This window comes from Nematolebias whitei, chromosome 20, assembly GCF_014905685.2.
Source record: "Nematolebias whitei isolate Nwh7 chromosome 20, NemWhi1, whole genome shotgun sequence".
Taxonomy (NCBI): Eukaryota; Metazoa; Chordata; class Actinopteri; order Cyprinodontiformes; family Rivulidae; genus Nematolebias; species Nematolebias whitei.
In genome coordinates this window covers 29,227,254-29,293,708 of record NC_056517.1, presented here as the reverse complement: position 1 = coordinate 29,293,708, position 66,455 = coordinate 29,227,254, and the positions used below count along the sequence as shown (strand labels likewise).

Genomic DNA, 66,455 nt, shown 5'->3' with positions numbered 1-66,455 from the left:
TCTCATAAGTTTTTATTGTCATCCTCAGTTTCTTAAAAGTCTTAAAAAAAAAAAAAACAGTGAGAACAGCCTAAAAATTTATTTTTTATTTGAGAAAGGTCCCAACAATATTTACATAGAATTAAAATTTACATTTTAAATGTTCTTTTTTTAATGTTACTTTTCTTCTCCTCACCTACCATATTGTCTGTTCAGGCCTGTATCTCTGTGGTTTGACAGCTGCAGAGAGAACAACGCTTGGAAATTACCATAAATGCTAGAAAAAGCATGCAACCTAAAATGAGATGCTGCAAATGCAGGTTTATAAATACCGTAAATTGTAGGAAAGCTGCACCTTGTAAACGGAATTATGAAATAGGAAAAGCTGTGCTGGCAAAAACAAAATCACCATTAAAAACAGGAAGTTATTCTACATATAAAAAAGCTAAAATCTACTGATATATTTTAGAAGAAAGAAGTGTTGGGCTTCCGTATTTTTACATTTAGCCGTCTTTTGAAACAAAAACTATAGACATTTCATTCATTCAAACTCTTCTGATGTAAATACAATGTTAGGTTCCCAGCTGGGCTTTATCTGAATCAACAAGGCCTTATTCACAAACAACAAAGAGATGCTTTTAACTGTAAAATTATCCCAGGTTTAAAAACTCAATTCCAATTTCCTCCTGCTTTGTTCACTCTGACCAACGTCAGCTGCCTGCACGTCTGAATCACAAGCCGACAGCAGGACTCACAGAGACACTACACTAACGCTCTCACCTTCACCTTCAGTTACAGGTCTCGCTTTTAATGGTAAGAGAATTGAGATTCAGCTTTTTTTGCAGTAATGAACAGCAGACAGCTGTGGGAGGATTAATGGAAACACATTGTGTGAGCACAACAAAGAGGATTATTAATGATGATAGCCTTTTCTTTTAATACAGTAGTTGTGGGGTTTTGTTACACACAACCTGAAACTGGAAGTGGAGCTGCACAAGAGCAACATTATAATATTCTGTCTCACACATACAGGTAAACATTAAATGTCTTGAGATGCTTGAAAAACAGCTGAGAAACAAAGAAAAGATGGCAGAAAATAAAGAATGAATCAGAGAATAAATGGATCAATGCAGCATTTTACAAACATCTAAAATCATCCCTCAATTTTAATATTAACTTCCACAAAGCCTTTTTTTTTGGTTATCTTTAGAGTGAACTTGATTTGCAGTTTTTCTTGAGTTTGAAGGTCTTTCAAATTTTGCAATTTAATTTTTGGTGCTTAAACTGTGAGAGATCATTCTTCTGCAGCCTCCCAGTTCCAAGATGGCGTCTAACAAGCAGCACATGCGACCCATTCTCCTGATGAGGACCCATGAGTACTTAAGGCTGCAGATGAGCTCAACTTTCCAGTGGAGCACTGAAATGCCAACTTTTATTTTAACTTTTAATTGATGCTTCTGGCCATTTTGCGTTGCATTCCTGTTGCAAAAAAAAGACCTCAGCACAGAAACGGCAACATGCTGATGACATCATAATGCATTTATGCATGAGGAGGCCAACGAAGGCGGCAAATTGTCCATGGACACTGCCAGATAGTTCCATAGTCCTGATAAGAGATGGTGCAGTGTCTATCAGCCGGCTCAGCTCTGACACAGGTCCCTAGATGTTCTTGGGAAGGGAGCAGGTATGGGAAGGTGGAGCAGTGTTTCCTGTTCACATAACCTAAGGAGAGTTTGATATAGTTGGCCAATTCAAGGCCAAGTGGGGAGCCAGATTCAGATAACAACAGTTATTTTGGGTTAGGCTGACTCTGCTTGATTTCTGTCTGCCTTTCATAGTTCTACTGGTACGTCTCAATGGCAACTCCATTCAGCCAAATGTTGTGGTTTACAACGCCAGGCCAAGCTTGTAGCTTCTCCAAGGTCAATTCCTTTCCCAAACTCCTGCTTGAGCCCCTTCAGATCCTGATCTCCCGTGATCAAGCCATTCACTGATGGACTGCCTCTATTGTCTCCTTGCCCTCCAGCCACTTGCCTGCCATGCCTGCGTCTCCTAGTGTCTTTGCTCTGGAAATCCTTGGGCCACATCCACGCTTGGTCCAGTCCTACCAAATTGTAAAAAGCAAAACATATTCAGATCTTTTTCAATGAGAAGAACCTACCTGACCTCTCTCCTTGCTTCCTAGGGTTCTAGAGACCTTACTTTTTATTGAAGAATATATATCTGTCAGAATTCAGGTTTTTGGATTCAGAATTCAGCCAGACAACATGAGTGTAAAAACAAAAACAAATTTATTGTTTTGCAGCTGCAGGTGGGAGTCAGGATCCAGCTGCGAGAACACATCTTCACAGGCAGGTGGAGTGAGAGCCACCTGTCGGAGCTTGAAGCGATGACGTCACCGCAACTGCTGGGAAGGCAGCTGCAGAGGGAGGCCTTTAATACTGCGAACAGCAGGGTAATCCAGGGTCCAAGCAGGGGTCAAGCATGGGGAGACAGAGATCCAGTAACAAGTCCAAATGGTCTAACCATAATTCAGAAATCCATGGGCAGAAGAAGTAGTCGAAAACAAGGGTCAGATGGGCAAAACACAATCAGGCGAAGAGCAAGCAGAGCAGTAGATCCTAATGATGAAGCGTGAGGTCGAAATCCAAAGAATAAAGCATGAATGTCAGGCATGAAAATGAACAAGAAGGCTGATGTGGGGGCCGAGATGGTGTAGAGGCAGGGCAGCCGGCTTGGGACCCGAAAGTCCCAGGTTCGATCCCCAGTCACTGCACATCACGTGGCGTCTCTGGGCAGCACACCTCATCCCCAAAATGCCGCCCGGGCGCTTTCAATAGCTGCCCACTGCACCACCTGGTGGTGGATGGGTTAAATGCAGAGACTAATTTCACCATTGTATGGAAACATACAGTGCTGACATTGTGATGACATTATTATTATTATTAATATCTAACACCAAGAAGGTTCGATAATCTGGCAGGGAACTAGAGTGAATGGAGATCTTAAATAATGAGGAACAGGTGTAGGGCATGAGCGCTGATTAAGCTGTGGGTGAAGAATGGTCGTGGTTGGATGACAGAGACAGATAACATAACATGAAAGAAGTAGTGGACACTTCTATAATCTGTCAGGGGATTTTAGTCAAGGTTTATGGATGTTTTTTAACTACTATGGCTGAGAATGTTAATTGCCCATGAACCATGTGTTTGAGTTACCAGAGAGTTCTTTTCTCTCCCATAGAACTGAATGAGAACAGATATGATCCTGCATGTGCAGCTGGATGGCCAAGGTCACCAGCTGTCCTGTGAGCTGGGAGCTGATAAGCGTATAAAAGCAATTCTCGCGCACTGCCCGTGGAAGATTCTCGTGACTGGACTCCATGCATGTAACTTCTGTGCACCTAACTTGTTGTGAAAGTCTGCCGTTGCAAGTAAAACCGGTTAAAAATCTTCTCGTGTCCTTGAGCGTGGCTTCTTCGAGTAAGGAAAATGAATAGAGGATGTTTTTATCCAACAATCTCCACAAAACTTTTTTTTTCTTGTTGTTGAATCTGTGAAAGAAAACACAGATTGACAGATATAAATATAGAATTGTTGCACCCACATGGTTATTCCCAAACAGTTATCAGCTAAAAATCAATACAAAGGTTGCCAGATAAGGAAAAATCAACTCATTTGTTGGGTTTTTAGTGTACATTTAGATGTTTGGGTTAGATGTTAGCTTCAAGATCAAGCTGAAAGGTGAAGTGTGGCCACAGAGCAGAGATAACCTGCAGCTGGACCTCTATAAAAGAAAACCAAACCACTTCTCAGCTTTTTGTGCATATTCCATTTCTTTTATTTTTTGTAGTTGCTCTCTGACTCGTCTGTCCATAGTCATGAGTGGACTCATGCAGAGAGAATGGAGTCAGCCGCAGACATGGAAGAGGAAGCTGTGAGGTCCAGTTGGCTGCGAGTGGCGGTCAATCAGCCGCAACAGAGACACAATCTGCAGCTCAGGAAGACGAATGACGGATGTGACAGCCGGAATGAACGAAGGCTGCATCGATGTGACCGCAGGGGGGGTTGCAGAGGACAGCCGGATCTAAAGGTGCTGAAAGAGCCAACAGACAAATCAGTTAGACACATCTCAGAAACAATATTCCTGCCTTTCTTTGGGCTACAGTTGAAAAATGTGAAGCTCAAATGGTTAATCTGACATTCTCTTCCTTTATGACATTTTGGGCTATTGTTGAGATGGACTGATTATTTAGAACTATAGTGGTGTATTAAAGCCAAGAAAACATGTTGTAAAGCTCTTTGAAGGCTAAAAGTTGCTCAAAGTGCAGACCATTTACCGTTTTATTTATTATCTGTGGTTACCCTACACACATTTTTACGCATTAATGACTACAAGACAATAACACACTGCAATCTGGGTAATGGACTTTCTGAGAGCAGCTGTTCAGTAAATGTTCCTTCATATATTTAAAAACCTCGTAATCCAACAGGCAGCTTCTTTCCCACATTAAGATAATCAAACACTGGCCACCTCTGCCTTCTTTTAACATGGTCTTAAATGAAAATTGTTGTCATGAACTGTTTTTTAAAATGATCTATTACAAACGAACAAGTCAGTTCTAGTTGCACAAGCGACTCGGTTGTTGAAGATGAAAGGAATGTGCCGTCAAGGCTGCAGTTATTAGTCCTGAAAGCATGCGCAGGTGCATGTTACCTTGAAGCACAGTGAAAGTTTATTCAAGCACACTGTGGTTTTAATTGAGTTTTCAAGGACCTATTAATTATTTCATGCAGCAGAGGTGCAGTAAGTGAGGTTCATGTCGTCGACTTGTTGTTTAGAGATGATGTCAAACTTGAGAAGTACTGAAGGTGGAATTATGCTGACTCGTGCCGGGATAGTAAACTGCTGCTTCAGGCATGCAGGACTATCTGAGGTGTCACAACTGACAACATACAGACATGTGGATGGAATGACACAAGAAGAAGAGTCGTGCACAGGAAGTTCATTTTTCATACATAAACCATCAAGGAGTATTATTACTAGAAACAAAACTGGATGCTGGAAGTTGAAGCCAGTTGGCGACCGGCTTCAGTAAAAAAATGAAGACCCGTCCTTTTATATAAACAAATGGGTCCGAGCAGTAGACAGCACATTAACTAAATAGTTATGCAAACATTGTTTTTCTCTTCATTCTTGTCTCTGGACACCTCTTAAAGCAAAGGTTCCAACATTTTGAATCATTTGAGTTCATCAATATCTTACCTGTTACAGACAGCTCTTTGAACATTCTTTGATGAGCTAAAAACTCATGTGTCAGACCATGACTAAAAGGAATTACAGCCTTTTTAAAAACAATTAAAATCTTCAAAATGTAGCAGATTGCACAAATAATTTTATACACTGCTGTCATTTTTTAAATTTTACACAAATATTCACATGCACTTCTGAGATTATCTGAAAGCACAAAGAGGGACGGCAGCAGCTATATATATATATATATATATATATATATATATATATATATACTTATATATATATACTTAAATAAACTACAACTTGTACTACTATCCCTACTTGACGGTTTTCACTTATCGCGGGGCTTCAGGGTACGGATCCCCCGTGATAAACGAGGGACTACTGTAGTTCACATAAAATACTTGAGTCTTATCCCTGCTTGGACTAGCCATTAACTTGTCAGTTCAGTTAAACTTTAACTTTATTTTTCCAAACTGAGGTAATTTAAAACATTATCTGCAACAGATAAGATATTAATTATTCGCTTTACCCTTTCCACAGGACCCCGCTTGAAAAACACTGTTAAATCTAAATTTCGGGTACAGGACGAAGCAATAATCAAAATATTTGAAAGTGGATTTGGTCCAGCATTGGAGAAATTCAACAATCTGGAAAAATCAGCCAAAGAAATAAAAGCGACTCGTGAATTTATTCCACCTGTCAAACCAGATTCATAATTCCCGATGTGGATGAAGCCAAAAACCAGTATCAGATTCTCCTCCAGCTCTTTAGTCTGTTTGTTTTATGCCTACACTAAGAATGAGGGATTACATGATAATTAATGAGCAGCAGGACAGACTGACAGTCTTGTTAACAGGCGGTGTGAGGAGCTGAGGGGAGGGGAGGAAACAGATGAAGCTCTGCTGCTGGAGGAGCTCACACACAAGAAGAGCGCAGTCCGATGGAGCGACAGCACGGCTTCTCTCTCCTCACATAGGTTCACAAAAGGAGAGTTTTACAAAAAAACCCATAAAAAAATAACGAGAGGACTAAAATCCTTCCCAACCCGGACAGGATGGATTCTTTACAGCTGCTTTATGTGCTGCTGCTGTACGGATGTCTTCCTAAAGTAAGCCTTTTTTTTCTTCTAACCATGAAAACACTGAAACTTCACGTTTAATGTAGTTCACAGCCACCAAGCTCTTATTTTAAGTAGATTTCAGTATTTTAAACCAATAGCCAATTTTCTAAAAGTTGCTATTTTCATTCTCTTTTTCAAGGATGTTTGTTTGTGTGTCTCGTGCCAACACATCTGACTTGTGAAACAGTTTTCATCTCCTTGTCAGTAGTTGAGTCAGTGCGTGTGAAGGTGAAGTTCTTTCAGTAGCTGCCAACAAAACCGATCTGTTTTATATTTAAAAAACGTCCCAATAATTCAAATTGATGACCGTATCCAAGGCCACACTGGCTTTAAACTGAGCTCATACAAACAGTTTGATTCAATCAATCTGCTGCTTTCACTTGCAGTCACTTTTCAGGTTCTGCTTATTCTGTTCTGCAAGAAAGAAAACATCAAAAACTACCAAATGAACTTTACATTTTATTTATTGATGCTTAATCACTTGGTAAATGTTTGGCTGATGAGTCTAAACCCATCGTCACCGGGTTTGAAGTATTTTTCGCTGAGAAAACACATTATGTGATTTAAAATTATAGTTCAAAGCTTTCAAAGTATAGGGTTCTGTGGCAATGTCATGAACAATTACTATTTTACCTGTTTAAGGATCTCTATTTGAATAAATCATTTAATTTCAAACAGATTGACAACTACAACCCATTTCTCTGCTGTACATAGAGCCATCTGCAACAAATAAGATATGAACTTTTTATGACCTTGCTACAAAGCTTAACTTCAACAAAGATCTGAACAATCCCTATACAGCCCCCTAATCTATATTTGGCTGAGTGGTAGAGCAGTCGTCCTCCAGTGAGGGAGTCGGAGGTTCGATTCCACCAATATGCAGTCACATGAAGTGTCCTTGAGCAAAACACTGAACTTCTCATAGCCTCTGATGTGTGTCTCATCGGTGTATGAATGTAATTTAAAGCACTGATTAGTCTTTATAGAATGATTTATTCAGATTAGCTTTGTAGAGACGTAGCAGAGTGTGCATTGGTGATTAAATGAGGGCAGATTATGTTGTGAAGCACTTTGAGTATCCTGGATGAATAGAAAAGGTAGAATAGAAACCACAATATGCTTTAAACAAATGTCTCCTGGCGCTATTAAAGGCTGATCAATCTTTAAAGAAATGCTTATTGCCCACTGCCTTTCACACCAGAGATCAAAACTAAGACCATCTTATGTTGAGTAATGCAGTGTGTTGCGCAATCTCATGCAATATTTTGAGAAGTCGTGGTTATAGTGTGTGTTAGAGATGACTCTCAGCTACTACGGCGTTAAAGTTTAGCTCAATATTTGTAAAATTATCTGAATTATAGTTATGTTTGTGTTTGGTAATGTAAAATAGCAGACATCTTGAATTTGATTAAAAGTTACCGTATTTTTCGCCGTATTAGTCACAGTTTTTTGCATAATTTTCATGCCCTGCGACTTATACAACGAAATGACTTATTAATGTTTTTTCCTCCATATTTATAAACCCATTTTTGGCTGAGATATGACCGTTTTCATTCATTCTGACATTGAAAATATTGACCATTTTCAGCCGCTAGATGGCACTTGAGTACTAAGGCATGCCGTTGTGTCATGTAATAGGTAGTGGCTATTAATGACACACTTGGCTTGCCATACAGCCACCTTCTTCTGCCTGGAGCAACCGTCAAATCAGCTTCATTTCGCTGCGCCGCCCCAATGAAATGCAGCTAATTTGACCATTGAAGTGCATTTATTAAGTAAAAGTTCAACTGAGACACACCTTTCCTATAATTTGAGCAAACAAATTATTGTTTTTAAGTGTTAATCTTGTAAAATTCTTGTTAAAATCCTCCCGTGCATGCTCTCGCGGCCGCCATTTGGCAGCCAATCGATTTCTGGCACAACACCCGCCCAGGTTTCCAGGTTGTCAGAGGTGACATGTAACAAACACGACACGTCAGCGGTGAAGCATAATAGATGCGATGTATATGTCAAAGCAACATATTTATGTTTTTTTCCACTTTGACATATTTGGACTGATGCGACTTATACGGCGGTGCGACGTGTACGGCGGAAAATATGGTAAGCAAGACCGATGTAGCTCCATTGAATACTCACTGAAAGGTTCATTAAAATCAGTCCTGTGGTTCATTAGATATTTTGTCTCAGAGAAGTTGATGGGGGAGAGGGCGGGCCCGGAGGCCATCTTAGTACCAGCAAACTGTTTTTTTTTTTTTTTTTCTGTTTGTGAGAATCAGTTTTGTTTGGTGGCTCCTCAGACTGAAGAAGTCCTTTGGATAAAGGACGAAACGTCTCAACAAAAAAAATTAAAGAAACCGTCCAGATGACCTGACTGAACATTGTTGCACATGGATTATTGCGCATGAACTTTGGTGAACTGATTCTAAAGTTTTAACAAAGATCTTGAACAATGAGTAGCACTTGTAGTGTGTGTTGGTATTGACTCTTAGCGACAGCCACATCAAATATTAACGCAATATTTGTAAAATTTACAAATTTCTGCCAAACGTTTGTGTTTTTTAAGGCCAGCATGGCTGTAGCAGCTATTTTGAACTTGATTGGCTTAAAACATCAATAATTTGTAGACGAACATCCATTGAATATATTAAAAAAGTTTCTACAAAATTAATCCAGTGATTCATGAAACATTTTGCTAACAGACAATTATTTCCTAATGAAAAATATAAGATGCAGCACCAGATTTTATTTCAGTTTCTCTAAAATTAACAAATTTAACCATTTTTTTATTTTTATTTTTAGAGTTATTTGGCAGCCCTCTTGAATCAGGTTTACTCCCAAAAGTCAAAGAGATGTAGATGTACATCATCTGATTACTTTCTGTAAATTTCCTTACAATTCGTCCAGAGGTTTATGAGATACTTTGGTACACACACACCTAAACACACACAGACACAGAGAAATAATCGCCCACCTGCTCCTTGCGGCGTACCATAAATATGATCAAATCTGCTCTTTGATATTGTTTAGATTTAAACTTTTGTCTACACACACAAATTCCAAGTGACATGTCATTTTGGACATGTTCGTGCTGTTTCTCACTCAGCTTCCACATGTCAGAGTTATTTCAGCCGTGATGAAGCTTTTCGTTTTTGTTTTCTAAGAGATATAAAAGATTATCAATGAGTCAGTAACAGGCTGTGACTTTTACTCCTCTGGTGCACAGCGTGGATTCCTTCAAACTCTTTCCACACAGTGAACATCCCCCCCTCACACACACACACACACACATCTGGCCCAACCTGACGCGTCAGACTAACCAGAATCGTCATTTGTTGACATCCTTTATGTGCCATTGGTAGCTGCTTTTACAATAACACACTAAGACATGTTTCATCAATTCATCAAGTCGGGAAACGTGGTAAGAAAATCACACAAGTGGTTAAAAAAGCGTGTGTTAGTGGTTGAATTCACTGTTGTCAATTTAACACTAAGCAGATGGGAAGGGGGGTGGGTGGAGGGGAAGGATGGGGAGTGTGGGCAATGATAATTTCTCCTCCTATCTGTATCCAAATAACAGAACTGACGGATTGACACCAGAAGCAACTGCTTGAATAAATAAAACCCCTCCTTATCTAAACAGTTTGTGCGTGAGCGCTGCCAGAGGATTTCCTGTTGTGGTTGTAGAATAAAAGATTAGGTAAATTTGGAGGGTGCGCATTTATCTGACATGACTGCCTTCACTTTGACAAGTGTAGGGCTGCAACTGAACACAACAGGCCATGATTACTTAATGCCCTTTCAGTATAATATAGCACAAGTGCAATACTAAGCATGTTGAGAAAGAAGATAATTTTTATTGCAAGTTCTGTGGTTTTAATGTTGATTCTACTTTTATGGGAATGTTTTATTGAGTTTTTTTTACTTTCACCTTCATCTGTTGGTTTGGACTTTTGACATGCAAAAACAGGAACAAACTCTTGGGGATTGTCAGGATGTGCAGCAAAACTGCTGGCAGAGCCCTACAGAACCTCACTGACCTACACAAGGTGAGGTCAGCGAACAAGGCCAGGCTGATTCATAATTTATGGATTTGGATTTGGTCAGTTGGTCCCTCAACACAATTGATAACATTTCTTTGAAGAGACGACAGGCTTTAGGTAAGGCGATTTGCCCTTTTGGCACGAACGCAGCTGGATATCTCATTGACTTGGAAGACTTGATGATGTGTCTATCTCTGCTGCCATTTGTGAATTTTAAGGACGCATATATAATTGGATTTATGATAACTGGTTCCTGCTTTTTGGATTCGGCTGGTTCCTGGTTTATCTACAATCAAGGAAGTCATCGGCAGAAAATCTGGACCTGGTCAGGCTGCTTGCCTTATGATGGTTTGGTTTGTGCCTTGAGTACCCAGACTCAAATGCTTTTGGCAGGATGGATCAGATCTCGGGGATTATTTTCAGGCACAGTTCATTGGTGTGGCCATTTTTATTTGGACGTTTCAGAACAGAGTGGACTGACTCAGACTCAAGGTCACTTGTCATTAAAGTCCTGCCTGTCCCCAAAACAATAGTGTTTATCGAGAGGCTTCAGATGTTATCAGTCCATTAAATGGCAGCTATTAGTTGTTATCATCCCCATATGTAGTGGTCAAACTGTCCTGCCTTCCTCCTAGTAGGTTTAAAGGTACTTTGTATGTTATCGTTATTATCGCTGATCATAGGCAGCGTCGCACGGGGGTAAACAGGAAGTGTCTTTTTATATTTTTTCCATCTTATGTAACCCTTTTCTTAAACGTAAGCTTACACCTGACCCAGAGGACCAACCCTAAACTGAACCCCCTTACCCTTGTGCCTAAACCTAACCAAGACCGTAAACCTAACCGCCAGACCTTTTACTCTAAACCTAACCATGTGATGCTATTATGAGCACTAACAAAGCTAAAAACAGAACCTATTATCATCGCTAACAACGCTAACAATGTACCTTTAAACCCACTAGGAGGTACAGGAGGGGCAGTCTGACCGATACATATGAAGATGATAACAACTAATAACGGCCATTTAATGGCTGATAACATCCGAAGCGGGTGGTTTATCTGTATTTGGCTCCCTGACTGGCCTTTACAGGCCATCTTATCTCTACTCGCCTGGAAGTTTTGTAATCCTGAAGCTCTGCCCCTCCCTCCCCTCCCATCGAGGAATTTACATGGACTTTTCAAAGGGGCCCAGCCGATTAAACATTCTGTCATCATTTCAGGACTCTTTGGATTTGTCCTTGGTCGTCCTCGACACCCCCCGAGTGTGCACGGATCTCTCCAGAGGGAACTATTTGAACTGAGTGATTTTATCTGAACTCTGCAGTGCCTCTGTGTGTTGTCTCTGACTGCTCACCATCCTTACGTCCCGCCCCCCGCGTATTGTCGGCATCATTATATGCTAGTGTGCAAGATTTTTTTTTTCATTATCACGTTGTTGACCTTCAACCAAAGATTAAAAGCGTGTTAGGAATTTTTTTTGTCTCTAAACCCTATGTGTCATTTTTCACCACTATTTATTGTCTGTCCAGACAGGTCTCACTTGTAAATGAGTCTTCAAGGCTCAATGTGACTTATCTGTTTAAATAAAGGTTGAATGAATGAATGATTCTGGCAGATCCTGTTCACCCACTCCATGGCGAGTTCAGGTTGCTTTCCTCTGGACGCAGGTATCTGCTGCCCAGTTGTAGGACGAACAGACTGAAAAAACTCATTCACCTCTGTAGCAATCAGGCTTCTCGATGAACAATGTTGATTTCTGTTCTGTTATTTTAATGCCTCAATGTCTCGTTTAGTATGGATGTTCTATGTGCCTACTGACTGTGAAACAAATTGCCCCTTGGGGATAATAAAGATTCTTGAACTTGGAAGGTTCCTTTAGGGTTTCTTATTATCAGTTCATGCAACGTTTATATTTTAAGTTAACTTCTCTTATATTTAATCAGTTTTTGCTTTATGTTTTGTCCAGTCTGCCTTCTCGTGTGCCCAAAACAGCAACTAACACATCATCAATCTGCACAGCGATAACATCAAACTCTGCTAAGAAACCAATGCTAATTTCAAATGGGAGACAGATGAGATGGGCAGCATGGTCATTGAATTGAAACTTAGTGTTTAATAAAACACAAGCAAGTAAACGTTAATCAGCGTGCTAATCCTGTACGTATCACTTTTTAAACATCTGTTCAGTGTCACGGGTTTACTTGAGATTAATGTCCTTAAGTATGGATTCAGCATGTGTCCTGCTCAGCTGTGATTTTACCTTTAGATTATCTTCATATATATGCTATGCATTGGTTCTGTCTCGTTCAGCTTTTTACAAGTTTTTAAGTCAAATTTCCAAAACCTAACCAAGTCATTTCTTTTACTGCAATCAAATATTTGGTTAGGTTCTGCAAAATATTATATATTTTTAATGATTTAGGAATAAAAGTTAAATGCTAAAATAAAAACTGAGTAAACGTTTGACCTGAACAGCTGGCACCAAAGACAAAACCTCCAAAATGTTTACAGATTATTACTAAAAAAGAGGAAATGTTTCTTACTGCTTGTTTGAGATGTGTTACTGCCATACAATTCAAAAAGTGTTCTTGTTTTTCCTAAAAGTTATACAATTTGAAAAATATTTTCTGGATTCTTTTAAATTTCTCACCATTAACAGTTATTATTAATGTTATTTCCATGCCCAGTTAATGCAGTTCAATTTTTTTTCCTCCTTATGGTATTCTCTTTTTGTTCATGGAGCAAAGAGGGGGAACTGGGAATACCCTCCGTCCGTCTGTCTGTCTGTCTGTCTGTGCATGTTGTGAGCACAATAACTTGAAAAATAAGAGAGGTACCAACTTCCATTTTGGGGTGTGGCTACATCTAAGCATAAGAAAGTTTCCTTCGAAAAATTGGGTTGTCACATCAAAATTCAAGATGGCCACTGCCACATATATATGTAAACCCACCACCCCTATCATTTGAGGAAACTATGCTTTTTAGTTTTTATAGTGCATGAAGGATAGTTTCCTCAAATGATTGGGGTGGTCCTTGGAGTGGCCAAAGGTTAATCTATGGGGGCCAAGGCCACCATTGGTCACTCCGTAGCTCCACCATTGCACCTGGTGGTGAATAAAACTACTCCCTCCTCTTGCCAGGATCCGTCACTCTACCTTGGACAATCAAGCAAGCAAATAATGAATGAATGAACAAACAAATAAATAAATCTGCCTCTCTTGTACTTTGTAATACACACTGTAACTCCTACTCGTTTGAATATTTTGCACCAAAAACATTAAGGTTTACTTGTATTCCTTGTTCATCTCCAGTCCAGAAAAACACTCATCTTAAAGACTACAAACATTCCCTGTTCAAATCCCTCAGACACAGTTTTTCACTTGTCAAATTTTAAAGGTCTTTCCAGATTTTATAGATGTGATAAACCATTTGTGTTGGTCACAAAATAGTATTTTTACCAAGTGAATAAATATCTATATAATCTGTTTTTGCCACTAGATCTGAGTGGGGCTGACAATCTGTTTAAATTGGTTTTAAATTGTGCTTCCTTGGTGCACGAGAAGTTGGACTGGCATATTAATGTTACAAACGCTTTCTTTATTGTCTGCTGTGACTTGGGAATCTCACATTAACTTTGTTATCTGCAGCAAAACAACCAATTTGCTTTAAAGTTCTGAACAGTTTTTTTTCTGCACTCAGTTTTATAAATGAATCCTTGTCTGATTCAGTTCTTGATGCACACGAGTGCGGATCACATTGATGAAGTGTTTATATGCATTTATACACAGAAATCTGCAATCTTATTCAGTAGCTCACCGTGTCTGTCAGCTTTTCAAAGTAACAAATATGTCTGAGTTTATGTTTTATTGCCTGTGAAGATTTGTTTACATCTAATGCGGCCAATTTTCTAACGGCCTATTAAATCAAGTGTTTACCACCTGATGTAGATGCTGCTCCACATTGCACATCCACAGGATGGATGTGCACATGATTGTCTACACACGCCTCTCCCTGCATTCACCTCTCAGCTCTTCTCAATTTTAAATTAATTATTTAAAACAAGACCGCAGCGCCCTGGCAGCCCTTATGATGAGCTATGCACTAACAAGCAATCAGAGCTGACAGGTATTTGTGACCTTTTTTTTTTTTGCTCCCTGCGACTCCTTGTAAATATATGTGCGTGTGCATGTAAGGTTTTGCAGCAGTCTGCTCATCATTTGCATAGTTCACGACTGGCAGTTTGATTTATTGCTCCATTCAGTAAACTGGTGATGTCACAGGCCTGTTTGCAGCAGCAGGATGGCAGGAACTTCATTGCATTTTTAATTTGAATGAAAATCGTTTGATTTTAAATTTTTTTTTTTTTATGGACTAGGGCATCCAGCAACCAGTCCAATCTAGCGATGTGAACTCTGGTGATTGCTTCATCCGTATTTTCTTTCTTTGTGATTGTAGTTCTTCTACTAATTTACAAGTTTGTAAGAAAAATAAACCAACACTGTGCAATAAAGAAGGCCTGATCCCAACAGCTTACAGGCTAAAGCCATGCACACATTCCACTATCTTGTCTGTTTGGCTGCCTCATAAAACAATTTGTTTCAGTGTTTTACTCTTTATGCAGCCTTTGTGGTGTTTTGGAAATTAGACTCTTGAGGTAAATTCCCAAAAGCCTTGTTGACGCAGAACATTGGTTCACTGTTTATAAAAAATGAAAATCTGAGTTGCTGTAACTTCGTTAATGTAATTTATACAAAAACCCACACAGCGGTTTTTAAAAAATGTAATAATCATTTGGTTATACAACACCAAGTTAAAAAAATGATGGGGTGTTGGGTAAATAAATAGGAACTTAAGAGTCCAGTTGCTGAAGTTTTTGAGGAGAATGTTGACCTATATTACAGATTTTGTGTCACTCATCAATCAGGTAAAGACTTGAGATAATTTATTTGTTAAAAAAGATCTTACCAGCAAGAGAGAACAGTCAAGACAATCAGATGCAAAATAACTCAGAACGTGCTCAGAGCTTGAACATCCAGAGTGCTCTAACTCTGTGGTTCCCAACCCTGGTCCTTGAGGAACACCATCTTGCACAATTTAGATGTTTTACTGCTTTTACACACCTGATTTGAATGAATGGGTGATTAACAGGCTTCCACAGAACTTGATGAAGTAATTAAATCACTGAATCAGGTGAGTTGGAACAGGGAAACAACTAAAACATGCAAGATGGTGTTCCTCCAAAGTTTTTTTTATCTATACTGTACGGAGCCCTGGAAGTGACTCTCACCAATATTAGAACCCACAGAGCAGTTCAGATCAGTTTGGACAGGTGTCCTTAATCACAGTCTAACCAAACATTCTCATCAGAGAACCACAGTACAATCTTATAATGAAGCCAAAAACATGTTTATTGATGTCTGGCATATCTCCGTCACTCCATACCAGCAAAAAATGATAAATTAACAATACTTTCTGGACTTCATTCATCACTATCTATTCATTATGCACAGGTAGTCATGAAAAAAAATATAGGAGTTGTGGTTTTGTCCCTGGTGTTGTGTTTATCTGCGTTCCCCTGATCCTCTGTTTCTATCTTTATAGGGTTTGTGGTTTTTTATTATCTAGCCCCATCTTGTGGTGTGTTTACGTCTTGCAACCCTTGTCTCTTTCTTTGGCATCTGTGATTACTCACAGGTGTCTTTACTTTGTCTAATTGGTGTTTCCTGTATATTAGACTGTGTCTCTGTGTTAGTCCTTGTCCTGGAATTGTCTTCTGTTCACTGGGGATGACCTGTCTGTATCGTGAGTACCCTCTGAACATTCTATGTTTGCTTTGCTGCCCTGTCAGCTCTTTTGTGTTGTTAATAAATTCTTTACTTTTTTATAATCATCCTGAGTCTTTGCCTGCACCACTGGGTTTACCAGCACCAGCTAATCGTGACAGAAATATTTTCATGATATTATGAGCTGTTGAATTTGGAATAGACGTTGTCTTCCCAATTTTCCTTTGTCATTATTTTGAATTTATTCCGCTGATGGCAGCATGACGGCTCAGTGGTTAGCACTGTTGCCTCACAGCAAGAAGGTCCTGACTTCAATCCTCGGTTGGACCTGTGGTCTTTCTGTGTGAAGTTTGCATGTTCTTCACATGCTTGCGTGGGTTTTCTCCGGGTACTCCGGTTTCCTCCCATAATTCAATAACCTGCATATTAGGCTGCCTTGTGGTCCAGGCTTCCCTTACAAAAAAGATCTGTTATCGCAAAGGGATTTGCCTGGTTAAATAAAGGTTAATAAATCATTTTAGGTGCAGTTTTTCCACAGATTGATGAACCTCTGTCCATCTTGTGAAAGATTCAGTCTCTAAACTGCTTTTCAGACCCAGCCCTTATTGACCTGTTGGCAATCAGCCTAATTAGTTGCAGAATGCTTTTCCAGCTGCTTCCTACAGCCTTTTAGCTCTTGTTGTAATGCTTTTGAGATGTGTTGCTGCCATAAAAGTCAGTTACTTTAATTTCCTTTTTCCAAAAATTGGTAAAATCTCAGTGTAAACATTTGATGATCTGTTTACCATGCACTATTGTGAAGAAAATGTCCGTTTATGAGAAGATTGTTGCTTTTAAATTTTATATAACATTCCAATTGCTTTCAGAAGATAAAAATGTGAATTTTTTTTTTTTTTTTTAGAAATCAGCTGTTAATATTTTCCAAAACTAGCATATCAGCTAAAACGAACATAATAAGTGATGTGCTGATGAAAACATGAAGCCACAATTTTACCGGACAAGATGAAGATGCAAACTTCCCTCCTCTTTGACGGTTAATCCTAAAAGTTTTGAATAAAATTGTCTGTAAAAATGATTTTTAAGCTCTAAAGCTAATTAATATACCTGTTTGTTTTCCCAAAAATCATTGTGATTTTTTTTTTTTAAATATAAGAATTAATTGTGCATTTTTTTTTGTTGCAATCATGTTTTAGATGATTGCAACTTTTAGTAAAGTCCATTTCATTACTAAAAAACATCATTATTTATGTAATTATTAACCCTATTAAGTCAGTCATATTAGATGGGTAACTTTCAGTGGATTGAAAGAAGAAAACAGAATTAAAATGAGAGGCAATCATCAAATGATATCAAGATTTAACCTTATTTTTCAATATGAGGCATAATTAGGTTGAGTTCAATGAAATGTGTGAACATTTAACATCAAGTATGCCCAAAAAAATGATCAATGTCTTGTACTACATTATTTTCTTTATGACACAGAAGACACATTGACTGCACTTAGGGATATTTAAGTGACATGTTTCCCCTGTTATCAAGATAAACTCCGTCATAAAGCAGGAAGGGGAATATTACTGATGCAGTTTCATTGTGATGAAAGCACTGAGAGGGGCTCTTTCATCTTAATCCTCTCATAAGACCTTCACTGATACATTGACCCACAGTCTATTTCCAGACAATCAAAACTAAGGTCACCAAAGGGTCTGACCAACAGGAGATTTCCTCCAGCATCCGGGTTGCTTTGCTCATTCGTAGTGCACAGATTAAACTCCTACCTTCGAGCTGATCCACTGCTATTACTTCAGGTATGTTGGATTTTTGGCTGTAATCAGTGGCAGGCAAAGACTCCCATGAATAGAGCTGTGTGTCATGGTGACCGTATCCATGTAAGGAGAAGGTGGGTGAAGCACAGAAAGATCTAAAATATGACATAGTTTGCACTTTATGTACTCTGGGAGCATTTGAGACGTTGCAATGAGAGGTCAGAGGTTTTTCAATGGCAGTTTCTAGCTCTCAGACCATGTTTGCTTTATGAAGCCAGTTTTTAAAATTTGCATAAAAGTTGCAATGTACTTAATAAAAACATGCTTGGAAAAAAATTGTCATAGTGAATATTAAAAACAGCATAGGGCTCAGAACCACTTAAGTAGAGATTGAGTTAAACAGTTGTGTCTTGTAAGTTTTGGACACCCAACCATCAGTGATTGTATCATCACTAAGAAAATAATGTGGTTAAGACACACGGACTGGAAAGCATTAATTTACAATATTCTGGTCTACTTCCTTTAGGATTTTCTGTTGAGCTGGAAATAAGCACCCCTCTCATAAAAAGCATCCGGTTGCAGGGAGCACATTGACACAAGTGTCAGATATAACAACCAGGGATGTGTCAGTCAACCGTTGACTGGAAATAGTCAATTTTCAGCTTGACCATTTTGACTGATGAGCGGCCAACCCAAAAAACTGAAGAATATTTGCTGGCAGAGGAAAAATAGCTTTGCTATGCTTATTATTAAAGGTATGTGTTGGATCGGTCTCACATACTATTACAGCACATTTAACCTCAAATGGACACATTTTAATCAAAGTCTTGAAGACTTTTTGGTTCTTGTTAGGTTTAAAACCTGTAAGAAGCAGTTCATCCACCAGACGCCTCACTGCACTCACTTCACTTTAATCCATGCGATCATAATTTAGTCACAGCCACAAGATAAACCAAACAAGTCGTCTGAAAGAAGCACGAAAAAAAAAACCCTGCTCACGCTGAATGTTTTATTGGGAGGCAATGACGAACAGCTGTGTCTTTCAGCTCGCTGTTCCTCGTCCGTCATCTGTAAGCAGCTCATCGATTGCATCAGGTTTTAACTAAATTTATTACGTTAGAGGATTTAAAAATAAAACAAAATCCCACACAAAGTCATTTCCACACAGATTGCCTGTTGGCATTTTATCAATGTTGGATGAAGATGTGCAGAGACGTCTTCTCCTTTCTGTACGTGCACTGCAGGTGTACTGAACTTTACTTTGATGAGGTGGGTTTCCCGTCCAGTGAGCAGCTCCAGTGGGATTTGAGCTCACGGCTGGACATTTTAAAAACATCTGCACTAATTAGCGAGCACGAGCTGTGTAATTGTAATTACTGCCTGCCCCTGCAAGACAGTGGTTCTGTCCGTGTTGGTCTGTGTGTTTGTACCGTTAGCAAAATATCTCATAAACCATAAAGAAACCCCCTGAAAGATTAATTTGGTGTGTGTGTGTGGTGTGCATGGATTTAAATGAAACCTTCAGTAAATAATCAATGCATATATTCACTTTTAGAGTCAACACATTTCAAGATAGCACCCACAGCTAACTTGCATAAGTCTTCACAATAATGACCATAACTCAGTCAGTTGTATAGATGCAGAGCTGCAATTTTTTTTATTTATCAAGAGATTATACAATCCATCCATCCATTATCTTTACCCGTTTATTCCATTTTGGGTCACGGGGGTTGCTGGTGCCCATATCCAGCAATCACTGTGCAAGGGGTGGGGTACACCCTGGACGGGTCGCAAGTCCATCACAGGGCCACATAGAGACAAACGAGACAAACAACCATTCACTCTCTCACTCACACCTAGGGACAATTTAGAGTTACCAATCAGCCTAACATGCATGTTTTTGGACTGTGGGAGGAAACCGGAGCACCCGGAGAAAACCCACGCATGCACGGAGAGAACATGCAAACTCCACCCAGAAAGACCCCTGGACCGGGGTTTGAACCAAGGACCTGCTCGCTGAGGCAGCAGCTCTACCAGTTGCGCCACCGTGCTGCCTGAGATTATACAATGTTGTTCATAATTTAAAACATTGTGCAAATGCAAAAACACAGAGAAAAAGTAAAAAATATATAAATAAAAGCAAAGGGAAAAAAATTGTGTGGTGAGGTTTTCTAAAATAAATAAAAATTGTTTACCATCTTTATAATTTCGGAACATGGTAGGTAAATTACACAATTCGACACACTAAGGAGGTAAAGATTTGAGGTACTCCACAAAGCGTAATTTTTTCTGAACTACCCTTCACTGTTAGTAAAATCTTCTCCACCCTCAAACATGCCCTGACAGTGTTAAGCTATAGTAACGTGGATGGAGGTGTGGGACATTTCCACAAGAGTAAAATGCAGCATCTAGCAAGAAGGAAACAGTAAGTTAAAATCTCATTTTGCAGGGGAGTTAGGTTAAACGTGGTCATTGGAATTCCAAAAAATGTCAATTAGTGGGTCACTTTGGATCTGGGTTCTAAACCCCCCTGAAAGTAAAGGAAAGGAATCACTCCAGAATGTATGCAAACTTGGACAGAAGAAAAACATTTGGCTCAAGTTGCAAGCTGAAGTCTGGCATCTGTCACACTGGTCTAAAATTGAAGGAAAGATTTTAGATAAACGGGTGAAGATTCTCAGTCATCCAGGACATGATAACCTGAACCACACACTCTCTGCTCTTTGAACTGAGAAAGCTCCTCGAACGAGAAGCGAAACGTCTTCTGTTACAAATAAAGTCCAGTTGTTTTTGTATTGAACGTTTTAGAATTTTAGATAAACAGGATTTTGAAAAGTGGACTCTGTTAATTACTTTAAACTGTATTAGCTGCAATCTAGCACATGGTGTACTACTTGAACATGTGCTGAGAATCACCACCATGATTCAAACAGTTCAGCACCTAATCCACGTTCCCAGGCAGTTCTGATTTTACCAGATGAGTTGGACTCAGTTGTCACCAGTGATATATGTATATGTATATGTATATGTATATGTATATGTATATGTATATGTATATGGGGTGATTTCTGATTAGGCCTAAGAACCAGAAGGTCAGCCGGTGGTGCATCAGCAGGGAATTTTGGCATAAGCCTACACAAAAATGACCATTACTCAGTCAATTTTATTGACAATGAGCTGCAATTGGATGTGTTGGTAGTTGAGAGTAATTGAAAACATACTTTAAAATGCCTTGTGATGCTTCATGAGATTGAAAAGAAGCGCTCAGTTTAAAACTCTGGCATGAAAGGCGGTGGACGACACACGGTCTTTCAAGGAATGCTAGATCTTGACTTTATTATCAAGGTGTCTTTATACACCACATGTGGTACATGTTATGGAACGAAACTATGTACACAGGGTCCCAGTTACGTCCAACAAAAGTACAAATTGTTAAAAAAAAAAACAAAAAAAAATGTAATAAGACCCAAGATATAAACTAAGAAATACGCTAAACTAAGAATATACTAAGCACTAATAGTACAAAACAATGCGCCAAACAGCAGCACGAACATGAGTCCGTATAAGCAGATGAGGACGAATGAACACAGCAGCATGAAATAATCAGCAGCATAAGATCAGCATCATGGATAGTCAGCAGCACATATCAACAACCTAGTGGCATTACAGTGATTATTTTTCAGTGATAATCCTGACTAGGGATTCATGAATCTAACGGCTTCAGGGTAGAAGCTGTTCCTCAGTCTAGTGGTTCTACACTTAATGCTTCTCAACCTTCTGCCTGAGGGGAGTGAGGCAAAAAGTGTGTGTGCTGGGTGAATGGGGTCCTTCATGATGCAGGTGGCCCTCTTCCTGCATCTGGAGGTGTAGATGTCTGTGATGGTGGGGAGACTGACTTCAACAGACTTCTGTGCAGCCTTCACCACTCTCTGCAAAGCTTTTCTTTCTGCAGCTGTGCAGCCTCCATGCCACACGTTGATGCTGGAGCAGAATGCTCTCCACTGCACACCTGTAGAAGGAGGTGAGGACTGAGATTCCCAGACCAGCTCGTCTCAGCCGCCTGAGGAGAAGTAGAGTCTCTGATGAGCTTTCTTGATCAGGCTGGAGGTGTTGTTGCCCCAGCTATAGATATAGATACTGATTTGATGTGGTGGTCGTTGAGAGTCGTTGAAAACGCATACTCTTGAGATTGAAAAGATGAGCTCAGTTTAAAACTCTGGCATGAAAGGCGGTGTATGATACACGGTCTTTCAAGGAATGCGAGATCTTGACTTTATTGTGTGCTTTGTGCTGCAGAACTCAGTTTACATGACCTGGCCTTCTCTACTCAAGTATCGTTTGGGTCACAGGGCGAAGCTCTTCTCAGGGAGTTCAACGGCTCCACTTTGACTTTTCTTCCCCGCTCATCTCCTTTGACCTTCTCAAGCGTTCGCTGCTCGTCTTACACATTTTCATTAGCCCACCGTTCCTCGGCCTGTGGCTGTCAGCCTGCATTTTTCAGCCTTTGTTGACACAGATGAACAATCGCAGCGGATTACTCAGTGGCTCCCCTCTCTACTTCCTAATCCATTTGCATGATAGCATCTATATTCCTTTTGCAAGAAGGAACTTTGTTATGTTTTCAGACACAGAGAACGTTTCTGCATATTTACTGAATTATGAGGCATAAATTCATTCTAACTAAAACAGCGTAGGATGAAAGGCCAGAGTTATGAGAGTATGACAAATATGTGAATGGTTTTCTGCACATAATCTAATTACAGGGCTGTAAAGGAGCCATATTACTTTCTTTATTCTAAATTGTGCTTTATTTTTTTTATGCAGGTGTTATCGGTGCAGATGTGCGATGTGGTGAGTGAAATTGAGCAGGAGAAGGAGCGCTGTGAAAACAGCACATCTGGGAACGTCACTTCAGGTCATTTTTCAAACCCCTTTTTCATGTTTAGAGTGTGCAGAGGGTTATTTAGAAGAAAATAAGAGGCGATAAAAGTGAGTGAATAGTGAGGTTAGGTCATACAATGTGGTACTTTTTAGATAAAGAACTAGCGTTGGGAGCAAAACCACATCATTTAGAGAAGCAATTTGCCCGTTCACAGCACCTGAGTCTTGGAAAAAAAAAAAACTGAGTTCAGCCTTAAAATTGGTTTTAGGCCACACATTCAAACATCACTGGTATATTGTTGTGGATATTTATGTTTTCTCAAAATATTACATTCTAAATATATACTTAAAATGCCTTTAATGAAAACCTGGGATAAATCAGTCCAACACAATTACAAAAACCTTTTGGTTAATTAAAGTTTTAAATGAAACGGGAATAATTTTTAACCACGTTGATATTAAATTGGTACAATTGTGACAATTTCATGTTGCACCGCAACAACTGTTTTACCTAAATTAATCCTATTATTGGACTGACAACATTGTTAAAGAGCAGAAACTGTTTCATGTTTGATTATATCTATGAACTGGGGTTCTTTGGAGTGGTTATTAATAGTTAGTGTGTTACCTGCAGCAGACAGATACATGATGACATTTATTCATCTGACATAACACAATTATTTTTAGAATTCAAATAGATTATCATGTTTTCTGTAAAGAAAACTCCACCCAATTTTATTTTAATACCCATTTGATGCAAAAGTGGCATAACAGTTCACAATAGAACAAAGTCCATGCTCAATAATCCAGGTATACAATCCAACATTTTTCATTCAGGTCATCTGGACAGTTTTTTTTTTTTTTTTTGTGCTGAAACGTTTCGCCTTCGGTCTGGAAGGCTTCATCAGTCAAGGAAACGCACAACAAAACTGATTCTTCCCCCAACAGCTTACTCCAAAGTGGAACAAATCAGTTCTGCTTGTGATAAGATGGTCTCTTTGGTACGCCCCCTCCTCCATTGCCGGCCCTCTTCCTTGTTGACAGTCTTGTCAAACTGGTTGAAAACAGTTGTTTTGGTTCACAATAGAGCATTTGCCTGAATCGCTATAAAACTTTTGAGGTCAATATTTCTTCACATTCATTAAATCTCATCTAGCAATTAGCTTGATTTATAAATAAAACCAACATCACTCTAACAGTGATGGAGATGATGAGAGAATTTCAAGCAGAATTGGTTTTAGAGGCTGACCAACTGAGAATTATTTTGCGGACTGATACCAAATCAGGGCAGCCAATGGCTAACTGATTAAGCTCATTTGATTATTTATTTATTTATTGCCATTACAGTTTGATATTAATCCATGATCCATCATCTTTACCTGCTTCTTCCTTTCTGGGTTGTGGGGGTCACTGGAGCTCCATATCCAGCAGACACTGTGCAAGAGGCAGGGGACACGCCGGGACAAGTCTCCAGTCCCATCACAGGGACATATGGAGACAAACACCTAGGGACAATTTAGAGTTACCAATCAGCCAACTGATTACCAACTGAGCTAGCGCGCTGCCAGACTGATATTCATAACAATTGTCTTAAAAAATACAAAAACAAAAGGGAAAAAATTGCTTGTGAATGCACATGTGCACATCTTTAGTCCTGAGGCTTGAAATGGATCAGTACCCATATTAAGGGTCTTGATGGGTTGTTGACGTTGGAGACTGGTTCGTGACGCAACATTGCAAGAAAATCGACACATTTTCCTGACAATTTCACTGAATTTAGAGGGTTTGAGCCCAAGTGACCAGCAAGCCGTGCAACTGGATTTTGAGTGACCTGTGTTTGAAAACCACTTTTTATTTTATTTTATTTGTACAAATGTTTTAAGACATTTTAGAGAATCTCATAAATGTTTGCCAACTTGAAAAATAGCAGTCGCAGCCCATTGAGGCACTGGTGTTTAACAGGCTACGGTTTATTAAATGCTGTTCCGAGAATAAAACTATCCATATTTTCAATCTAAATGCAACATATTTGCACAAAAAACATTAAGTTCAGAAAAAATAATTGTTTTGCAATCTGTCCTGGTAAATTTACATCGCTTCTTTAGAACAGGAGTGTCCAGTCCTGGTTCTTGAGGGACACTATCCTGCATGATTTGAAAGTTTCTCTGTTCTGACCCACCTAATTATCAGGGTGGATGATTACCAAACATCTGCTGAACATGAAGATTTAATTCCACCTTTGAATCAGGTGTGATGGAGCATAGAAACAAGTAAAACATGCAGGATAATGGCCTTTAAGGACCAGGATTAGACACCCCTGTTTTAAAAGTTCGCCTTGTATTTTAGTCATCTTCCTTAGGGGTCTGACAATGTTTTGTTGAAAAAAGGCATCCCTAATTCTCAAAAAAGCAAATGCATCCTGTCATGGGAAGCAGATTAATCAAAAGTTGTAGTGTCAAGTGTAACAACACAGCTGTTCCTGCCTTTTCATGTGCTCAGGCGTGGCTGAAGCATTTATTAAAAATTTATAAATAAAAATCAGTGGGTCAACCATAAAACATAGATTCACAAATTATTTGGCAGAATTAACAAAACAGAGCCAACATGTGTAACTGTGTCAAAACAATGAGTGAAGTTAAAATGGATTATAAGCAGTGACGATGATGAATGTCACCACTACATCTGTATAGTAAAGAACTAGGGATGCACAATATTGGATTTTTGGACGATACCGATACCGATATTTTATATACTTTCCTTTGTCAGAACATAGCCCTCTTATTTAGGCTTATTTGCTACAAAAATTGTGTAACAGATGTAAGAGCTGGTGACATACATTCAATAACAACCATATGCATAGCACTTTAACTTATATTAAATGAAAAGTGTTAAATATTATTTATTAGCATTATTCACCTGCAATGCTGTTTCACTTGTGGAGGCTTGTTCCAGGTTCCTAGCTGCAGTGTGGGATCCTCTGCACTCCTGTGCATGAAGAACAGCCTTTTTAAGTTCAAAGTTTTTGTCTATCCTTTGTGCCATAAAACTAATCATGCTAACGGGGCTAACACGATGTCCAAATTTCTGTGGTAAAACTCACCCAAGTGCTATCGGCTATTAGCTTCTCAATGATGTCGAAAATGACGTCTTGTAACTCGGGTAAGGCTACGCCGAAAAAATATCTCTAACTGGAGACGATGTAGCGAGGCTCATCATTGTCCAAAAATCTTCAGAATCTGATATCCTCAACGAAAAAAACTTCCACACCACCGACATTTTGACTTTTTCCTCTCCACTTTTTATATCAGTGTTACTTTGATACTTTGGCTGATGTCCGATATTCAACTTTAACTCGATGGTCGATGCCGATAATATTGTGCATCCCTATAAAGAACCATGAAATGTATTGTATGTAGTGGTATATTTTTCTTCTAAATGCTTCTGCGATTGTCTTTAAAACAGTGAAAGTGCATTAAATATACATGACGATGTCCATCAAATGACCTGTAACTCCACCAGTGCCATGTCCTTTTACTTTAACGTAATACAAAGCAGTTCCTGCACTTGCATACGTGCTGCACTTTACATTAAATGAATATATATGAATGACTTGCATGGGAACACAGCCCTTATCTCTGCAATGACCCTCATTTTTCTGCACTCCTATCTGCTTCCTGAACAGGAAGGTTAGTTGAAGTTTCACTCTGAAGTCACATCCTGAATAAGTGAATTAGAGAAAGTGCACTTGTGGGAAAACATCACAACATTTTTGTTGTGCAACATTTTTTCAGCCAGTCTTTGGTTTCCTTGAAACAAAACAGACAGTGAAGTGTTTATGTATTCAGGCATGAAGCATTATTCGAGCTTTGAGCGTGTGACAAAACAACTTTTGAGATTATTGCACAGATTTAAAAACACGACTTAAAGATTTAGACTGAACTACCCTTGTAATGACATTTTTTGGTCAAACTCAACACAATAATCTGTTTGTAAAGCTGTTAAATGACACACTCAGGGCTGTATCCTGAAGCATTTGCCCCCAGTCATCGCGAGTGTCGTGTTTAAACACAACTTTATTTTGTCACTGTCATCTGTGTGTATGTGTCATAGTCTGAGTGATGCCATGTTAGTGTTGTTGACATTTTTGTTGGCAGGTTGTCAGGGGATGTGGGACATCATCGCCTGTTGGCCTTCAGCCAGAGTTGGAGAAGTGGTGACGATAACCTGCCCTACATATTTCAGTTACTTCAGCGACCAACAGAGAGGTAACAGCATAAACATTAATGTCTCATATCTCTGACTTCAGCACTTGGAGCACTTCAGAGTCACCATTAGGTTGCAGTTTGAAGTCAGTTTATGCCCAACACATAATGGATAGGTCAAACTGGACCCAAAGTATTTTTGTCCTTCATGTTGGGTTTCATGCAAGAGTTTGATGATTTATTTATTGAACCCTCATTTACCCCACTCTGGGCCCTTGTGCAAGGTCCTTAACCTCTACCATCTGCTCCCTCGGGCACCTTAGATGGCAGCTCTCTGCTCCACACAGAGGGCTGTGGTAGCTTGGTGGTCTGTGGTTGCGTCAGGAAGGGCATACAGCTTATAAACAATTGCCAAGTCTTTGTGCGAGTTAGTTTGCTGTGGCAAACATAATTAGTTACTCTCCAGGTGGTTTGTGTTTGGGATAATGTATCCCCTTTATAAACTGAGCTCTCCTGCATTCAGGCAAGGGACCTTCACGTTTGCCTCCCAGTGCCTTGGTATTCCGAGTTCCTATGAGTTGTAAGTCGTGTTGCTGCCCTGCCAGCATTATATGTTTTCCTTTTTGTATTTAAATACCTTTTTTGTGACTTTGCTGGAGCTCTGCTTGAATTTGGGTTTCACACACTAACCAATCATGACAAAATGCTTCCCTCAAAGAAGCCCAGCAAGCAGTTGTACTTCTTTGAGTGTTTTTCAAAGAAAGCTGAGAAGACTGCGCACCGAGAGAGAATGAGGTTTGACAGGAGATCGCCTCACTCTATCCCATCGCGCTCCATGACAGTTTCCACACCCTCTGTATTTCCCTCTCCTGCAATAGCGAATCTGGCTCCTGATCTACCACCGTTGGAGGATCAGGTGACTTATCCATACATTCGTGGACTAATAATTATTCTCCATGCTACTCCTGCGGACAGGATCCAGACCAGAAGGTTCATCTTTAACTAGATCCTGGAAACCTTAACATCCCAACCTGAGATGCTCCATACACCTGTTTACCAGGAGATCCTTGTCTACGCCCAGAGGAAGAGGACTGAGATTGACTCCCCCAAGGTTCCCGTGCACTCTGGTGGGGCTGAACCTGCTAAGCCTCCTGATCCACTGCCAGAGGTCCTCACTCCTGCTGCAGGCCCTGTGGTGGCTTCTAGAAACTGTCCAGATGACCTGAGTGAGAATTATTGAATTTGATACCTGGATGATTGAGCATGAACTTTGTATGCCTAATACAGTCTCTGTAGTTTTTACACCTCCTGCAGTTCTTGCTGAGTTCACATCCTCTGAGGGTTCCATGTCCTCAGAAGTCCCCACACTGCCAGCTGTGCCTGATGTCCTCATGCCACCAGCTGCACCTGAGGTCCCCATGCTGCCAACTGCGCCCAAGGTCTCTATGCCACCATCTGTGCCTGAGGTCTCTACATCACCAGCTGCACCCGTGTTCCCTATGTTGGCTGCTGCTCCTGTGGTCCCTACACTGGCAGCTGCAGTTTCTACGGCCTACACGTCAACTGCAGAACTCTGCCCTTGGGATGGACAGTCTTCCGGCTGCCCGCCTGAACTTGGTCTGTGGACTGGATGGTTTTCAGGATGTCCACCCAAACTTTTATTAACATTCACGTACTCAGTGCTGCTCCTAGTTTGATTATTTTGGTGCCCTCCGGCCTTTAGTGTTTTCCCCCACCACCCACCCAAGTTAGTGTGGGGTGTTTTGGAATGTCAGGAGCCGTTTGTTAGAGAGGGGATTCTGTAGGGATCTGCAGTTGCCCTGCCCTGCGCACATAATTAGTTACTCTCCAGGTCGTTTGTATTTGGGATCATTAACCTCTCCCCTTTATATACAGAGGTGTGGTGGACAGCTTTGTGGAATGGTGTGGACAGAACCACCTGCAACTCAACATTGGAAAAAACTAAAGAGCTGCAGGTGGACTACAGAAAGAAGATCAGCCACCCCAGCCCTATCAAAATCAAGGGTACTAAGGTGGACATTGTGGACTGTTACAAGTACCTGGGGGTCCACCTAGACAATAAACTGTACTGGACGGCTAACACCAATGCCCTCTACAAGAAAGGGCAGAGTCACCTTTTTCTTCCAAGGAGACTCAGGTTTTTTTATGTCTGCAGGACTATGCTGCAGATGTTTTACCACTAAGTGGTCTCCAGTATCCTCTTCTACGCTGTGGTGTGCTGGGGCAGCAGGGTGAAGAAAGCTGATGCCAACAGACTCTATAAACTCATCAAGCGAGCTGGTTCAGTTCTGGGAGTGGACCTGCAGTCTCTGACAGGTGTCTGAGCAGAGGATGCTGAGGAAACTGCTCCAGATCCTGAACAACACATCACACCCCCTGCACGACACCCTGGACTCTCACTGCAGCACCTTCAGTCGCAGAGTGAGACCACCGAGGTGCTCCACAGTACAACACAGGAAGTCCTTCAAACTTTTCAACTCCTCCCCTTTTCTGCACAATAAAATTAATCCTGTACTACAATAAACACCTTAATGTTTCTATCTACACCTGACCTGTTTAGAACTGAATTGTTGGTATTTTTTTTATATTTTCTGTTATTTTTAATATTCTCTGTTATTTTTTTATGTCTTGTATAATTCCTTGTGTATGGTCGTTTGTACTGAAACTCTGGCACAACAATTTCATGTTGGATCAATAAATTTCCATCTCATCTCATCTTATATACTGAGCTCTCCTGCGTCTCAGGCAGGGGAACATTAAGTGTCGTGCTGTACCTTCATGTTCACCTCCCAGTGTCTTGATACTCTGAGTTATTTCCTACGAGTTGTAAGTAGTGTCGCTGCCGCGCCAGCATTATACGTTGTTTTTCTTTTTTGTAAATTAATACCTTTTTTGTCACTTCGCTGCTGCTCTGCTTGCATTTAGGTTTCACCCACTAACCGATCGTGACAATTTATTTATTTATTTAAATATATATTTTAGTGCGGGGTGGGTTCAATTTTACATCCACATGAAAATTTCATTTTAGGAGCCCCAAAAGTTTTTATTTTATATATTTATTTTTGCAAATAGGTTCCAGCGTGAAATCTGTCTGGAAACGCTATCCTTGCATTCGGTCGTGGATAGTCTAAACATAACTTCTTGAAACTTTAATGATCCCAAGTCAGTAGCAACAATGACAGATTACATGCTTTCATTTGTGTTGCAGAAACTACTCAGCTACAGCAAAACCTTCAGTTACCGTATTACTTCAATAAACTGAAGACGAATGAACAATAACACTGCCTTAAGTAAAGAAGACCATAAATCCCCTTATTGTTACATCAAATGATCCTAAACTAAACAATTGTTTGACTAAACAAGCAGACTTACTGCTGCACTCAGTGACTCCTCAGAAATAGAGTAAAAAAGGAAATGATGCTGACTTCTACATCGTCCTCTGTTCATATTCAGGCTTCATATCTGAGCTGCATTGTTTCAGCAGCCATTACTGTTTTTTATATTGATCATAAATATTACGGGCTGTAATTTTCGTGCAGCTTAGTTCACTGTGGCGACCCCTAAAAGCAGGGAGCAGCCGAAAGACGAAGAAGATTACAGGCTGTAATTTTAGGGTAATCTTTGAATGTTAAACTCTATTGAAAACACCCCCCTCTTCTGACTCCTACCTTTGTCACATAAATACAAACTAATTATTTAGTTTGACTACTCATTATGATTCATTTGTCTGTAGCTTTGACACAGCTGAGTGACTGTGGGCCTTACAATGGCCTCAAATGGAGATTTAATAAAAATTTTTCACTGGGTAAGATAATAAGTTTGGCGTTCAGGTGGTTTAACCTGTTAGAAACCTTTACAGGGAGCACACTGGTTATTTATTTATTATATATATATATATATAAAAAAAGAAAATAGAAAAGTTACAATAAGACAAAAATCATTGTGCTTTTGACAATAATGATTATTTGATAATAAAAATTGCATCTTAGAGCTCAGCATCATCACTAAATCAGAACAAATCTGCTGTTTGCAAATGAGCAAACTTCAGATAAGCTACTACACTCAGTGCAGCTCAGCTGTGAGTTAGAAGTTTCTGTACTGACCATGAAACCCATTTAAAAGTTCACGAGCTGGTTTGAAACTTTTGTCCTACGGTACCTTTCAGCTCAGCCTCTTCCTCGCTGTCAAGTGAGGTTGAAAGTGCATCCTCCATCGCTGAAGTGTCACATTTTCCCAGCTCTCTAATCTGTTGTTTGACCCCTTGAGGTGATAATGCAACAATGGGGGCAGGGTGGGAGGTGTTCAAAATGAACGAACAGCTCTGGGGGGTTACAGTCTGTTTAAGAGGCTTTTCACACTGACAAAATATGCAAAAGGTGAAAGCGCTCAGCCACATATAGCTGAGTTATACATATATGAAGTGACAAATAAAACGTAAGGAAAATTACTGTGGTGAAAGCTTACAAGGCACGATGCCAAAAGTTCAGAATGGCGTGTGATTTTGGATGAAAAAACAAAACAAGGCTACTTTTAATTAAAACATTTCCTGTAGTTCAAATGATTCAATTCAAAATTATGCAGTTTTATTATATTTTAGTATCAAAACATATGTTCATTGCAAGTGCAAAAAAATGTTACTATATGGTAAATGGACTGTACTTACCGTATATGGTGCCTTTCTATCTAGTCATGGTACTCAAAGCGCTTTACATTACAACATGTGCCCTCATTTACCCATTCATACAGCACTCTGTCACGTTTTTGCCCCTCACCTGTCTCCGTTTGCCATGTTTTCATGTTTTTGTTCTCCCTGCCAAGTATTTCCAGCTCATGTCAATCACTCAGTTCCACTCTGCTCCCGTTTCTACAATCAGCCTTCATTCACTGCACATGTTCACCTTAAGCTGTACACCTTCATTCAGTACCAGATTCTCAAACCTCACCAAGTAGTAGAAATCCAGCTTTACCTTGTTTTGGCTCTTGCCTTGCCCTTTTGGATTGTCTGCTCATATGACCTCGGTACCAATCTTGCAGTCTCTCTCGACTAAATCTTTGGATCACGTTTTTGCTCTGGCTTCTGCTCTCTGCTTCCCTGTGTTTGACCCCTGCCACGATTACAGGACCACGAACCTGGATTCCCCTTTCTGGACTCTCGATGCTCCTGGACCGCTCTGCTGCTGCAGTTCACTCTTCCTGAGAGACACCGGCAACAGGAGACTACAGCCCAAGTCAAACCATCAAGAAAGTTGAACTGGACCCAGGACCCAGACCTCGACCAGAAGCAGCGTGTTTACCATAAACATATTTAAACTTTTCCTGTGTTTTGGTATTGTTGTGCTGAATGCTGATCCAAAACTGGTTGTTGTCACTTTACTATTTCTCTACAAAGCTAAGTCATTTGGATCACATTCATACACTCATTGGACACACATCGGAGGCAATGAGGGGTTCAGTGTCTTGCCCAGGGACACTTCAACATGTGACTGCTGGTGGAATCAAACCCCTAATTCTACCATTGGAAGGCGACTGCTCTAACCACTTCGCCACAGCTGTCCCACATTCATCTAGTCTCCTGACTACCAGCAGTTCAAATCCTTGGAGGACATTTATAAACCTGAATACAGTATCTCCTACCCACAGCATAGTAACTCCTTTTCCTCTCTACAGAGGACATTTATGGCTTTTCAATGCTACCAAATATGAAAGGGTGAGCTTTGGTACCTTTCTCTTCCTTGTGAATAATAAAATATTGGACCTGGACAATATTTATTTTTCCTGGTAGTCTGGAGGATATGAATGCCTCCATGTGGTCTACATATTTACTTTATCTATGTCTATTTTTTTTCTGAACAGTTCTATCAGTTATATCTGCCTGAATCCAGTAATGCTGTAAAAAACAGGATTTTTGCACATCTCTCACAGAAATGGGGAGCTCTGTCCTGCTGGGTCAAATGAGGAAGGAGCACCAGAGGAAAGCCCCGAGGGGGTTGAATGAATATCCCTCACTGCATACTAAATCTTAAGAAAGAGAAATTCATGGACATTGAAGGAGAGGTTTCAATTACAACAGTTTTAAGAAATGTGACTTTTTTGGTACAGTAGACTTAATGGAAATTGAATTTAAGACGCTGTAAAGTGAACTGAAGATCGAATTGAAATTGAATTCTAAAAGGAAAATAACTACAAAGTTATTAAAATTCTGATCTTTTTTGTCGGTAATCATTATCTGGGTGAAGATGTAGATACCCAAATTATCCATCCATTCATCCATCCATTTTTTTTTTTACCCACTTCTTTCTTTTTAAATCACTGGGGTCATTGATGTTCATGTCCAGCAGTCACTGTGCGAGAGATGGGGACACCCTGGACAGGTCTCCAGTCCATCACAGGGACACATAGAGACAAACGAGACAAACAACCATTCACTCTCTCACTCACACCTGCTAGGGACAATTTAGTTACCAATCAACCTAACATGCATGTTTTTGGTCTGTGGGAGGAAACCAGAGTACCCAGAGAAAACCCACGCATGCACAGAGAGAACATGCAAACTCCACCCAAAAAGACCCCCGGCCAGGATTCAATTCAGCAACCTTCTCAATGAGCTGCAGCAGCTCCACTAACTGAACCACCGTGCAGATACAGTAGATAGCCAAATTAGTATATCCGTATTCACTGTATGAATAATTGTTTTTTTCCTTGATAGGACTCATCTTTCTTCTTTCTCTGAAAGTAGTTTTGCCTTTTGTTTCCGGCACAACACTGTGGCAGCAGTCAGGAAACTAATCTAATAAATTCTTCCATCCTCGAGGATTGTAGACCTGCTGCCCACCTTGATTACACTAACAGCTGCTGTCACTCAGGAAGTCTGTTCCACATCCCTGAATTTATTTATTCATCCACCTTCAGCAACACTAAGTCATGTTCTGACTATTCAAATGAGTTAAGTGCATGAGTTTTATGGCTCCCTAAATCTTTGATATGGTAATCATGTAATGCATTGCATTACAAGGACTAGCTTTATGCCTGTTGTAGGGCTGATGAAACGGCACAGTGTGACTGAGTGAGGAGGATTTGTCCCCACAACAAATCCAACAACCATAGGTGCACTAAAGTCCATGCTCAATAATCCAGGTATAAAATCCAACAATGTTCAGTCAGGTCATGTGGACAGTTTTTTTTTTTTTTGTGTGTGCTGAGACGTTTCGCCCTCCATCCGGAAGGCTTCATCAGTCTGAGGAAACACCAGACAAAACGGATATTCTCTCAACAGCCTACTTCAAAGTGGAAAAAAAACGAATGTTGGTGCTAAGATGGCCCCTAGGGCCCGCCCTCTCCAACGGTGCCCACTTTCTCCCTTGTCGACTGTCATGTCAAACTGGTTCAAAACACCAAAGTCCATGCTCTCCATCCGGAAGGCTTCATCAGTCTGAGGAAACACAAAACAAAATTGCTTCTCCCAAAACGCCCCCCAATGGAAGGTGAAAGGTCTCAGCACAAAAAAAAAGAAAGAAACTGTCCAGATGACCTAACTGAACATTGTTGGATTTTATACCTGGATTATTGAGCATGGACTTTGGTGTTTTGAACCAGTTTGACATAACTGTTGACGAAAGAGAGGGAGGGCACCGGAGGAGAGGGTGTGCCCCAGAGACCATCTTGGCACCAACATTCAGTTTTTTTTCCCCATTTGGAGTAAGCTGTTGGGGAAGAAGCAGTTTTGTTTGGTGTTTCCTCAGACTAATGAAGCCTTCTGGAAGGAGGGCGAAACATTTCAGCACACACACACAAAAAAGAAACCATCCAGATGACCTGACTGAACATTGGTGCATGCATTAGGTGATTTGGACATTGGGGCAGTTCAGATCTGCAGTAGGGTTTTGTGGAAATGTTTTTAAAAAGTAGCATTGTACTTTCTACAGATAGCGTTGTTTAAACTTGTTTGAACTTGGGTTCCAGGATTTTAGGAAGATGTGATATTATTGTTAAATGCTGAATTGTCCATATCAGTTTCAATAAACCCACATTTTACTCACTCTTCTTTATTTCTACGATCATTGCAATGCTCACAGCATCCTTTAGTGCAGCTTTAGCAGTTAACTTTAGCATTTCAGCCAAATTCTCCTGAATAAGCCGTGTGCATTTAGGCTAGTGCTCCATCTGAATGCTTGCCAAACATTTTCCTGGCATCTGGTATGGGTTTGTTATTTATTGTAATACTTTGCAAAGACTAATAGTGTGACGACAATGCATTTTTTGTGTACTGTGCAGCCCTACTTTGAACAACCACAGTTTGGGAAAAAAATGAACATTAGTTCTGACAGGATTGACGAGCTAATGGTCCGAGTTAAGCCATTACCAAAGTGAGACCTTGAGTACACAAATGCATTCCACCTCATGTACCACATGTGATGCGAATGCCAATAAAGAACCTTGAACCTTGGGTTGTTGCCATTTTAAAGCAACCTCCATCTCCAAATTTTCATAGCTCATCTTTGGAAACATACTGTACTTATAAGCACTGCTGTCATTTTCATATTATACAGTAATTCTGGCAGATATATTTTAACAATGCTTTACCGGAAGTGCTACAGCTGGCTGCTGCAGTTGTCATCTTTGATATTGTAGTTGTTTCAAATCTTCTTTGGGCTTCGTGCCACTTGTACTAGCAGTTAGCTTGTCAGTCTGGTCAGAAATAAACTCCAAACTGAGGTCGCTCAAACACCTACTGCAGGTAGTATATTTATTTTGTTTAATACAGTGCTTCATTGAGACTGAATAAACAGCCAATCTTTGGTGCCTAAAATGAAACATTATTAAATTTTCTTTTCTTTTTATTATTAGCTACTATTTGGGACTGCGGTAGCTCAGTGCATCAGTCTTGTGATCTTGAAGCTGCAGGTTCAAGTTCAGGTGACATCCGGAAAGGGATCCGGTGTAAATCATTTGCAACTATTTTGTGCAGGTTTGCTTGGTGTGGTGACCCATGCAGAAGAGAGCAGCTGGAAAAAAAAAAAAATCAGCTACTTAAAAAAAAAAAACGTCTTTCTTTGCTACATATATTAAGGCTCCGACACAGTTCATGTATCTCTGATGGAATAAGTGTTAAATTTATAGTTTTAGCCTCTTATCTCAGATTTAGTGTATCCATTTAAACACATTAAGCTGAAGAACTCCTCTATGCACTCGTCTTTTTAGCTGATTAATTCAGATTAGTGGAACCATGCATCTGTTTTATTCATGTAATCGTCACGGTGTGCTACATATGAGCATGTTAGAGGACAGAGTCCATGTATTAATGTGAATTAACTCCAAGGCTAAGCTAAAATAAAGGTCAGTGCAGGTATTTTTACAGTCATTAGCCACTTAGTATTTTTATTTTTAATACTATTTTTGTCTAAATTATTTACCGTTTTAGCCTTTTCAAATAGCCTATATGATCTTAACTGGTAAGCTGCTAATTGCACAAACACATCCCAAGTTTACTAAAAGCAAACATTTCTATTTTAATCTTGGTAAAATAATCTGCTGTTCAGAATTTCAGCGTCATTTTTAAACAAATCAAAGAGCTGCTGTTTTAGTGACGGAGTTATCCTAAAGTCGTGGTGTTTTTCTGACAATAGTCTTCTGTGACGAGTTCCTTTTTTAAAGTATATATATTTTTTATTTTCCACAAATGGTAATTCTAATCTGTACTAAAGTGCAAGTAATGACAATAATTGACAGAAGCCACCTAAAATATTAGAATTAGTCATGTTTTAAGTGCTTGTTGTGATGGTGGGGCTCAGTTCCTCAAAGCTGTCATGCACAATTTTGTGATTTTTCTTAACCAAGACATTTTCTTCAAACATTAACCACTAAGAAGTTGGATCAGTCAGGCAGTGAGTCATGCAGGCCTAGAAAAGTATTTTATGTGCAGACATTACGTGATCAGAGGATTTGATAAAGTGCACCTGATATTAAAAGGAGCAGAGCAGGATTTGGTTTTGAATATAGATTTTGGAGATACCTGTAGAGTTTGGCACACATTTGCAAATAAAAATAAAACGTAACGAACACCGTTCAAAAGTTTTCAAACCGTATAATGATGCACTGACATATAAAAGTAAAATAAAGTTTCTTAAGCCTTGAAGACTTGAATTGATAGAACATAATGAAAGCACACATGCTTAAAATAATCTTGCGAAAACAATTAAGAGTTATGGAAATCTGTCGCAAAGATAAAGAGCTTTTCTAATATTGAAATATTCAAGTCAGTTACATTTTAATGAAATTAATTTAGGTGAGGGGAAAGCATCTAATGAACAACAAACATATTTTACAAACTCAGAAATTTAAACTGCGATACAGCTGGAGTTAAACTCTTTTGGAGGAAGACGGTATCTAAAAGTTCATGGATGAATTCATTTAAATTTAAATGTGAAAACTAACACAAATAAATAAAATTTTAAAAAATCAAATCATATTATATATCCAGATATAAACTGACCTTTGTCTCTGACCCCCTGTCTTTGACAACAGAAATGAAGCTTGTGATGTCGTTGCACAGATTTTGCCGTAGATTTATGCACTAATGAGAGGCAAAGAAAGATCCCTAGAAATGATTATGAATTAAATGAGTGGCTTTAAAACACAAAAATAGCTTGCAGTTTGCCATAAAAATGAATTAATGGTGGATAAATCACTGCAACTTGAAGTTCTTTTAGAATAAAATCATTTTGCGTGAAAATATATAGCTAGCCTCTGATGAGGTGTTCGTTGATTGTTTCTCCTGCTTCATTTTTCACCTATGACTGCCAAGATAAACAACGCCAACCTTTACGAATACGTAGTGTAACAACAAAAATCTGACTATATTTAATTTCAGACTCATTTTAAATTTTTTTCTCATTTTGTGTCTGAAGTTAAATGAAACGTAACTTCGGATTAAAATTTGCAGTTGGGAACTGAAAGCCAAAAGCTCGTAAACAAAAGTTTTGCAGCAATATTTAAAGTTAAGGTCGAAGAAGAGCAACGTAAGGAGGCTGGATTTCTACTATGGTACCATGAACACCTGAAGAGATTTAGTTTTATTCTGCAAAATTCAGACGCTCGACAAAATATGCTTTCAAGAAAAAGGGACCCTAAAAGAAGTAACAGGGTTGAATTCTTCAGAGTTTTTGAGTTGGAAAGAATTTCAGACACCGCACCATTTAGTCTTGGATTATTTTATCGTTGGAAAAGCATATCTTATCGTTTCTATTGTAATTAACTTTAAAACATTTTCATTCTCCTGAAAAAATGCTTTGACTACTGCTGGTTATTAGAACAACTCATAAAAGCTAGAAGAGAAATGAGAAACGAGCACAATCCCTAAATTAGAATCAATATTCTAAAGATTTTTATAATATTAATAATAATAATAATAATAATAAAAGCCCATTGCATTAGATTACGACATAGAATAAGGATAAAAAAATCAGATGGAATCAAATTAAATTCAGTGCAAAAGCTAAAAAAGCTTCCAAAAATAATTTAATTTCTTCAGATTTTGCAGAGCAGTCATTTTACAGATGACCTTACAGTATTATTATCTGACTGCCTTTAAAATGACAAAGTCCTAAAAAAGATTCAACACTTTGTCACACGTTTACACTTCATTCTTCCTCCTTCTGTGTCTTTACCCGTTCATAAGTGCAGCTCTGCAGTTCAACTTTGAACATAAACCATGCAGTGATACATTTATCTGTGCAAAACATACATTCTAACTTTTTATATAATGTTACTGTCCACTAGAAATTCTTAGTTTTTAGGAGCAGGATGAGACATGAGATAAAGATCTGTTTTCCATTATTTATATAAGTCAAGTTCCTCTCTGCAGGCTGCAATGCTGCACAAAGACAATAGTGGCTTCCATTAGCAGGAAGAACCAGATCACACGCTGTGACTTTGATGTTTTCACTGGGTTTGCAGAAACCTATGAAGTATCTATTTTACAATAATTTTGAATTTCTGTTAAAAGAGAAATCCATTGAATGGGAGACTTTGACCTTCTTATATCTCCCTCTGCAGGTAACCTCTCTAAAACCTGCACAGCAGACGGCTGGACGGAGATGCATCCCATTGACATTGCTGTGAACTGTGGATACAATCTGAACAGCACCAGCGATGATGTGAGTGTAAACTGTGAATAAAAGATTCGAGGTCCCGCAGTGAATGAATGTAACAACGCAGCGGGAGGTAACGTCAAGAGTCAGTGGGCAGAATGACATAAATGGGTTTGTTTTCTTCTTTTTTGCTTTTCGGGTCAGTTTTTATGAAATGGATTTATTTTTTTTAACTCTCATTGTATCTATTTATGGTGCTGCTGCTGGGATTAAGATACTGTTAATTTAGATTTTTATCATTCTTTTATACGATAGACGTCAAAAAGTATGCCTTAAAAATAAGTTTTAATAATGACAACAGATTAACGTAATGTAAAGCAGTGGTCTTCAATTTAAATTCAACAAGGTTCAACTAAAAACATCTGTTCTATTAAATGCAAAGAATATATACCGTACATTACAGTCGTTATAGTTGTCTTTGCTTAAACTTTTGCTTTTCAGGTCCGTACATCTTTGTGGGCTGGTAGCTTTTCTCTGCAGAAAGAAGCAGAGAGAAACTGGTCCATGCGTGGGAATTCCCATAAATGCAGGCAAAGCTGCACTGTCAAAAATGAACTATCATAAATGCCAGAAAAAAGCCTGCTTCAAATAAAATACTGTAAATGTTTGAAAATGAAAAACAAAGGACTTATCTTTTAAATTATGTCACCATCCATTTCTAGTTCTTAACAAACAAATATCAGCTGTATAATTACAAGTTCCAGGATCTTGTCAAATATTTCCTTACACAAAGTACATCAACCAATAAACTCCTTAACACAGTAATTATACTCTAATTAGAAGTATAATAACTGAAGATTTTAAAGTATTAAATGTAGACTTGTGATGAAAACATCCATTATTTCTTACATGTCCAGTTTAAGTTTCTTTCTTTACAACTGTCCCCATTTTGATAAAACTTTTCGTCTTTTTTTATAAGTAGACTTTTCTATCAAAACATGCAACATGGTGTTGTTTACCTTTTTATTTTCTGTAAAGATATTTGTTGCAATTTGACGCAAATAAAAAAATGTAATTCCATTTTTTTTCCACAAAGCCCATTAAATTAAGGTTTTTCCACAAATCCTTTAAAAATGTTGAGAATTTCTTGATCTTTAACACTTGATTTTCTTCTTTTCACAACAAAAGTCTACATAAAACCAAACAAATATGCAAAAATGAAGACGATCTGTTAGTTACACTAACAACCACAATGTGTTCAAATGTAAACAGGAGCAAGTGATTTTACTGTAAAAAAAAACATAAAAATGATTGTGCTGTTTCTTTATTTGCCTGTGGGCTGCTTTTGAATTGTTTATGTGTTTCAAATGATTTTTATTCTTTTAAACTTAACAATTCATGACCTGTGGGGAATTGTTTTTTCTGACATCATCAATAATGAACGTACCCATAAGTCAACATCTATCAGTGTTTGCTGAAGCGTTTTTGAAGCTCCACACGTGTCACTGACAAGGTTAGGGCAGTCAAAGTCCTTCTTGTGTTATCCGACATTATGAGAGGTTATTCATGATGCCCCCAGGAGTAGGACGTGAATCAATGCATATGTTGTCTTACTTGTGTTTGTTTTACTGCAGAGAGCTAATCTTGTCTGTGTTGATGAGGGTGAAGCAGGGTGAAGGAAGGATGAACATTGTGCAGCGGTAAAAGCTTTCTTGGTGGGCAGTGGGCCCTCTGAGTCACAGAGGCAGCCTCATTAGTATGCCTCACAGGGATTCAGTCACAGATTGAGGGAGTCAGGGACTCTAAAAGGAATATGATGTCCATCTCTCCATACTTGATGTATTTGTGTGGAACAGGATGCAGAGCTTCCAGTCTCATATTCATCAACACAGGGAAACTAAAACCAGTATAAAAAAAATCTAGTGAAATCCTTTGGGCAGGTTTTTGACAGTAGTAAATAAAATAAAAATGTGACAGTGTAAGTATTTTAACTTAGTTCTTTGATAAACCTCAATACGGAGAATATGATTGATGCTGACTGGATTGATAAACTAATGACTAGTCCAGGGGTCTGCAACCTTTACGATCAAAAGAGACATTTCTGCCCCTTTGTTCGCTAAATTAAACGTGTCCGGAGCCACAATACCTGCTACAACTGGGATTCTCAACTGGTGGCCCACAGACCACTTTAAGTTTGTTGGAGGGGGATTTTCTGGACAGTAGGGGTGATTTTATCAAACTAAAAATATCTAATGATTTTTAACAGTAGTTGATATTTTTACACTCTAAGACGAAATAAAAGACGAGATTCTTGTAAAGAAGGAAAAATAATATAGTGTAGTGAACTAGGCCTCGGTCAAACCTGCCTCTGAAGACCTTCATGGGACAGGAACTGTTATTTCATTGATTTGAATCCAGAAATACAAATTAGCTCATCCAGAGACTTTCTAAATGTATCCTGAACTAATCAATTGAAAGAACACTCTCTTTTTGATATTATCATTACTATTTTACAATATCTTGATAATCAAAAGTGTGTTTAGTTCAAACCATTTTAAATGTTGAAATGAACCACTCATTTTAAATCAACTGTGAAACAGTATTAATGATTTTTAATCCTCATTCAAAGTAGAAATCAAGTTAAAATGTCTATGTTACAAAGTAATGCATTTTTAATCTTCTGTCTGAAATGAGAGAGAGTGATGTCGGTCAAAAGTCGGAGACAGTCCGAAGCAAGTTATTGGAATGAACTGTCATGTTTTTAAACCTCTCAGACAGAAACAAGAAAACTGGCACCTGTAAGTCTGTCATTTCTCCAAAACATTTCTCTGTCTGTTCCTAAACATCTACGCTGTTTTTCTGACTTGTAATGACCCTCTGACGTCACTAAAACCACACCCCTGTTGTCCTGATGCATGCTCAAATAATCCAGGTAGAAAAATCTAAAAAAGTTAAATCTGGTCCTCTGGACATTCAAAAAAAAAAAAAAAAAAAACACAAAACAAAGAAAATCAACAAAAAAATGTAGAAACGTTTCGTCTCTCATCCAAGAGTCTTCCTCAGTCTGAGGAGCTGTATTCAGCTCAGTCTCTTAAATAGCACCGTCTCAGAGTGGATCAACCAGTTTGCTGCTGACAACCAAAACCAGCTGATCACATGCTCAAGAAGGACCATCAGCCTAACAATGGATCATTAGCACACTGATGGCTGTTTACTGTTCACAGAGGGCTGAGTGACCACATCATCTCTGTGGATAAATACATCAAGTTCACACGTGAAGATGTAAAAAATGGCAGGTTGGCTTTCTTGGACTGTGAGGTCTCAGTCTCTGGTAGAGGACATTTGCAAACTGAGGTGTACCACAAACCCACCCACACAGACCAGTATTTGCAGTTTGACTCCCATCACCCTTTGGAGCACAAGTTAGGAGTCATCAGGACTCTGTATCACAGAGCAGACAGCATCCCCACTAGCTCAGGAGCCAGGCAGAAGGAGAAATCCTACACAAGACAGGCTCTAGAGCAATGTGGATATCCTAACTGGGCCTTCCTGAAAGCAGAGAAGAAACCCAAACAGGACTCCAGTCAGCCATCAGGTGAAAAGGAGGAACCCAGACCCAGACCAGTGGTCATTCCGTATGTTGAGGGAGTATCAGAGAAACTGAGACGTTTATTTTCTAAACATAATGTCCCAGTGGCTTTTAAACCCCAAAATACATTACGGCAAAGACTGGTTCATCCCAAAGATCCAGTCCCCCGGCACAAACAGAGCAATGTTGTGTATGCTGTTCAGTGTCAGGAGGGCTGTGATCAGTCTTACATCGGGGAAACTAAACAGCCACTGGCCAAAAGGATGGACCAGCACAGAAGATCAACATCATCAGGCCAGGACTCTGCGGTCTACACAAATCTCCAGGCCAGCGGTCACTCTTTCAGGGATGAAGATGTTCACATCCTGGATAGAGAGGAACGATGGTTTGAGAGAGGAGTAAAGGAGGCCATCTTTGTGAAAAGAAATCGTCCATCGTTAAACAGGGGTGGAGGCCTCCGGGTTCAACTGTCCCCCTCTTACAATGCTGTGATTGCTAGTATCACTCAACCCTCTGTGAACAGTAAACAGCCATCAGTGTGCTAATGATCCATTGTTAGGCTGATGGTCCTTCTTGAGCATGTGATCAGCTGGTTTTGGTTGTCAGCAGCAAAACTGGTTGATCCACTCTGAGAAGGTGCTATTTAAGAGACTGAGCTGAATACAGCTCCTCAGACTGAGGAAGTCTCTTGGATGAGAGACGAAACGTTTCTACATTTTTTTGTTGATTTGCTTTGTTTTGTGTTTTTTTTTTTTTTTTTTGAATGTCCAGAGGACCAGATTTAACTTTTTTAGACACACCCCTGTTGGTTCTTTCAACCAATCAGGACTTCCCAAAAGTGACCGGAAGCAGAACTCTTTAAAAGTCGACACTTCCTAGTTCCAGGGAGAACAGAAGTTCCAAAAGTTCAGTGCCTGGAGAAAGTTCCAGTGCCTGAAAAAAGTTCTGAAGTGCTGGAGTTAGTTGGGAGTTCTTCCGAGTCTAGTCGGGATTATGGAGCCTTCCACATCTGAGTGGAACCGCTGACGGACTCACAGCTCATGTGAGTCCACCCGGGAGGTGAGCGTGTTGTTGAATGGAGTACCATCACTACTTCGGACGATTCTCAGCCATCCTAAGGAGACGCTGAAAGGTAGCGTTGAAATGGAACTCCGTACCGGAGCTGACCTATCTTCTGCAAAGGTAACAAGTCGCTTCACTACCGAGTGTACCGAGGCTGAGCTGGGGTCGAATGGAGGGTGCCGTTCCTTGTCAACACACTTTCCCTCATCCATCTTTTCTCTCCATTTAAACTCCTTCATTTATCATCTTTAAAACTCTTCTATCTTGCCAGTAATTAATCCAGATATCTTCAGAAATGTCTGTTGTTTTTATTAAGTAAAACATGCCAAGTTTTATTAATCAGAGCCGATAGCATAATCAAGTGTACAATGTTTTGATGTTAAATTTTGATTCTGTTAATAAATGACCACATTCATTTTGATGGGTCAAAGAAAATTAACGTCTCATGTCACTGATTTGACCATCTCACTCAGTAACTCTGTCACATATCTGTCAAGTAGCTCGAAAAAGTGAGAACCCGTTATTAAAAATTGACTGTAGTGGAGCTCTTAAGCTAACTGAAGCTAACCTAGCCCTACATCACTACAATAGTTTTTGCCCAGTTTCTAAAAACTAAAACGATAAACTATGCATTTTTATGTGATATTTTTAAAATATGGTAGAAACATTACATCTCCTACTTTGAAGAGATAAAGCATAAAGTGAAAGTGAGTATGTTTTACTCCTTGTAATGTTTCTAGTATTCATATATTTGCAAAATAAATGACAGGAATACTGCTAAAACTAGCCCTTTTAGTTGTTGTTATAACAACCAATAAAATTCAGTTTTATCTCAGTTTTGGTCAAAGCTTGAAAGAGTCGCTGCAGAGGGACCAAAGAGCCGCATGTGGCTCCAGAGCCGCATGTTGCAGACCCCTGGACTAGTTGGAGCAAAGCGAAGGCCAAAGTGGATTCTGGTTTTCCTGAATGTCACTATATTCCCAAACTTCCCTGTTTGACTTTGTAGTCGTGTCATCTGATTTTCGGCCATTTGTTTTGGACAATCGGGTGAAGAAAGGAGCTGTCAACCACCTGATAGTGAGTTGGATCAGATGGCGGGGAAGATGCGGGACAGACCTGGTAGACCCAAACAGTTAGTGAGGGTTTGCTGGGAACTTCAGACCTGTGGTGTCACAGTGGTGATTCTTCTACAAAGTGGCTAAAATTTCTCGAATTAGGCAACCGTTTATGTTAAATGTTTGTGGAAACCAGTGGAAAAGTTGTATTAACTTTTCATCCATTCTAGCAAAGCAGGTCAACTTGTATTGAACCCCTACCCCACTTAATTATCATTCAAATTAAAGTGCTTGTAGTAATTTGGTCAAATTTACTGATTCACAAGGACTTCACATTGAACTAACAATATTGCATTTGACCCCAAGCTTCAGAAATTTAGTTGAGTTTGATGTTTTGTTTTCTTTTTGAAGGGGAAGTTTTTCTGGCAAGTGAAGATTGGCTACACCATCGGTCACAGCGTTTCACTCATTTCTCTCATCACAGCTATAGTGATTCTTTGCATCTTCAGGTAGGTAAACACATTACTCACGGCTGTTTTCTCCCAGAGATTTGCAGCTTGTTGCCACCTTTAAAAGAAAAGATAGACGGTTCCAACACAAAGTAAAAATATGCATAGAGGTATAGTCACTGTTCTTCCGTGTGGCTGCTCATCTGGATATGCGTTTGTAAATCTTTGCTACAAAATTAGAGCAAATCAGTTTCTGAATCATCATACTGTTCAGGTAAATCGCACCCGCAAAGACCTGGATTAGACTCAGATCAGTCTTACTCTGGTTTTTCTTCCTAATTTGACTTTTAAGTGTTTACATTTTCTCCCCAAGTGGCATTTTAGCTCCTTGTAGATGAACTGTACAGCCAATTGTTCAGAAAAAAAAACAGAAATTCATCTTTTCACTTTCTGGGCTTCAGTTGGAGCACAATATTTATAATCCTGGTGGTTTGATGTGACGTGGATGTCATGACAAATTATACATTCCAGGGTCACATTTTCGGTGGAATTTGTCAATCTTGGATCATTTCACATTCAGGCATTAAACTCAGGTTTATGTTAAACTGTGAAAGATATGAATCCTTCAACTTGTCACTAAAATGTGATGAATTTGATTGGGTGGACTTGTCCAGCTCTTCGGGGCTTTTGGTGGAAATAAAATGATTTATGTATTTGCTGTTTAATATGTTGAGAATGTGCTGTAAGCTGCTTAAATGTTGCTGCAGGAATATTGGTTACATGTTCTGTAATCTCAAAGGAAGGTCAAACAGTTGTTTGTGCAGAATGAAAGTATTTCTTTGTTTAACTTTTAACAAAAAATATTCTTGTGCTTGTTTCATCATCCTAAACTAACGATGTGATGCAACAAGTATTTTATTTCTTTTAAACAAGTGCTGCTTATCTATATACTGTATACACGCTAACTAATACCTGTCAGGACACACACTGGTAAATATCATTAAATGCCTATTTCCTATTCCTTTTATGGAACTGGAATTTATGTTGTTTTCTCCGGGTGCTCCGGTTTCCTCCCACAGACCAAAAACATGCATGTTAGGCTGATTGTGTAGTGAGTCACGTGGGTACGTGTCACTAGTTGTAGTATGACAATATATCCCCGTTTATATGCATACTATATTCACGAGTTCCTCATCTTTCTGACTGTGTAATGCCGTGCATTGAATTTAACAGAAATGCGAACGAGAGACGTTATTACCTTTGACCCATCAAAATGAATGGAGTCATTTATTTTCAGAATCAAAGTTTAACATCAAACATTTACATTAATTTGGCAAAATATGAAAATAATAACAGACAGTTTCACAAATAATGAACTTCAAATCACTCGGCGGTGATTTGAGGACTTTGCTTCAGATATTTCTAAAATATCTGTACTGGTTTATGAGAGAGAGGTGAGTTTAAGATGAAACGGAGATTTATCTTACAGAGGAATATGTGAGGGAATTTAATCTGTTTGACCAGAAATTGCACGCTTCGTCAGATCTCAGCTCGTCCACGGTACACTTGGTCGAAGAAGAACTTTACCTTGTTGAAGTTCATCAGCTCAGTAAGAATCCTTCAGACTTTTTCAGCGTCTCCGTTGAGAACTGCTAAAATCCTTGGAGAGTCGTGCGTGGGTCGTTCAAACAGAAATTATAATTCCAAGACGTCTCTGGATCATCTTGAACGCGTTCTGCATCCAAGAATTCTGAACTCCTTTCATTCTTTAACTCTCAGCAACTCTTCATTGTCTAAAACTCTCAGACTCATAACTCTCTGGAAACTCCAACGCTCCAACGCTCTAGAACTGTTCACCATTCCAACTCTCTGCCAGAACCGAGAAGTTCTCACATTTTAAATGAGTTTACTTCCGAGTTTACTTCAGAGCTTTCTGATTCGTGGATGGACCAGAAAGAGGAGTGGTTTTGACGTAAGGTGTTTATCAAAAGTCGAGGTCAGAGAATGAAATTTGTTTAACAACTGACAGAGAGATTATTGCAGAAAAGCAGACTTCGTGGAGTCTCCACTCTGATATCTTCTCAAATAGTTAAACATGACATTTCTTCTTCAGTAAACATTTAGTTGACCGAAGCTTCAACTTTCACATACTTACGACTTGGCTCATTTCAGACAGAAAATCAAGAAATGCATATTAACCTGATTTCTCCTTTGAATGAGGAATAAAAATCATTACTTACTGTTTATGTAAAATAAAAATGAGTAGTTCTTTTCAACCTGTAAGCATTGAGTGAACTAACACCATTTGATTATCAAACATTTGTAAAACAGTAATGATTATAGAGGATTGTCTTTTCTGCTTGATTAATTCAAGAAAGAAAGTCATCAGATGGCTCAGACTTATTCAGATCAATGAAAATAACAGTCTCTGTCCATCTGGTAGATTTGAGGTCAGATAAGGGTCAGACCAGGTTCACTACAATTGGTAACTCTAAATTGTCCCTAGGTGTGAGTGAGAGAGTGAATGGTTGTTTGTCTCATTTGTCTCTATGTGGCCCTGTGATGGACTTGCGACCCATCCAGGGTGTCCCCCACCCCTCGCACAGTGATTGCTGGACATGGGCACCAGCGACCCCCGTGACCCAAAATGGAATAAACAGGTAAAGATAATGGATGGATGGATGGATGGATGGAATTTATGTTTTTTTTTTCACCACAGCATTGTCTGTTTTCCAGTCTGTTTCGTAAAGTACCACATGTTTTGGGGTTCCTCCTTGAATCGCTATTCCTCCTTGGATCACCACCTTATTGTGGTGACAAAGTTTGTACGCTTGAATGTCTTAGGAGCTATGCTGCTGGGAGCAATTGTAACTGGTAGGGTCTCCCAATGCAGATTAGTCCTAGCTGACAGGCCAGACAAAGAGTGATTACCAAAACTCAAATGGACAGAAAACAGCAAGGAGCTCAGTGTCCCTTGCCCGGACGTGGGTTCCCAGGGCCCCATCCTGGAGCCAGGTCTGGAGGAAGGTCTCGTCTGCAAGCGCATGGTGACTGGGTCTCTTTCCATAGGGCTCAGTCAGACTCAGCTCGAATAATGGGTTTGCGTTCCTGTGAGCCCACCACCTGCAGGAGGGACCATACAAGTTGGGTGCATGGTGCCATGGGCAGTAGCCAAAGGTGGGAGCCTTAGTACTCTGACCCTGGCTTACCAAAGCTGGGGACATGGAATGTAACCTCTCTGGCAGGGAAAGAGCCTGAGCTTGTGCGTGAGGCTGAGAAGTACTGACTAGAAGTATTTGGGCTCATCTCGATGAACAGCGTGAGCTCTGAAACCAATCTCCTTGAGAGGGGCTGGACCTTATTCTACTCTGGAGTTGCCCATGGTGAGAGGCGCTAAGGTGGTGTGGAACTACTCTTCAGGCAAGTCTGACTGGGAGGAGATCCCAGGGAAAACCCAGGACACACTGGAGAGACTATGTGTCTAGGTTGGCCTGGGAATGCCTTAGAGTCTTCCCAAAAGAGCTGGAAGAGGTGGCTATGGAAAGAGATGTCTGGGCTTTCCTGTTCAAGCGGCTACCCCGTGACCCAGCTTCGGAACAAGTGGAAGATGTCTGTCTGTCTGTCATTTACCTTTAGTACTTTCAAAGAGGACATGCACAAGCTGAACGTGTGCCAGTCTAAGCGTTCATTGATCCTCACTTCCTAACTTGCAAGAGGCGAGGTCAGAATGATTACTTAAACATGAGAAAATCAAATGGAAATTATCAACATATCTGAGCCATAAGAAGCATGATGGAGCACTAGGAGGCTGTGGTGATGGAAAGGCAAAGTGTTATCAGTCGGAAACTATAGGATGTAGCTTGTTCCGAAAACACTAAGTATAGCAGGAAAGGACTTCAAAAAAGTTCAAGACAAAAACAACTGGACTTTATTTGTAACAGAAGGCGTTTTGCTTCTCATCCGAGAAGCTTTCCCAATAATCTCGGTTGAGAAGTGAAACGTCTTCTGTTACAGAGAAAGTCCAGTTGTTTTTGTCCTGATCTTTTTTGAATTGACCATGTCCTGGATGACTGAGAATCTTCACCAGAGCAGGAAAGGACCAACGTTGTGTTTGTGATTCCTAAAATGACTTTAATCTTTATGTAACTAAACAGTTAACAGGATTATTAACAATTAATACCTTACCTGTTGTAAAGATTTGAATGAGCTCAGCTTGGAAAAACTACTTTAATTTTGTTTATTTATTTGTTTATAACCTTTTTATAGAATTGCACTTCTAAAGACATGAACTATCACATCAACCCGCTACATATGGCTTTATTTTAATACTGAAAAATATTCTTTGTTGAATATTCAAGCAGGAAAATAATTTTATAACAAACATAACTTGTCATTCAGATTAAGGCTCTTTCATAAAATACTTTTCATCCATCTTCTGGCAACTGAATTTTCGCTGTCTCAGTTTAAAATATATTCAAAAAATGTTTATTGGTCGTGCACTACATGCAGTAGGACTGGAAGAAAGCAAACATTTTATGAAATACAGTACTATTATTATTATTATTAACATCTATTTAAAATAGTGATGGCACATAACAAAATGTTACATCTTAAAAAGTACAACTTCATAGAAAACCTACACAGATGCAGGGACATCACACCACCTCCACACAGAAAAGCGTCAGTCAATTCATGCTGCTAAACTCCACACCACCCTGGAGAACGCAGTTAATAACAAATCACAATGACAGCATGTAACAGTAATGTTTTTACACCGCTTTGACAGAATGTGAAAAAGCTGTCCTGGGTGGGAATGAGGGGAAAATGAGCATGTAATACCTCCAGTGGGGGCATTAAATTATTTGAAATGTGCTTTAGCGCCAGAAATGAATGTTTTCCTGCCCTGGGGACAAAACGACTTGGAATAAAAACAAACTTACTTAGAAACTTTACACCACTTTCACATTCCGACTAATGATTTAATCCCTCCAAGAATGATAATGTAATCAAGAGGTGAAATGTGTTAAATAATTGGATAATTGAGAGTTTCACAAGCATTTACCCATTTGGAAATTTACCTCTCTTGTCTGCTTTGTTGAGATGTATAAAGGACCATAAAAATCATACAATCTGTTCTGAAGTGAATCCACCCACTTAGCAACTAAATGTATTCAGAGGCCTGATTATACTTTAATTCAGTCTGTAATTTGCTGTTATTTTACGCCATTAACTCTGAAGACTTTATGCAATTAACACATAGACCCTTTTAACTGATTTGTTTGTCCTGATTTGCATTTTTTAAATATTTTTGTGTGCAGAAAACTCCACTGCACAAGGAACTACATCCACATGCATTTGTTTGTGGCGTTCATCCTGAAGGCCATCGCCGTGTTTATCAAGGATGTGGTCCTTTACGAAGTTGGGGAGGTGGACAACTGCTCTTCAGGCTCGGTGAGTTCATTGTTTCAATATGCTGCTGTTTGATTTAGGAGTTTTGGGCTGAAAAGCTTGTGGAAGTTTGCTTTCTTTGTTGATTTCATGCAATAAACTTATTAATATCTTGATGCATGCTCAATAATCCAGGTAGAAAAATCTAACAAAGTTAAGTCAGGTCCTCTGGATGGATTTTAAAAAAAATCTGCCCAAAGGACCTGACTTTACTTTGTTGGAGCACACTTATTAATTTACCATTTGGCTTATTTCTGAATACATTATTTATTTTTTTACCAAAAAAGGAGCAAAGTTTTTATCAGACATATGCAATGGAGAAGGCAATAAAAAAATAAAATAAAATAAAAAAATATATAGATGAGTTATACTGATCAGCCATAACATTATGAACACAAACTCATTATTGAGCGAGTTTGTGTTTTCCCACCAAAATTCTCATCAGTGTGGACAAGAAACATCTACTAAGTTTTATTAGTGGGTTCTCCATTGATACACCCTTTAATTAACTGATGCTTGCAATAAATATGCAGTCATATCATCAAACTGATTTAAAAAAAAGTTCATTTAAGTTTCCCTCTGACATTATAACAGACACAACTCAAAATACAGTGATAAGGCACCAAATATGTATTTCAGAACAGAGAGCCTCCAGGCCACAATCGGGCACAGCGGTTTATGTTTTACAGTTTGGCCACACAACAAGCAAAACCTCAGAGTGTTTCTATTAGATCTCTGGCCAGATCTTGTATTATTAAAACTTTTAACGCTTGACAGGAGCCAGCTGCTGTTAGAGATAGGTTTGGAAACGTGTTACACAGACAGATTTACTGGTGAAGTGCTCATTATTTTATTGGTTTTAAAGTTTTTTTTTCTGCATCCTTTGCTGCTTGTCCTTTGTCTACACTTTAGTATTAGTTGTACAGTAGTTTTTTCATGTACTAATCTTGCTGTAAACTTTATACTGAGGTGTGTATGAGCTCAGACTGAACTTCACTTCTTTTAAGTGAAAGCAAACCTCTCTAAGCACGCCTGTGATAAAACAGACAAAATATAGTATTTGTAAAGAGTTTTCTCATCAGTAACTTATAGATACTATAGAAAATAGGCCAATGCTCTCATCTAAGTCCTGGTAATTATGAATGCCACTGTACAAAATGTTTTCTGGTTGTCTTCTATTCGAAATAAATTTCTGTAATAAAATGTCTAGAAATAAAGTTTACCCACTCTTTTTAACTGACCCTTTAAACATCAAAGAAAGTAAAAAAAAAAAAAACACTCATACTTTAAACCACTAAATATAACACTGTTATGTTTTGTTTTCTAACTCCCATCATATTTGTCCATTCAAATATGATTACATATATCACTTTATATCCCCAGTGGGACATGTTTTTCAGCCCCACAGCACAGTTTTATTAGAGTTTTTTTGCATGCAGGTTTGTAACATAAGCTACTTGCACTGAAATGTGTAGATAAATCTATTGACTCTGACGTGCACAAAACTGCTCATGTCAAACACTAAACTAACAGGACTGTAATTGTATAAAGTTTGCTTGTAAAGTAAACTTTTTGGATTGTTTTAATCAGAATTTATGTTCTGGACACCTTAAATTGTAACTCACTTCATAAAACAGGAGCTGTAGTACTTGGGTCATTTAATACACATTTGTAATGACGAGTACAATTTTAATACGGTTTCATTATAAAAGTGAAAGTAACGTTCCTTGAAGAAATCTATCGCCCACCACCTTGCATTTTGATGTTTTGCGTGATGTGCTAGCATATGTTGGCATATAATTAAGTGACCTTATCCACATACACATTTTTTTAAAATGGTATGGTGGCACAGTGGTGCAGTTGGCAGAGCTGCTGCTTGTCAGCGAGAAGGTTGCCTGATCAACTTCTAACCGGGGACCTTTCTGGGTGGAGTTTGCATATTATCTCTGTGCATGCATGGGTTTTCTCTGGGTACTCCGGTTTCCTCTCATCGACCAAAGACGCGCATCTCTGTTGAGCCATGTATCCCTACAGCTATAAGTAGTGATAACTTAATGAGATTATATATAAATTACAGAATTTGAATTAGAGAAAAGCTTTACACCATCCTTCCTACCATTGCCTCCAATTCCTTGTCAGATGAGGCAGCTTTAGAAATGTCACTAGAACTTGATTTATGTTTGGACTGTTTTTGTCCTATTGAGCTATCTGAATTGTCAAAAATAATAGCTTCGTCCAAACCATCAACATGTCTGCTAGATCCCATCCCAAACAGACTGTTTAAAAAGGTGTTTCCCCTATTTAATTTCCACATATTGGATCCGCTTAATTTGTCTCTAATGAATGGTTACGTACCAGAGTGCTTTAAAGTTGTAAAATAAACCGTTACTTAGGAAGCCTGATCTTGATTCAGGAATTATGGCCAATTATGGCCTTACATCAAACATTGTAATATGCATGGATCAGAAAAACTGGTCCATGCATTTATCACATCTGGGCTGGACTATTGCAACTATATATTATCTGTGTGTCCAAAAGTTATTTAAGTCTTTAGTTGATCCAAAATGCTGCTGCCAGTTTTAATGAGAGTTAATAGGAGAGATACTTCTCCAGTTTTAGCTTCTCTCCATTAGCAAATTCAGAATATGATTCAAAATCTTACTTCTAACATGCAAAGCTCTCAACAACGCTAATGATCCATCGTTAGGCTGATGGTCCTTCTTGACCATGTGAGCAGCTGGTTTTGGTTGTCAGCAGCAAACTGGTTGATCCACTCTGAGAAGGTGCTATTTATAAGACTGAGCTGAATACAGCACCTCAGACTGAAGAAGTCTTTCGGATGAAAGACGAAACGTTTCTACAATTTTTTTTGTTTTGTTTTGTTGAATGTCCAGAGGACCAGATTTAACTTTTTTAGATTTTTCTACCTGGATTATTGAGCATGCATCAGGATATCACTTATAAATATGTCTAACCTTGATGCTAACGTATACAAATTTACCACCTTCCTTGTCCTTCACATACAGTATATGTCATATGAACTTTTCACCTAGCTGTCTTGCGTCTAAATCTTGTCTGATATATCAGATATAGGTTAGGAAATGTGAAAACTGTAATTTCTTTCTTTTGTGTCCATTGTTAGGTTGGCTGCAAAGCAGTAATTGTGTTCTTTCAGTATTGTATTATGGCCAGTTTCTTCTGGCTCCTGGTGGAGGGCCTTTATCTTCACGCATTGCTGGCCGTGTCTTTTTTCTCCGAGAGGAAATATTTCTGGGCTTACATTCTGATCGGCTGGGGTGAGATTGTGTCCTTTTTTCTATGCCATTATAGAGTGAATGCAGAAAACAGAGATGCAGTCTTGCCAGAGAAATACAATAATATTTTTGATTTTGGTTTAATGTTACTTTATGTATATTCATATGTCCTGTCCTCAGGGGGTCCAGCAGTTTTCATCACAGCTTGGAGCATTGCCAAAGCCTACTATAATGATGTGGGGTGAGAGAAACAGCACAGAACTGCAAAATCTTTGATTTTCCTTTTGATTTTTCAAATTGGCACTATTGTTTTATGTCTCACCAGGTGCTGGGACATTATTGAAAATACAGACGTGTTCTGGTGGATTATTAAAACTCCAATTTTAGCATCAATCTTTGTAAGTTTACGAGAAAAAAAAAATTAAATCACAGACATTTTGATCTTTTTGAACAAACTTTTCCAACTTTCCATAAAGGGAAGATGTGTGATATATATCCCTACTGGATTTCAAAACAGAGAAGGTGAACTGATGTCACTATTCTCATTTTACTTAGAAAAGCTGTCATTATTTCTCATTTTCTGAGCCAAGTAACATTTGCAGAAATCTTAAGCTAAACAGAGATTTGAAAGAGGATAAATGTGGAGTGTGTCAGGATGATTTACAGGTTTTAGGATGAGTTAGATCTTAATATAATGTATCTATAAGTTGTTAACCAACTCTCATCATTCACTGATGTGTGTTGAGGTCCAGTTACTTTATAGTGGGTCAGACTGTCAGCTCACATTGTGTTTTTCTCATTAAGTTCAGAGTTTAACCTGAAACAACAGTTTAAATATCCATATTTTCTTCCATCCATTCAGAACACAACATGACATTTAGCATCAGGATTTTTTATTTGATCCTGTTGTAAACAAAACTCCATATCTGTTGGATAAAACATGGATTTTTATTGATTTTCTGGCTTTCTTAAGGCCATCAGGTTTGGATCATCAGTAGTGGGGTTTTGTAGAAATATCATGAATAGTTAGTATCTTACCTGCTGTTAGTTGCATTCAGGCCTATCTGACCCGGCCCAGCCCTAGCCCGTATATAATTTTTTAAGCTTTTACTGCTTTTGTAAGCAAATCAATTAGACATGATAGTTTTAAAAACATATTTCAAAGAAAGAAAGATATACGATTTTTTGTTTATTAACAAGTCACCAAATGAATATTAAGATACAAAATAAATAGCCTAAATAATACTCTCTAAAGATGAAGATTATGTCTTTTTTTTAACTCTTTCAACTGGCCGGTCAGTGGACGCACGGCTAATGATCCCGTTGTCCATATGAAGCGTAACTGGGCTTTTTGTTTTACCTTTCTCAACCAGCCGGTCAGGGTCAATTGCAAACCCTCAGATGTGTGATTAGAGCAAACGGTGGGCGGGGCCACATCGCAATTGTTCCGCAATGCATCAGCGCTACTCTCTCTTTTCACAGACTGATTAACAGTCTATTTTCTTTTCCTCATCCTCAACATAGTAAACTTACTGCCTCCTCCTCAACAAGCAGAGTAACACAATTTTACATATATTGTGCATTCTTATTTACTTTTCTTTGTGTTGTATGATCGTAAAACCGCACCATAGCACAAGACCGACACGGCCCGTCCATCGAGCACATTATTTTGGCCCGATCTGGCCCGAATTTCGGGTCGAGCCGGGCCTGGCCTGAGTTAGAAATGACAGCTCTACCTGCTGTAGAGCTGTCATTTCTAACCCAAACCCGAAACCTGGTCTAGACTGACCTGGATTAGGGCTGGGCCGTTATAATGTAATTGATAGGCGGGCCTTGTCGGTATCGGGCATTTAATTAGGTCAGGATCAGCTGCAATCCAATTATATAACATGGTCTGCCATACATCCACCAGTCACACGTGGCCATTTCACCGTGAGCTGACCGGCCTTGAAAGAGGTAAAAAGTTCAGCTGAGCTTCAGATGGGACTGTACTGCCAGGCAGCGATCCATCAGCCTAAATGGACGTTCATTCTGCCGCTGCACTCAGTGGATGCGCGCGGCCGACGACCCAAACAGGTGAGATCCCAAAGCAGATGCGTGTGTCAGAATTGTCCGCGTGTCTCAGTAATTCAGAAGAATGCAGGCAGAAACGGGGTTTAAATGCTCTTTGAGGGCCATGAAAGTACAAACATCCTCTCAGCTCCAATCTCATGCCCCTTTTATTCAGCTGCACGTCCCCGACTGTTAATAACTAATTAAAAATGTCTGTTTTGTTTTCCAGGTTCGGACGTGTAATTACTGTTAATTCGTCGGGTCGGTGGGGTTCGGAAATTATGACTGCAGGCTGGGGCCGGTCGGATCGGATTTTTTGTTCCTGAATGCAACTCTAACCTGCTGTAGATAGCTATTTAACCAAAATCACTTTAAAGAAATGAATATTATTTCTAACTGGATTGACAAGCTGACTGCTACTCCGAGCAGATCCAAGATCAAAGTGGGTTTCTGCCATCTTAAAGCAACTGCACTTTCCAAAAACAATTGCAGCAATTTATTCTGACACTATTTTATAAACCTTTACATTACCATCATGTTTGTGTTCAATTATATTCATAGCATTGTGCAAATGGTGGATATGAATTAAATCTAATTTAAAATCCAATTTTCCTCATCCCTTTTTGATAATTATCATCCACAGATGAACTTTGTTCTTTTCATCTGCATCATTCGAATACTTCGCCAGAAGATCAACTGCCCAGATATTGGAAGAAACGAGTCCAACCAGTATTTGTGCGTACAGAAATGCCTTTTTCTGGTTGTATTATTTGTTTTAAGTAAGAATTTTTGATGAAAACTTCTTTGTTTTAGTATTCTGAATAACCAAACTCCTTTCTTTAAAAGGATTATCAAATATTATCTTGAGCAAACTTATTTTGCAAAGCTTAAAGTAACATTTACAGAACTGATGACCATTTTTGTTAAACACTCAGAAACAATAGAGCTATGTCTGATACTTTTTCACTTTAGGAGGGAAACTTCTTTTCCTTTCATGTGATGTTCAACAAACTGCTCAGTGCGTTGGTCTCGGTGTGTTTTTAAGTGAATCTTCTGTGATAGAGAGCATCTCATACACCAGCCATAATGCTTGAGCTATTCTCCCACTGACATTTTTAATGGTGTTTTTTCCCATTTCTGGTCTGCTGAGATGAAATGTAAAATGAAAAGTGCTCAAGTCGCATTTCACTATTGGTGTGTACAGAGACAGATTTGGAATTGGTTTCGCTGGAGAGAGAAATTTAAATTTTGCCTTGTCGTTGCAGGAGACTTGCGAAATCCACGCTGCTTTTGATCCCTCTGTTTGGAATAAATTTCATCGTGTTTGCTTTCATCCCGGAACAAGTGAAGACAGAGTTACGGCTGATTTTTGACTTAATCCTGGGATCGTTTCAGGTAAAAAAACAAACAAACAAGGTAACACTTTACAATAAGTTACACAAAATGTGCTTACCTACTAGGAAATGCCTCAGGAACGAATCAGGAACAAATCAGGAGCTAATGCGTAGTTAACCAGTATTTGCTGGGGAACATACAGCCAAACCTTGTTACGGGACTACTGGTTAGTTACCTTGTAAATGAAGAGGAACTAATCAAGAACTAATGGGTAGTTATTAAGAAAATCAAAGAAGAACGAATCAGGAGCTAATGAGTAGTTAACCAGTACTTAATGGGGAACACACAGCCAAACCTTATTAGGGGACTACTGGTTTGTTACCACAGAAACAGAGGAGAAATCCTCCGTTTGGGTTCTGAATAAACCCTGCACCAGTGAGGTCACAGCTCGTAATTATCAAAAACCCTGTTTCCTTGTGATTACTGATTTTATTTGCTTCTTACCACTGATTAGCAATTTCATAATCTTCTACTGGTGTCATCTTAATGTCTGATTATCACTTACTGAGTACCAAATCATTGACTGGCTGTTATTTTGTTCACTGATGTAGTGAACCAAGTACTTACTGAGGAACCAATCATTACTTAATCACTACCTGACCATTACCTACTGTTAGCTCCTTATTCAGTCATCTTTGGTTTCCATGGTAACATTAGTTCTTGATTAGTTCCTCTTAATTTACAAGATAACTAACCAGTAGTCCCCTAATAATAGACTTAATAATGGACTTCAGAAGGAACAAACACACCTACACCCTCCTGAACATAAGATGATCTGTGGTGGAAGTGGTCTCCAACTACAAGTAATTGGGTGTACACTTGAATGACAACCTCAGCTTGAGCAACAACACCACCAGCCTGATCAAGAAAACTCATCAGAGACTTTACTTTCTTAGACGGCTGAGACGAGCTGGTCTGGGAAGGTCAGTCCTCACCTCCTTCTACAGGTGTGCAGTGGAGAGCATCCTGTGCTCCAGCATCGATGTGTGGCATGGAGGCTGCACAGCTGCATGAAGAAAAGCTTTGCAGAGAGTGGTGAAGGCTGCACAGAAGACTGTTGGAGTCAGTCTCCCCACCATCACAGACATCTACACCTCTAGATGCAGGAAGAGGGCCACCTTCATCATAAAGGACCCCACTCACCCTGCACACACACTTTTTGCCCCGCTCCCCTCAGGAAGGAGGTTGAGGAGCATTAAGTGTAGAACCACTAGACTGAGGAACAGCTTCTACCCTGAGGCTGTTAGACTCATGAATCTCTAATTAGAATAATCACTGTGAAAAATCACATCATGTTGCTGCTGATCTGTTTCAATGTTGCTGCTGATCTGTTTCATGTTGATGTGTTCATGCATGCTCATCTGCTCACACAGACTCATGTTCGTTCTGCTGTTCGACGTAATGTTTTTACACTATTAGTGCTTAGAGTATTTTTAATTGATGTTTTTCTTAGTTCATATCTTAGATGTTATTATTGTTTTTCTTTTACATTTTTATTGTTGGATGTAACTGGGACCCTGTGCACATAATTTCGCTCCACCACATGTACCACATGTGGTGCGAAAGACAATAAAGAATCTCTGACTCTGACTTTGACTCTCTGATAAGACTTGGCTGCGTGTTCCCCAGTGGTCAACTACCCGTTAGCTCCTGATTCGTTCCTCTTTGGTTTCCTTAGTAACTACCCATTAGTTCTTGATTATTTCCTCTTGATTTACAAAATAACTAACCAGTAGTCCCCTAATAAGGTTTGGCTGTGGGTTCCCCAGTAAGTACTGGTCAACTTAGCTCCTGATTCGTTCCTGAGGCGTTCCTTAGTAATTGATCAACTTTTGTGTACCTTATTGTAAAGTGTTACCAAAAACAAAACAATTCTAGTAGTGTTTTATTGTTAATAATAGTATGGTTATTGTTTTATACCCAATTACATTATTATAGAGGCAATTTTACAGAAGTTGAGGCTCTTTATTATTAGCATCCTGTCGCAAAGACACAGTTTGCTCGTTTTTCTTATCTAAATGGATAAAAGAGCTCCAGATAGCACAGTTTGACACAGCAAATAGTATTTTCGCACCAAAAGGTCGATTCTTGATGAGCTGTCGGTTGAAGGGCGATGCCTCTCTCAAGCCTGTCCTAGATTTTTATTTATTTATTTATTTATTTATTTTAACCCCATAATTTTCAGACACTCTTCATCTGCTGAAGGTAGTTTTTGTTCAGCTGGACACTTCCTCTTGTCTCCTCTCCCACTTATTCGCTTTTCTCATTTTTTTAAGTACACACTGGTTCAAAGACTGGGCCAAAATAAAAAGAATAAAAATAGCTAAAGAAAAACAACGGAGAACCTCCACTCAAGACCACTTTAGAAGATTACAAGACAGTCTGGCTCCTTGGAAGCAAAATATAAAGAAATCAGAGTTTCAAACTTTTGCACAGTACTTTTTATTTATACATGTGTATCAGAGCTGTATGGGTGAATGAGTTTAACTTATCGTTTGTAATGGAAAGAGCAGGTGTGTTATATTTAAAGTTGCTAACAGTTGTAAAGACAAAATGTGACATGTTATGGCCCCTTCATCTGTGCGTTTCTTTCTCTTTAGGGCTTCGTGGTTGCAGTCCTTTACTGCTTCCTGAACGCTGAGGTGGGTGATGTAAACATTGCTTGTATATACACAGTTTGACTGCCGTGCAGCTGCAAACTGCTGCTTTAGCTTCTCATTCCTAAGTGCAACATTTATATTCATAGACCGTCCTGTAAAGTAGATGGAACTTAAAGCAGGAGCCCTCGTTTCTCCCTCTGACTTATTCTCTGCGGTCTGTCTGCCAGGCGGGACGGCTTTAGTGTAAAAGGAGCCGTCTCTTTGGCAGAGGGGTGTCTGCGGAGACTTTGTGGAGAGATTATTTATGTTCTCAGAGCTGAGCCGGATCGAATCATTTGACTCTACGCTGCCTGAATTGTAATCTGGTGAAACTTTCAGATGTCCTCATTTAAGCTTCAAGCCTTCTAGTTGTGAGGTTTTATTAGATTTTTTTAATCAATGAAACCTCGAGAACGGCACTTAAGTAATTACTCTACGCTGGCTAAGGCCGCACATTAAATGTAATGATGATCAATCTATTATAGCAACAAAGAACAATTTAAGCTATATATTCTGATGTTTATCAGGTACTATGTCAAAACCAATGTTGTGAAATAAAATGTACGTAAAATTCCAACTAAAGTAAATTAACTCCACTTTACTCTGCAAAAGACAAAATGCTGAACAGGGACTTGAAATGTGATATTTTAAATTTTCTCCATGCAGAAAATTTCTCGAACTGGACTGCCATGCACGTAAAGCTTCATGATATTATCACATTTCAAACAAAAGAAGGAAAGCAGCGCATAAACAAGCAGCACTCACTGTGGCAAAGCCCAACCCTTTGAAATACGCACGGCTTTAAAACTCGCTGCAGCCGGGAGCAACAGACTTCAATGCTTTTTTTAAATTATTTAAAACTAAACTATTTAGATATTTAAAAAAAAAAAAGTATTTTGCTGTATTTCATTTTTAAATCACAAAGATTCATATCAAATGCTAAAATCAAGAATTAGATTTTTTCCTCAAATATTATAGTACTTGATTATGTACCGTATTTTTCGAACTATAAGGCTCACTGTCGATTTTTGAGAAAATTAAAGGATTTTAACTGCGACTTATATGCGACTATATGTCTATAATGTTAAAATAAAGGTAGAAAACAGGTTTTTAATCTCTGCATTGTTTCAGACAAAACGAGGCAAATGTAACATTTCTCTTCACTTGCCTTATTTATGTTTTATTTGTTTTAGTCCACATTATATTTGACCTCATAACTCAATGTTCAGTTGACGCAATAAATGAAAATCAAACTTTCTTTGTACAAATGTAGTATCTATTGTTGATTATGGAAATAATAAGGAAGAAACGCAACAGTTTCATTGTTTTTCTTTTCTAAAATGGATTTCCAAAGATCGCACCACATCTGCACACTTTTTTTTTATTATTGTAAACTTTTATTTTTGTGAAGTATTACTCAGGAGGCTATGCCACGGTAATTTTCCAATCAGCAACAGCAATAAAAAAAAAAAAAGAAGTAAAGTTTGAAAATATTCAAATTAAAGTTAGTTAAATTTGCATTTTGCAAACTTTTAAGTTTGCAGCATTTTAGAATTCCAGTTTTTGTTTATAACAACATGAATGAATTTCACATTTGAATATGAACATAAGCTGTCCATTTAAATACAAAAATAAATTAATAAATCAATACATAGTATTATAAATGATCATTTGTATTATATAGCATATACCCTACCCCTCGCCCGTCTCAGAGCTCTGACAGACAGTCTGTGTCACTGGCCTCGTGCAGCGATGTCAGCTGCAGTCAGAGAGGAGAACCACCCTACCTTCATACTGCAAATGAATCGTGCATGTGCAAAGATAACGTTCATCTCACGTCACCAATATTAGTTTTATTTTCAAATCTCTTTTTATCCATTTTGCTTATTTTTGTCATGCACAGAAGATATTAAACTCTTATGTAGTAGAGGTGCACAGTACCAGATTCAAGTTTTCTAGCTAATTTCCATCTACAGTCCCTAAAAATAAGTTTAAATGCTAAGTTTGATGTGACATTAAACAATATGTGACAAAATTGATTTAAGGCATGTGGGTCTGTGCAAAGAATTTGTCATGGAACTATTTCATAAAGTTCATTTGAAATGCACATATAAGGTTGTTTTTACTCACTTTTTGTCCCTCTGTTTATATTTACCTCTTCTACAGCCTAGATCACAATTAAATTGAAATTAACAAATACGCAAATTAGGTGATGGTGTCATTTAGCAACTTTTAGAATAGCATTCCTTACCCAGAAGTTGGCAACAGTGATGGTTTTGTCCAGACTGATTGGGACTTTATTGCATAATCACATTCTTCACTCCGGTGTTTGCTTGTAGGTGCAAGCAGAGGTCAAAAGGAAGTGGCGGAGGTGGCACCTGCAGAGGTACATGGGCTCAGATACCAAATACCAACACCCATCCATCGGCAGCAGCAACACCTTCAGCACCCAGATCACCATGTTGACACGCTGCAGTCCCAAAGCACGGCATGGTTCGTCCTCCTGTCCAGATGACTTGTCTTGTATATGACTCACAAAATCCAAGACATACAAGCTGTTCAAAATGCTTTTGTGCCAAACATCTGTCACACAGACCCAACGTATGGGAGCTCTTGAATGAAAAAAATCTTCTCTCCGTCATCAGCATAAGTTGTGTTGTAAACAAAGAAGAGTAAATCTGCTTCCAGAAAGCTCCTGCTCTCCATTCTTAAAGAAACGTTTGCGTGAATAAACTCTCATGAATTGCATCAGAGTCATTTTGCACATTCGAACAATGAATATTTTTTACTAGACTTTCACATTTGAGCACATTTTGAACACAGGTTTATTTTGTATTTACTGTATTGTTATGGATCATTTACTAAATTGTTTTTTGGGTCCCTGTGTGCTCAGGCGCAGGGAAAAGTGACATGTCGCCTATTAATGTGGTTAAACAAGGCATCTAAATGTGAACTGCATCTGCAGACACTCAATAGCACGTAATAATGAACTGATTAAAAGTCACTTAGAGCCCTCAAGCTCCAAATGAACAAAGCTAGAACCATTAGAGATAAACACATGTTTTTTTAACAGTGTGTTTTATTATGTATGCTTTTTACAGTGCAAAGCCACAAACAGGCAAAGAAAAGAGTTATTACATTTTTGGTTGTGTTTAAGTTCAGACTGTGAGTGTTGATGGAAAATGTTATAAAACTTAGAAAGCCACTAAAAAAAAACAACTAAGACTGATGCAGAATTTCCACAACATTTAAAGTAGGGATGCACAATATTGGATTTTTGGCCGATATCCGATATGCTAATATGTTAAAACTTATTTGGCCGATAACTGATACCAATACCAATATTTTTTCCCCTAGACCTACTTACAGAGACTACATAACTTTCTCTACTGTGGAATTAAAATACTACTTTATTCTGCATAGTCTTTGTCAATTTGGTCTGCTACCAAATGCAGAAGCCTAAAAGGGGCTGAAAATGATGTAACACTATATAAATATCTAATATATATATACAGTATATATAAAAACCAGCACCTTTTATATCGGTGAGTTGTTTTGATGGAATGACCGATGTCCGATATTTAACTTTATTGCTAATATCGTCCGATACCGATACTATGCCGATAATATCATGCATCCCTAATTTAAAGCTTCAGAAAAGAATGAGTGTAAATCTGATTGGTTTGGAACCTAAATGCCCTTTTCTGCACTAATTTAGTTTCATTTATTTATGTAAAAGGACAATGCACATTAATCAATATTCCATGAATATAAATGTGATGGAATTAGCACGAGCTAAATTTCATCCATTGTCCTGAGCAGTTAAAAAAAATAAACAATTCATTAAACAAGTGCACAAAACAAATGCAAGAATCGAATAAAAACAATCCATAAAAAGAAAACACCCAAACATCACACTGTAAAGTACACAGTTAAAAGACCTAGTGTATACGTTGCATACAAGTAAGATCTGAGTCAAACAAAATACCACATCAAGTCTCTTTCTGTTCACATGAACACTTGGTCTTAGTCTTTTTGCTGGTGTGAACAAAAACCCCATACAGTTGTTTTTAAGATGTAAGCATGAATGTAAGCAGGTAGCTGCAGCTTAAACATCAGCTGCTTCCTGTGCTGTCTTAGCATGTGTATACAATACAGTAGCATCCGCATAAAACTGAACTTTAACACGTAAACATCCATTTGGTATGTCATTAACATAAAGACTAAAATTAATAGACCCTAATACAGACCTTTGGGGGACCCCAGAGGTGCAGTCAAGATAAAGCGAGACTGAATCATCAATCTGTACAGCCCAAACTCTTTTAGAAACATGAGTTCATCTAGTAGATGGCCTTGTTGGAAAAATTAAAACTAGAGGGCTTTGATAAGTGATACAGTCAAAAGCTAGTTTTAGATCTAAAACGACAGCTCCAACACAACCCAGCTTGTCTAGCAAGTTTTTGATATCCTCTAAGAAAAAACAGATGACTGTTTTAGTTGAATGATGTTTGCGAAAACCAGACTGCTTATGGTAGAGAGACGTAGCATGTACATTAAGCAATCTTTGAAATTAGAGACAAATTGGTCCATAATTTTCTAATTGGGTTTTATTGCCAGCAGCACAGTGGCGCAACTGGTAGAGCTGCTGCCTCTCAGCGAGCAGGTCCCTGGTTCAAACCCCGGTCCAGGGGCCTTTCTGGGTGGAGTTTGCATGTTCTCTCCGTACATGCGTGGGTTTTCTCCGGGTGCTCCAGTTTCCTCCCACAGACCAAAAACATGCATGTTAGGCTGATTGGTAACTCTAAATTGTCCCTAGGTGTGAGTGAGAGAGTGAATGGTTGTTTGTCTCGTTTGTCTCTATGTGGCCCTGTGATGGACTTGCGTCCCCCCCCCCCCCCCCCCCGCCCCTCGCACAGTGATTGCTGGACATGGGCACCAGCGACCCCCGTGACCCAAAATGGAATAAGCGGGTAAAGATAATGGATGGATGGATGGTTTTATTGCCAGCCTTAAACACTGGGGTTATTTATTTCAACTGTCTTCCAAAGTGTTGGAACGATTGACTGCTTTATAGATAACTTTATCAAATGGGTAACTGGGATTGCAAAAACCTCTTATTATTATTATTTTTAATTATTGTCAAGACCAAACACATTAGCTTTGGAAATCTTAAAGGAAGACTTAATTTTAATAGCATCAGTAGTAGTAATGTGTCTTATGTGAAAGACAGGTTTGCTTTCATCAATGGGTTTAAAGGAATTTTAGCTCCTCAACTGAACTGATTCTTTTAGTCCTGGTAACATCCTAATCGAAACACTCATCTTTCTTTCAGCACAACCTTTCCTCTTTGTGTTATTCTAAATACATGACTAGGGTTGTGGTTTTTATGATTTCATCCATTGGTTTTGTTGACATTTTACTGACAGGTGCCTGATGTTAGTGTTAAGTGACACTTTTCAGTGTTGGCTTCACCGGCTGTTGGTCTGTGGAGTGACTCTAGAGAGGATATATATACTCTTTACGTCACTTAGCCCTTGAATGTTTACTTTTTCTTGGGCAAACTAATACATTTTGTACAAACATGTGTACAGTGTATTTACATTGGTTTAGTTTAGGTTTTTGTACCATAAGGATTGCACTGTAGTTGCAATAACACAAATGAGTCTATTTCAGCGCATGTTGATTATACAAAATACGTACATAAGTGTGTTCATGGCTGTGATTTGTAAGAGTAAAATCTGAGGCAGCTCCCTCAGATTTCTAAAACACGAGAGTACTCACACAGGGGAGCAGCCCTGATGAGGCTCAGGCAGACTAACATGAGCTTGAACTCCATTATTAAAAACATTTAGTGAAATCTGCTCGGACCTGTCAGGTTCAGAACTTTTACTTTAAAGTTTAAAGCCAACAAGTCAGCAAAGTAAGGTGATGGGGATGGCCCTGTCACATTTAAGCTTTGGATCTGCTTCTCAGCCCACTTAGCTTACACTCATACAAGCAGAAATATCCAGAAGTTTCAGGGTTGTTAGAGTTATGACTAAAAGTAACATCACTATGCAATAATAGTGAACTGTAATGGTCCTTATGAAGTATAATTTGTCAGTGTCTGAACCTTAATCTATTTTTGTCAGATGCAACTGGTGTGTTTTGCTTAAACCATCTGGACTTCTTTTCTTTGGATATGAAATATTTCAGCACTCATCCACAACACTTTGTGTGAGGATTTTTAAGGCTTGGAAGAAGTTGTGGGGACATAAAGCTGTTAAAATTAAAAGTCACTGACACGCCAACTCAGGCAATAGGTCAGGGTGTCGTCAACAAATTGGGTCAGCCATCTCGCAGGTGAGTAGTTTGCCATATTCAAAACTGTTGGAGAAAA

At 38.9% G+C, this 66,455-nt stretch overlaps 1 protein-coding gene across 1 annotated transcript; it reads left to right on the top strand.

Annotated features, from left to right (window-relative positions):
• The first annotated feature begins 6,163 nt into the window (after positions 1-6,163).
• Positions 6,164-62,607, top strand: vipr1b (vasoactive intestinal peptide receptor 1b). Its single transcript, XM_037694113.1, has 13 exons — positions 6,164-6,346; positions 22,768-22,858; positions 26,979-27,089; positions 39,099-39,199; positions 45,251-45,348; positions 50,607-50,739; positions 53,879-54,032; positions 54,171-54,231; positions 54,316-54,388; positions 56,686-56,777; positions 57,308-57,437; positions 60,038-60,079; positions 62,416-62,607. Exons 1-13 carry the CDS (start codon positions 6,293-6,295, stop codon positions 62,605-62,607), a joined length of 1,332 nt encoding a protein of 443 aa, XP_037550041.1. The 5' UTR covers positions 6,164-6,292.
• The last annotated feature ends 3,848 nt before the right edge of the window (positions 62,608-66,455 follow it).

What these genes read in the sequence shown, in the direction of transcription:
- vipr1b (XM_037694113.1), top strand. Translation starts at nt 6,293, where the DNA reads ATGGATTCTTTACAGCTGCTTTATGTGCTGCTGCTGTACGGATGTCTT. An exon ending in TGTACGGATGTCTTCCTAAA is followed by an intron (nt 6,347 to 22,767) that starts GTAAGCCTTTTT and finishes TTTTTTATGCAG; the next exon opens with GTGTTATCGGTGCAGATGTG. An exon ending in GCCTACTATAATGATGTGGG is followed by an intron (nt 54,232 to 54,315) that starts GTGAGAGAAACA and finishes ATGTCTCACCAG; the next exon opens with GTGCTGGGACATTATTGAAA.